The sequence below is a fragment of the Aquarana catesbeiana genome, linkage group LG01 (assembly GCF_042186555.1).
Source record: "Aquarana catesbeiana isolate 2022-GZ linkage group LG01, ASM4218655v1, whole genome shotgun sequence".
Classification (NCBI taxonomy): Eukaryota; Metazoa; Chordata; class Amphibia; order Anura; family Ranidae; genus Aquarana; species Aquarana catesbeiana.
Genome location: NC_133324.1, coordinates 493,359,037 through 493,431,125, shown reverse-complemented (window position 1 = coordinate 493,431,125; position 72,089 = coordinate 493,359,037). Strand labels below are relative to the sequence as shown.

General features: G+C 44.4%; 1 protein-coding gene across 1 annotated transcript; it reads left to right on the top strand.

Annotated features, from left to right (window-relative positions):
* The first annotated feature begins 18,723 nt into the window (after window positions 1-18,723).
* LOC141102983 (E3 ubiquitin-protein ligase RNF170-like) lies at window positions 18,724-68,122 on the top strand. Its single transcript, XM_073592066.1, has 7 exons — window positions 18,724-18,997; window positions 29,938-30,096; window positions 36,880-36,955; window positions 40,252-40,360; window positions 41,135-41,208; window positions 47,148-47,255; window positions 56,599-68,122. The coding sequence occupies exons 2-7, from the start codon at window positions 29,960-29,962 to the stop codon at window positions 56,866-56,868; spliced, it is 774 nt and encodes a 257-aa protein (XP_073448167.1). The 5' UTR covers window positions 18,724-18,997; window positions 29,938-29,959; the 3' UTR covers window positions 56,869-68,122.
* The last annotated feature ends 3,967 nt before the right edge of the window (window positions 68,123-72,089 follow it).

Below are 72,089 nucleotides of genomic sequence, written 5' to 3'. Positions count from 1 at the left end.
GACCTAGCTAGCAGCTTACTTGGTTTGTTTCCCCATTCATAAAATTTCTGTGATAAATGTTGGAATTTTCTTTTAGTATCTAAATTGAGAAGGGATTTTAGTTCCTCACGTTTGAGTGTGGGGGATTGGAGGTGCTCAATATGCATGGAGAGTTTGTGTTGTTTATCAAGAGCCGCTATCTGCTGTAGTACCTGATCAATCTGTTGACCATGCTCCCTTTTTTTCCTAGCACCGAGCTCAATAAGACGACCCCTAATAGTAGCCTTATGGGCTTCCCATACAACAGAGGGAGAGGTGTCAGAGGGTTTGTTTTCCTTAAAATATTGTGAGAGATGAGAGGCTAACATGGAAACTTCGGCTTCATTAGAGAGAAGGGAATCATTGAGTTTCCAATTGTTAATGCTTCGTGGTAAGGAAGGCACGGTCAACGTCATTGATACAGGTGCGTGGTCTGATATAGATGCGGTGCCAATGTGAGCAGATTGCAGGAGGGGGAGATGAAAATGATCTAGGAATATATTATCTATTCTGGAATAGGATTGGTGTGTTGTGGAAAAGTGTGAATAATCCTTCTCCTTGGGGTGGAGAAGGCGCCAGACATCCATCAATTGAAGATCCAGAAGCTTTTTTTTAACAAATTTCAGTTGTTTGAAGAAAATATTAGAGCAGCCCTGGGATGTATCAATTGTTGGATCTAGTGGCATGTTAATGTCGCCCGCTAGGATAGTAAGGCCTTTGGCGAAGTTTGAAAGTTTAGTCAGTGTTTGTGAGAGGAAAGTTGACTGATTTTGGTTAGGACAGTACACGTTTGCAAGAGTACATTGAGTGTTACCTATGAAGCCCTTTAAGAAAAGGAAGCGACCATAGTCATCTGCCAACATGTCAGATAACCTAAAGGATACATTACTGCAGAATCCAATGGCCACTCCTTTAGCTTTATTAGTGTCTGATAAACTATAGTACCACTGTGGAAAGTGGGATGAGGTTAGCTTAACAGGTGTTGTGTGAGTTAAATGCGTTTCTTGAAGAAAAGCAATAGAACATGTGGCTCTTTTAAGTTCACGGACTAATTGGTGTCTTTTAGCAGCAACATTAAGACCCCTAACATTATACGATATAACCTTTAATGTAGCCATTGTTAAAGCATAGTACGTACCTTCAGCCTATATTTCCATGCATACCAGCCAGAGGGGGGGAGTAGAAAGGAGAAAAGGAGAGAGTTTTTTTGGAGAGAAAGAGAGAGAAAAGAAAAACAAAAAAAACACATGTGAAAATCACATATGTAAGTTAACCAACTTGTGGGAAACACATAGTTATCACGCAGAAATCTGCAGTGTTCCCATTGGGGAGAGAGAGAACTAGAGGCCAACCCAATCCCTAGATGGGGACTGAATAGGGCAACTATAAGGCCAATCGTTCTCGCCAACCCCAGAAGGAAAGGGGGTGACAGGATTGCGCTGTAGTGAAGGGGGGTAACCAGAGGAAGTGTATCCCCACAGCGCGCGACCTATGAGAAAACGAATAACTTATAACTATAAGTAAATAATTAGTTCCATTTAGGAATGTAAATATTACCAGTTTGTAACCAGGATCAATTTGAACAGAACATAACCCCTAGGCAATAAAGTGCAAACCAATTCGGTATTTAAACTACATACCCAAGGATAAAAGGTAACAAAGAACATTGGTCAGTACCACAGTATGACAGTTTCGGCCAAATTTAGGCAGGCACACGTAAAAAAAAAAAAAAGAGAAAAACTGCGGCCAAAACCTGACTTAATATAGACAACCTGTAGGAAAAAGATTATCCATAATAAGAAAATTAGTACGTGTAAAAAGGTACATATTTCAACCATGCTTTTGTGCAGAGCCTGGAAGAGAGGTACGCCTTTTCTTTGAGGGGGTCTTTCTCCAAGGTGGGCTCAGGAATTTAGGGATTGGGTCTTGCCAACCTGGGAGTTCCATGGATGGAAGATTAAGATCTTGCAAGAAGGTTGGAAGTTCCTCCGGAAATCTCAGCGTGTGTGACCGACCATTTTTTGTGGCAATTAGGCAGGCTGGGAATCCCCATCTGTATGTGATCCCATCTGAACGCAGGTGGTCAAGGAGCGATTTCAGAGCTCTGCGACGGTCCAAGGTTTCCTTAGAAAGGTCTGGAAATATGGTGATGACTGCTCCGTCAAAGTCTACGTTAGGCAAGCCCCGCATCTTCATCATGATAGCATTTTTGTCTTCAAAATAATGCAAGCGACAAATAACGTCTCTGGGCTGATCTGACTTAGCATTACGGGGTCTTAGGGCACAATGTACACGATCAAAACGTAGCGGTTCAGTGGCTGAATTGCCCAAGATGGTATTAAAGATGCCTCTTATAGATGGTTCTAGGTCATTATCACCCGTTGCTTCTGGCAGACCTCTAACACGAATGTTATTTCTACGGTTACGGTTCTCGAGGTCTTCGAGTTTATACAGGGAGGCTCGATGAGCAAAGGCCAGCTGGGTGACATTGTCCTGTAGTTCTTTAATAGCTAAAGCATGTGTGTCTTGTCGCTTTTCCGTTTCCTCAACTCTGACCAGAATATGTGTCATGTCAGATCTGACAGCAGATATTTCCTTTTTTATGGATTTCTCCAAACTGTGAAACATTCCTGCAAGTTCTTTTTTGAGACCGCTCATTAGCGTGTTCATTTCGGAACCCGCAGGGGATCCTGGATCATCCATGAGGTCCGAACAGTATGAGGAGGCCGGGGAGCTGTCTCGCACAGATGCAGCGTGAGATGATGGAGATACGTTGGTCTGTGAGGTTCGGACCTGCTCGTCTCTTGCGTTAGCTAAGTACTGTTGGATAGAGCCAGTGGAGACTGGAACGGGCAGTGATCTCTTGCCTGAACGTTTACCTTTGGCAGACCGGAGTTTAGGTGTTTTGGCGGGCATTGCTGGAACTATACGGTCGATCGCCGTGGGGGTCACCCCCTACTCACATCTGTTCAGAGACATGCTTCCATCATAGTATGAAGGAAGTATGCAAGCAGTGTTAGAAGCGCTTCAACAATCACAGGGAAAAGCGATGATAGTTGTATTGATGGAAGTTTATGGAAGCAGAAGCTATGTATAAGATATAGTAGTAAGGAATTGTCTTAGGAGTACTTGGAGCACCAAGATGGCCGCCAGCTTCCAGAGGTAGGCCGGAAGGTAGACTTTCCTTGCGGTAATAGAGTATGTGGTCTGTCACTATATGAAGGGGCCAGTTGATGGGTGGTATGTTTGAGAATACAGTAGTTATAGTGGTAGCTGGGCAGGTTAGCAGGGGAAGTGGCTTGGAGTACCAAGATGGCCGCCGTCCTCCATAGGTAGGCCGAAGCCGCGGTCTTACCTGAGAGTCGCGGCCGGCCGAGTGAGCACCGTTCGCTGTGGGCCCAAGTCAACGCCGCGGGGCACCAAAACAGAGGTCCTGGCGGAGTGGAAACGTGCCGATTCGGACAAGGGGGACTCTGCAGAGGGGTGGGTAGGCGGATGTCTCTGTACTCACTGTGCCTGTATGTTGAGGAGGCCGATCCAGTAGGCCGCAAGATGGCGCCTGGCGGGGAACAGTCCGAGGCAGAGGAGGAGACCACCAGGCAGCACCCCTCAGTCGCCCAAGGCCCCCCTGACTGCCGACGGCGACACGATCGGGCAGCCAGGTAAAGGCTCTTCTTGTCTGCTTGGCTGTGGGGGTGATGGGCGGCGTGTACGGGGCCCTCAGCAGGCCTCAAGATGGCGGCGGGCACACAGGGCTCAAGTCCAGCTGGAGGCCCGGGGCCAGATAGAATGCAGCACTGGTAGCCAATTCCCCTTGTTAGCCGCAGCGGAGGTAGGCTAACCACTTCTGAAGGTGGAGAGGTGCTCCACAGATTGAAGATGGGCTAGGATGGCGTTGGATGGGTATATGTAGAGCGGAGCTCAGATTCCACACGTTTTTCTCCTAGCTCGTCCAGACACGCCCCCCCTCTAGCACCTACCTAACTAGAGGGTTCTACAGAAAGTTTATTGGATTTTACTTATATGCTTTTAACCCCAATAAAGGGCCACAACCTAATATTTTCCAAACTTCCGTAGAGGGTGCTATAGAAAGTTTATTGGATTCTACTTATATGCTTTTAACCCCAATAAAGGGCCACAACCTAATATTTTGCAAAAACGATTTGTCTTTTGTTGTCTCATTTAATTAACAATTTTCCTATTTCAGAAGGTTTTGTTAGGTTTTGTTGCTATTTGATTAAAAGGGTGCATATGGGGTGTGCTACAATCTCATGGATGACCACATTACACAGAACTGACTGTACCTGAAACAGAATGACTGCCATCTTCACCCTTGAGGATTAACAACCACATTACAAAGAACTAACAGTATGCAAAACAGAATGACTGTCACCTTCAACCCTGAGGATTGACAGTCACATTACACAGGTCTTACTGTATCTGAAACAGAATGGCTGCCACCTTCACCCCTGAAGATTAATGCCGCGTACACAAGATCGGACATTCCGACAACAAAATCCTGGATTTATTTCTGATGGATGTTGGCTCAAACTTTTCTGGCATACACACGGTCGCACAAATGTTGTCGGAAATTCCGAACGTCAAGAACGCGGTGACATACAACACATACGACGAGCCGAGAAAAGTGAAGTTCAATAGCCACTGCAGCTCTTCTGCTTGATTCCGAGCATGTGTGGAATTTTGTGCGTTGGAATTGTGTACATATGATCTCCGACTACGGATTTTGTTGTCGGAAAATTTGAGAACCAGCTCTCAAATTTTTGTTGTCAGAAATTCCAACAACAAATGTCTGATGGAGTCTACCCACGGTCGGAATTTCCGACAACAAGCTCACATCAAACATTTGTTGTCAGAAATTCCGACCGCGTGTACGCTAGGGGTGCGCATCTTCACTGGCCTCACGATTCGATTCGATTACGATTATCAAGTCAACGATTCGATTCGATTCGATTCCGCGATGCATCACGATTACAGCGCAAGTCCGCAGGTGCTCATGGTTTTCATCAAAAAAAATTAAAGTAGTCAGGAGAACTCCATTTTTTTATTCTATCTGTTCTTAAGAAAAAAAGAGACAGCAGAGGAGCTCCAGGCTCTCTTCCTAAATACTAAAGGAGATGATCAGAGACTGCGGACATGCTACAGGAGATGATCAGAGACTGCGGACATGCTACAGGAGATGATCAGAGACTGCGGACATGCTACAGGAGATGGTCACAGACTGCGGACATGCTACAGGAGATGGTCACAGACTGCGGACATGGCACAGGAGATGGTCAGACACTGGGGACATGGCACAGGAGATGGTCAGACACTGGGGACATGGCACAGGAGATGGTCAGACACTGGGGACATGGCACAGGAGATGGTCAGACACTGGGGACATGGCACAGGAGATGGTCAGACACTGGGGACATGGCACAGGAGATGGTCAGACACTGGGGACATGGCACAGGAGATGGTCAGACACTGCGGACATGGCACAGGAGATGGTCAGACACTGGGGACATGGCACAGGAGATGGTCAGACACTGCGGACATGGCACAGGAGATGGTCAGACACTGGGGACATGGCACAGGAGATGGTCAGACACTGGGGACATGGCACAGGAGATGGTCAGACACTGCGGACATGGCACAGGAGATGGTCAGACACTGCGGACATGGCACAGGAGATGGTCAGACACTGAGGACATGGCACAGGAGATGGTCAGACACTGAGGACATGGCACAGGAGATGGTCAGACACTGAGGACATGGCACAGGAGATGGTCAGACACTGAGGACATGGCACAGGAAATGGTCAGACACTGGGGACATGGCACAGGAGATGGTCAGACACTGGGGACATGGCACAGGAGATGGTCAGTCACAGCGCCCTCCCCCCCCCCCCCCCCTCCCTACTTACATGCTGCTCTGGCAGCCTGTAATGAGCAGTGGGGCCGGTGTTCTGCCGGTTGTCACATCTCAGGATCTGCAGTGAATTCTCCCGGGAGAGCACTCCGTGCATAAAGCTGTTTTTAGTGTGTGTATATTCCGGTCATGTGACTCTCGGCCGCGCCTCCCTCCTCTCACGTCTCTCCTGATGTCAGCCCCGCCCGCCTCTCTTCCGACCTGATAGCTCCAGTCAGTGGGCGGAGCTGACACCAGGAGAGACTGAGAGGAGGGAGGCGCGGCTGAGAATCACATGACCGGATTATACACACACTAAAAACAGCTTTATGCACGGAGCGCTCTCCCGGGAGGGGGCGGGGCCAGACATCGATTTTTCGGGTCGCATGCATCGATGCCGCATCGGGGACACCCGAATCGCGATGCATCGATGCTGCGATTAATTTCAGCAGCCCTAGTGTACGCGGCATTACTGTACAGAATGACTATAATAAAATGTAAAGGTTGGTGTTGCTCAGACTCTTGAAGTGTATCACAAACTATATTCTGTTACATACCAATAAAATTATATAAATATGTGTACAAATTCATAAACATAAACAGTGCTTCACATAATGCAGTCTATTGCAGAAAAATAATAAAGTAAAATAAAAAATAGTTTGTTCTCCAACGGTGATGTGCCAAATATACAATCAGGTCCATAAATATTGGGACATTGACACAATTCTAATCTTTTTGACTCTATACACCACCACAATGGATTTGAAATGAAACGAAGATGTGCTTTAACTGCAGACTTTCAGCTTTAATTTGAGGGTATTTACATCCAAATCAGGTGAACGGTGTAGGAATTACAACAGTTTGTATATGTGCCTCCCACTTTTTAAGGGACCAAAAGTAATGGGACAATTGGCTGCTCAGCTGTTCCATGGCCAGGTGTGTGTTATTCCCTCATTATCCCATTTACAAGGAGCAGATAAAAGGTCCAGAGTTCATTTCAAGTGTGCTATTTGCATTTGGAATTTGTTGCTGTCAGCTCTCAATATGAGATAAAAAGAGCTGTCACTATCATTGAAGCAAGCCATCATTAGGCTGAAAAAACAAAACAAACCCATCAGAGAGATGGCAAAAACATTAGGTGTGGCCAAATCAACTGTTTGGAACATCCTTAAAAAGAAAGAACGCACCGGTGAGCTCAGCAACACCAAAAGACCCAGAAGACCACGGAAAACTGTCTTCCCTAAAAGAAGAAGATGTGACATACTTTGATTCAGTAACTACAAGCTTTGTGCAGGAGGAAACCAGTGGGTGTAAGAGGAAACAAGCTTTGTGCAGGAGGAAAGAAGTTTCTGAGAACATCATTTCTATACGGTCAGAAGTGGTGTCCTTATTCTGTACACGGTATTGAATGAGGAATCCTTGGAAGCAAATAGTCTACGGGAGTAGAGCAGAGGAGGAGCAACAGTCTGCATGGAGATGCAGGAGGAGAAACATAACTTTTTACAGATGCACATCCAATCTTCTGGCTCTAACTTTGTGCTTAAATCCTAAATATGATGGCGATGATAAATCCTATAGGCATCCCATATTTCAAATCCCTATCCAAGTTGTACCCCCCCCAATAAAACAACAAAAACAAAACCAGCAAGACTGTTCATTGTCTCTGTAAGGGATGTATGAAGTCTGGCAGCGGGGTGAATTGGTGGATTGTTTGTTACTAGAGGCAACTACATCACTACATATGTATGAATGTGTGTTAGGGACCTTAGTTTGTAAGCTCCTTGAGGGTAGGGACTGATGTGAATGTACAATGTATATGTAAATCACTGTGTAATCGTACTATATAAGTACTTGAAATAAATAAATAAATCTTGGCTTTGTTCTAGATGTTCCAATAATGTCAAGGTAATCCTTTAGTGATGGTCCCTTTAAGACTCCATCTCCCAAACTCACTCCTTCCAAACAGTTTACACAGAGATGAACACATATCTGTGATATCATTTTTGTCTGTACACCTGACTTCTGCCAGTTTGCTGACTTTCAGTAAGACACCAATAGAGAGAGGGAGGAGACCGGGATGTGTACAGGGAATAGGAATGATTGCCACCCTCACCCCTGAGGACCAACTGTACTTAGACCCCTTTCACACTGGGGCGCTTTACATGCGCTATAGTGCTAAAAATAGCGCCTGCAAAGCGCCTCTCCTTTAACTCCAATGTGAAAGCCCGAGGGCTTTCACACTGGAGCGGTGCGCTGGCAGGACACTCAAAAAGTCCTGCAAGCAGCATCTTTGAGGCTCTGAAGAAGCGGTGTGTACACCGCTTCTGCAGCGCCCCTGCCCATTGAAATCAATTGGCAGCACCAGCAAAGCACGCTTTTAACCCTTTTCTGTCCGTTAGCGGGAGTTAAAAGCGCCCTGCTAGCGGCCGAAAAGCGCTGCAAAAACTACGCCGATGCCCGGCGCTGCTTAGTGTGAAAGTGCCCTTAGAACAAAATTCCTGCCACCATCACCTCTGATGGCCAACTGCACTGAGAACAAAATGACTGAAACCTTCAAACCTTCAAAAGGACCAACTGTACTCAGGACAAAATGACTGCCTCCTTCACCCCTTAGGACCAACTATACTCAAAACAGAATGCTACCTTCACCCCTGAGGACCAACTGTACTTAGAACAGAATGGCTGCCACCCTCACCCCTGAGGACCAACTGTATTCAGAACAGAATGACTGCCACCTTCACCTCTGAGGACCAACTATACTCTGAACAGAATGACTGCCACCTTCACCCCTGAGGACCAACTGTACTCAGAACAGAATGACTGCCACCCTCACCCCCGGGGAACAACTGTACTTGGAAAAAGAATGACTGCCACCCTCACCCCTGAGGATTTACATCTGTTTTACAATGGACTGACTGTACCTGAAACAGAAATACTGCCACCTTCCCCCCTGAGAATTTACTGCCATTGACAATGGACATACAATATCTGAAATCGAATTACTGTCACCTTCACCCTCAAGGGCTAACTGTACTCAGAACAGAATGTAAGGGCCACGAAAGAATAAAATAGAGAAGTGGCCCCATGGGATTGTCACCCCTAACACCCATTTGTTTTATAAATAATTTTTACTCTTAATAGAAGGCTATGGTGATTGTTAAGTACATGACTCTCCTTGGCTGCTTTGCTGGTTCTTTCTGTTTTGTGTTTCAGGTGACAAGCTGCCTGCTGTTGCTAGGAAGATTTACCTCAGCTGCTGAGCACTGGATTGGTGACAAATCCTTTGGCGGGAAACACCTAGCCAATGAGTGTAACCTTTTACTTATATCCTCTCCTGTCACTGGGCGGAGCCAGCATTTACCTCAGGTCTGTCAGCTGGACTCACCTCTGGATTCTCCTCAGCCTTCTTTCTGGATCTTTTGACCTGCTCTCCCACCCTCACTCCCCTTTGTTATTTCTCCTTGTCACAGTCCACCTTTATGTGGGGTGATGTCGCCCACTTTGTGGGTGGACAGTGGTTGGTACGCTCGCTGTTACTTGATTTGTATGAGATATTGCTGCTTGAGTCTTAGTGACTAAGCATGTTGGTCTGTTATTGGTTAACAGTTCTGATTGATATTGAAGGTCTATCTTTTGGTAATGTCGCCTACTTTTTGGGTGGACAGTGGTTGGTAAACTGTTATTTGGTTGGTATAAGATATGCTGCTTGAGTCTTAGTGACTAAGCATGCTGGTCTGTTAATCATTAACAGTGGTTCTGTTTGGTATTAAAGGATAAAGTGCATTTCATTATTAAAATTGTTTTAAACCCAATAAAGGGACCGCGGCCTAAATTTTTCCACAATCCTTGTTGTGTGTTTACTTAATATTTTAGGTATGTTCTTATGGTATGATGGGTGTTGATGGGGTGTGCAATCCCATGACTGTCACCGTCACACTTAAGGATTGACAGCCACGTTACAAAGGACTGACTGAACCTGAAACACAATGAGTGTCACCTTTACATCTGAGTAACGACAACCACATTACACAAAACTGATTTTACCTGAAAGTGACTAATTATCAGCATCACCCCTGAGGATTGACAGGCACATTGCAATGGGCTAGGTGTAAAAAGTATTACTGTGCAGGTGATAATAACCTAAGTGCAGTGGCGGTGGGTCCATAAGGGCGCACAGGCGCCGCCCCCTCTCTCCTGCCACCCCCTCTAGCACCAATAGATAGATTCCTGCATTGCATGAATCAATCTATGGCCGCCGCAGCCACCCCCTATTCAGGCGCCCCTTTTCGGGCACCGGCCACCTGAATTACAGCTGCGGGGGGGGGGGGGGGGGGTGTTTTTGAAGCACCTGATTAGAGCAATAGGCTCTAATCGGCGTCAAAAAAGGTGACCTGTGAGTGACATGATGGGCGCTCGCAGGTCACTCAGCTGTGTTAGAAAAGCGAATGAATATTCGCTTTCCTAACTCTAAACCGCCTCGGATCTGTTACCCGTCACCTGATTGGCTGAAATGACAGCCGCTGTGATATCAGGCATCCAATCATAGCAGAGGATGGGAAGAGATCACGGGAGAAGACATCGAGGAGCATCGAGGTTCTGTACCACCGAGACAGGGTAATTGCAGATGACGGGCGGGGGCACACTGGCAGCATTTGATATGGTACAGTGGGAGCATTTGATATGGCACAGTGGCAGTATTTGATGGAACAGTGGGAGCATTTGATATGGCACAGTGGCAGCGTTTGATGGGCACAGTGGCTGCGTTTGATGGCACAGTGGCTGCGTTTGATGGCACAGTGGCGGCAATTGATGGGCACAGTGGCTGTGTTTGATGGCACAGTGGCTGTGTTTGATGGTACAGTGGCGGCAATTGATGGGCACAGTGGCGGCAATTGATGGGCACAGTGGCTGCGTTTTGGGCACAGTGGCTGCGTTTGATGGGCACAGTGGCGGCAATTGATGGGCACAGGGGCTGCGTTTGATGGCACAGTGGCTTTGTTTGATGGTACAGTGGTGGCAATTGATGGGCACAGTGGCTGCGTTTGATGGCACAGTGGCTGCGTTTGATGGTACAGTGGCTGTGTTTGATGGCACAGTGGCGGCAATTGATGGGCACAGTGGCTGCGTTTTATGGTACGGTGGCGGCAATTGATGGGCACAGTGGCTGTGTTTGATGGCACAGTGGCTGTGTTTGATGGTACAGTGGCTGTGTTTGATGGTACAGTAGCGGCAATTGATGGGCACAGTGACTGCGTTTGATGGGCACAGTGGCTGCGTTTGATGGGCACAGTAGCGGCAATTGATGGGCACAGTGGCTGCGTTTGATGGCACAGTGGCTTTGTTTGATGGTACAGTGGTAGCAATTGATGGGCACAGTGGCTGTGTTTGATGGCACAGTGGCTGCGTTTGATGGTACAGTGGCTGTGTTTGATGGCACAGTGGCGGCAATTGATGGGCACAGTGGCTGCGTTTTATGGTACGGTGGCGGCACCTGATGGGCACAGTGGCTGTGTTTGATGGCACAGTGGCTGCGTTTGATGGTACAGTGGCTGTGTTTGATGGCACAGTAGCGGCAATTGATGGGCACAGTGGCTGCGTTTTATGGTACGGTGACGGCAGTTGATGGGCACAGTGGCTGGGATCGATGGTACAGTGAGACTGCAATTGATGTTTTTTTTTTAGAATTTTTCAGTTTGTTTGTGCCCCCATAAAATTTTGAGCACCAGCCGCCGCTGGCAAGTGAAATAAAGCTGCTTGCAATATCTCCACAGAACCAATTGTGCAAAAGCATACAATTGATGGGCACAGTGGCTGCGTTTGATGGGCACAGTGGCTGTGTTTGATGGCACAGTGGCTGTGTTTGATGGTACAGTGGCGGCAATTGATGGGCACAGTGGCGGCAATTGATGGGCACAGTGACTGCGTTTGATGGGCACAGTGGCTGCGTTTGATGGGCACAGTGGCGGCAATTGATGGGCACAGTGGCTGCGTTTGATGGCACAGTGGCTTTGTTTGATGGTACAGTGGTGGCAATTGATGGGCACAGTGGCTGCGTTTGATGGCACAGTGGCTGTGTTTGATGGTACAGTGGCTGTGTTTGATAGCAAAGTGGCGGCAATTGATGGGCACAGTGGCTGCGTTTTATGGTACGGTGGCGGCACCTGATGGGCACAGTGGCTGTGTTTGATGGCACAGTGGCTGCGTTTGATGGTACAGTGGCTGTGTTTGATGGCACAGTGGCGGCAATTGATGGGCACAGTGGCTGCGTTTTATGGTACGGTGGCGGCAATTGATGAGCACAGTGGCTGCGATTGATGGTACAGTGAGGCTGCAATTGATGGGTTTTTTTTCAGAATTTTTCAGTTTGTTTGTGCCCCCCATAAAATTTTGAGCACCAGCCGCCACTGCCTAAGTGAAATAAAGCTGCTTGCAATATCACAACAGAACCAATTCGATCACCGACGGCTGTGAGAGGGACATTAGTCCTGATAAAAACCCCAGTGGTGATTAAATACCACCAAAAGAAAGCTCTATTTGTGTGAAAAAAATGATAAAAATTTCATTTGAGTACAGTGTTGTATGACTGCGCAATTGTCATTCAAAGTGTGACAGCGCTGAAAGCTAAAAATTGGTCTGAGCAGGAGGGGGGTTTAAGTGCCCAGTAAGCAAGTGGTTAAATAATGATCCAGCACTCAAAGCGAATCCCTCAGTGGTTAGACCGGAAAGGAAGGTAACATGGCTGGCCAAACAAACCCCTGGTGCAGGGCCGGACTGGGAGTAAAAACCAGCTCTGGAAAAAATATCGTAACAGCCCCATAGCATTAACATACCAGCCCAACATCATAACATCATTATTCCCTTCCTTGCCCATCAAATGCAGCTTCACCATCAATACAGCCTCGCCGTGCCCATCAATGCAGCTTCGCCGTGACCATCAATGCAGTCTTGCCGTGCCCATTAATGCAGCCTCGCTGTGCCCATTAATGCTGCCTCGCTGTGCCCATCAGTGCAGACTCGCCGTGCCCACCAATGCAGCCTCACTGTGCCCATCGTTGCAGCCTCACTGTGCCCACCATTGCAGCCTCACTGTGCCCGTCAAATGCAGCTTTACTGTGCCCATGAATGCAGTCTCACTGTGCCCACCATTGCTGCCTCCCTGTGCCCACCAATGCAGCCCCATGTACCCACGAATGCAGCCTCTCTGTGCCAACCAATTGCAGCCTCTCTGTGCCCACCAATTTCAGCCTTTGTGCCCACCAATTGCAGCCTCTGTGCCCACTAATTGCAGCCTCTGTGCCCACTAATTGCAGCCTCTGTGTCCACCAATTGCAGCCTCTCTGCCCACCAACTGCAGCCTCTGTGCCCACCAATTGCAGCCCCTCTGCCCACCAATTGCAGCCTCTCTGCCCACTAATTGCAGCCTCTCTGCCCACCAATTGCAGCCTCTGTGCCCACTAATTGCAGCCTCTGTGCCCACTAATTGCAGCATCTGTGTCCACCAATTACAGCCTCTGTGCCCACCAACTGCAGCCTCTGTGCCCATCAATGGCAGTGCCTCTGCCCACCAATTGCAGCCTCTCTGCCCACTAATTGCAGCCTCTGTGTCCACCAATTGCAGACTCTGTGTCCACCAACTGCAGCCTCTCTGCCCACCAATTGCAGCGCCTCTGCCCACCAATTGCAGCCTCTCTGCCCACTAATTGCAGCCTCTCTGCCCACCAATTGCAGCCTCTGTGCCCACTAATTGCAGCCTCTGTGCCCACTAATTGCAGCATCTGTGTCCACCAATTACAGCCTCTGTGCCCACCAACTGCAGCCTCTGTGCCCATCAATTGCAGTGCCTCTGCCCACCAATTGCAGCCTCTCTGCCCACTAATTGCAGCCTCTGTGTCCACCAATTGCAGCCTCTCTGCCCACCAACTGCAGCCTCTGTGCCCACCAATTGCAGCCCCTCTGCCCACCAATTGCAGCCTCTGTGCCCACCAATTGCAGCCTATCTGCCCACCAATTGCAGCCTCTGTATCCACCAATTGTAGCCTCTCTGTCCACCAATTGCAGCCTCTCTGCCCACCAATTGCAGCCTCTGTGTCCACCAATTGCAGCCTCTCTGCCCACCAACTGCAGCCTCTGTGCCCACCAATTGCAGCCCCTCTGCCCACCAATTGCAGCCTCTGTGCCCACCAATTGCAGCCTCTCTGCCCACCAACTGCAGCCTCTGTGCCCACCAATTGCAGCCCCTCTGCCCACCAATTGCAGCCTCTGTGCCCACCAATTGCAGCCTATCTGCCCCCCAATTGCAGCCTCTGTATCCACCAATTGTAGCCTCTGTGTCCACCAATTGCAGCCTCTCTGCCCACCAATTGCAGCCTCTGTGTCCACCAATTGCAGCCTCTCTGCCCACCAACTGCAGCCTCTGTGCCCACCAATTGCAGCCCCTCTGCCCACCAATTGCAGCCTCTGTGTCCACCAATTGCAGCCTCTCTGCCCACCAACTGCAGCCTCTGTGCCCACCAATTGCAGCCCCTCTGCCCACCAATTGCAGCCTCTGTGCCCACCAATTGCAGCCTATCTGCCCACCAATTGCAGCCTCTGTATCCACCAATTGTAGCCTCTGTGTCCACCAATTGCAGCCTCTCTGCCCACCAATTGCAGCCTCTGTGTCCACCAATTGCAGCCTCTCTGCCCACCAACTGCAGCCTCTGTGCCCACCAATTGCAGCCCCTCTGCCCACCAATTGCAGCCTCTGTGTCCACCAATTGCAGCCTCTCTGCCCACCAACTGCAGCCTCTGTGCCCACCAATTGCAGCCCCTCTGCCCACCAATTGCAGCCTCTGTGCCCACCAATTGCAGCCTATCTGCCCACCAATTGCAGCCTCTGTATCCACCAATTGTAGCCTCTGTGTCCACCAATTGCAGCCTCTCTGCCCACCAATTGCAGCCTCTGTGCCCACCAATTGCAGCCCCTCTGCCCACTAATTGCAGCCTCTGTGCCCACTAATTGCAGCCTCTCTGCCCACCAATTGCAGCCTTTCTGCCCACCAACTGCAGCCTCTCTGCCCACCAATTGTAGCCCCTCTGCCCACCAATTGCAGCCTCTGTGCCCACTAATGTCAGCCTCACCTTTTTCTGGATAACACAGCTCTCTCCTCCCTCTGTCCTTCGGCGCTCGTATATCACGGAGCTGGGTCTGTGTGCAAGGTCCCGCCCCCCTAGACCGGCTCGTGTGATAGGCGGAACACTGCTTCAATCTACTATCACACGGCTGGTCTAGGGGGGCGGGACCTTGCACACAGACCCAGCTCCGTGATATACGAGCGCCGGAGGACAGAGGGAGGAGAGCGCTGCAGTCGCCGCTCAAAGCTGCCCCAGGGCAGGCAGCCTACCGGGAAATTTCCTGGTATCCCGGTAGGCCAGTCCGGCCCTGCCCTGGTGTTCCTCAGATGTGATTAATAAGGAAGAAAAAAGGGGTCCACATAGTGTAAAACCGTAAAACACTTTTATTTTTAGAAAAGGTTACTAAACACTTAGGCTACTTTCACACTGGGGCGTAAAGTGCCGCTATTTTTAGCGGTGCTTTACTGTAGTTTTTGTGGAGGTTTTCGGCCACTAGCGGGGCACTTTTAACCCCTGCTAGTGGCCAAGAAAGGGTTAAAACCGCCCACAAAGCGGTGCTGCAGCGGCACTATGCCAGTGGTTCGGCGGCGCTGCCCATTGATTTCACTGAGCAGGGGCGCTTTAGGAGCGGTGTATACACCACTCCTACTAGAGTTTCCACCTCATCCCTTTAAACCTGAACACATATGAATTACACAGGTTCTGAGGCTAATTTAAAACAGAAAAGGCACCAAGTGAGTTCAATTACCACCTTAATCAACCTCAGAACCTGTGTAATTTATATGTGTTCGGGTTTAAAGGGATGGGGTGGCAACCTTAGCTCCTACAGCCTGCAAAAATGCTGCTTGCTGCAGTGCACCGCTCCAGTGTGAAAGCACTTGAGCTTTCACACTGGAGTGAGAGGAGAGGCTCTTTACAGGTGCTATGCAGGCGCTATTTTTAGAGCTATAGAGCCTGTAATGCACCTCAGTGTGAAAGCAGCCTTACAGCAATCCAGTGAATAGTCAGAACAAAAACAGCTTGTATTGAAGCTCAATTGGTGTGGTTAGTTCAGACATAGTCTACGTCCAGGGGTTTGTTTGGCCAGCCATGTTACCTTTCTTTCCGGTCTAACCACTAAGGGATTCGCTTTGAGTGCTGGATCAATATTTAAACGCCTGTGTAGACTCCTATAACATGGAGTCTAGAGATCTGGTAAGTAAGGATGAGCGCAGGCGTGTTCGCAACCGCACATGCAGAGCCTGCCAGGAAGTCAGCTCTGCACAGTGCTAATCACAGACATTTCCCGATCTCTGCCGCCACGGATCAGGAAAATGTCTCACTGCCTGTGATAAGCGCTCCGCAGTGCCGACTTCCTGGCGGGCTCTGCACGTGCGGTTGCGAACACGCCTGAGCTCATCCTTACTGGTAAGCTCACATTCTGTTTATTATTACGGTGGAGGTTCACCAGGTGGATATTAATATAAACAATCACATTTTTTTGGACATTACTTCAATTAACTTTTTTTTTCATCTGTCACTATGCACTTTAGTGTTCAAGCACTATATGGACTATTTTTTAATGATTTACTTTGAACTTCATTTATTTAGCGCTGCAATTTTTATTATGAGTGGACTAGCTGTACCCAAAATTAAATCACCCCCTACCGTCACATCCGAGGAATGACTGCCCCATTGCACAGACCTGCCTATACTCAGAACAGGACAGCCTCCATCCTGAACATGACAAACTTTACCCCTGAGAGTAACATACACATTACACATAACTATGCATAGCCAGAATAGAATTATTTATTTTAGTTATTTCAGGTACTTATATAGCGCCATCAATTTACGCAGCACTTTATTATTATTTTATTATTATTATTATACAGGATTTATATAGCGTCAACAGTATACAATATAAAAGGAGACAATACAGTTACAATACAATAAAATACAAAAGGATTAAGAGGGTCCTACTCAGAAGAGCTTACAATCTAATAGGGTGGATCAGCCTATATATTGTACATTCACATCAGTCCCTACCCTCAAGGAGCTTACAATCAAAGGTCCCTAACTCAAATTCATACATACATATATTAGGGACAATTTAGTCAGGAGCCAATTAACCTACCAGTATGTCTTTGGAGTGTGGGAGGAAACCGGAGTACCCTGAGGAAACCCATGCAGGCACAGGGAGAACATGCAAACTCCAGGCAGGTAGTCTCATGATTGGGATTCGAATGAACAGCGGCAGCCTGTCCATTAAGGGCGCACGGGCGCCGCTCCCTCATCCATGCATCCGGCCCCCTGATCTACAGGCAGGGCGCCGGATGCATGGATTCCAATGGCGGGGGTGTGTTTTTTTGAAGCACGTGATTAGAGACAAAGGCCCTAATGGGCTTTAAAAAAGGGTGGGCTTGGGGAGCAGAGCACTGCGCCCCGATCCCACCCAGTTGTGTGACAATAGTGAATGAATATTCGCTATTGCCACAACGATCCTCCTTCTGGCCAATCAGGAAGCAGCACCCAATTGGCTGAAAGGACAGGCGATCCTATTGGACGCCTAGGAGGAGGAGGAGGAGGGAGGAGTAGGGTTGCCACCTCTTCCTTTTAAACCCGAACACATATGAATTACACAGGTTCTGAGGCTAATTTAATTCAGATAAGACACCAAGTGAGTTGAATCACCACCTTAATCAGCCACACAACCTGTGTAATTAATATGTGTTCAGGTTTTAAAGGGATGAGGTGGCAACCCTAGGGAGGAGCCCGCAACCCGCCTGCTGCCCGCCACCCGTAGGAGCCCACAACCCGGCTGCTGACCGCCACCCGTAGGAGCCCCCAACCCGGCTGCTGCCCGCCACCCGTAGGAGCCCGCAACCCGGCTGCTGCCCGCCACCCGTAGGAGCCCGCAACCCGGCTGCTGCCCGCCACCCGTAGGAGCCCCCAACCCGGCTGCTGCCCGCCACCCGTAGGAGCCCGCAACCCGGCTGCTGCCCGCCACCCGTATGAGCCCGCAACCCGGCTGCTGCCCGCCACCCGTAGGAGCCCGCAACCCGGCTGCTGCCCGCCACCCGTAGGAGCCTGCAACCCGGCTGCTGCCCGCCACCCATAGGAGCCTGCAACCCGCCTGCTGCCCGCCCGTAACGGATGGGGAAAGTGCCTTGGGGGGGGTGGGGGGGCGGTGTGCCGCCGACCAAGCGGGGGGTGGTTGTTTGCCGCCCCCCCCCCCCAAAAAAAAAACGCCAGCCGCAGCTGCGACCCTTTTGCTGCTAGACGAAAGTGCTAACCACTACACCACCATGGAATAACCACCATCTTCACCCCTGAGGACTGACACATTACACATTGCCACATTGCACGTCGCTGCTCAACAGTATTCATTACCAAATACATTTTTTTTTTCTAACGCCAATACACCATTTCTTTTAGTTCTTATCCAAATGTGACTTTGATAACAATATTATTATGTATAAAGAAGAAAAAAGTGTTTTATTTTTTTCAAAGTGATGGCAGTGAAAGCCCTTTGTATATGTGAAGAAGGTGTGTGATGTGGAAGTTAGTGTGTGAAGAGCTGTATGAAGGAAGGAGTAGTGGGATCACATAAGCCCTCAGCAAGCCTCTGCACACTATATAGACAGCAGCAGCTGGCTGTGCTGCAGGAAGTGATATGCATTGGTCTTCCTGCACAGGTCCCTCCTCCAGGAAGAGATGAGATTGTGCCACTGTCAGCCTGGGAGAATGGATTAGACTGTGCTTCTAACGTCTTATCTGCTGCATACAAACCTAGAGGTGACAGGCTGCTGCTATTCCTCCCCTCCCTCCCTCCATAGTCACACTATGCAATAGTCTGTGCATTCTCCTCTGCCTGAGGCTGCCTTATACTTTGTCTGAGAAAACTTCTCCCAAAGTGTGCAGTGTAGTGTGCTGGGACTGCCATACTTCTGGAGTGTCTATGAACCATGACAAGGTAATTACTTTATATGTACAAACATCATTGTAGATTGTTATTAGATTGTGGTGTGCTCGTATTATCTCTACACAAGTCTATCAGATGCATGTGCTTTGTAGTTGTATTTATTATTATAATACAGGATTTATATAGCGCCAACAGTTTACGCAGCGCTTTACAACTTGAGTCATATTCCTTTACACTAATTGCTCTGATAGCGACCATACACGTAACAATGTATTGGAATGCGCTCGGACCTAGAGTTGTCGTTAGGACAAACACGATCGGTTTAATAGAAATTTTTCTGATCGGTCTGAATGGAAAATCTGTTCGTGAGGAACTAGATAATTTTATTATGATTGATATGCTGCAATTGAATGATCTTTTTGGTCGTCTAATAGTATTTGATTAGACAGTGTATTTTTAGACAATACGATTGTATATAAAAATTGTTACCAACAATAAGTGAGAATACACTTTTATGAAATTTTTGAACAATCAACTTTACATTTACCAACACTTTGTAATATGAGCAGCTACCTAATCAATTTGTATCCAGTCAAGCAGGTACTACTAGATACACTACATAGTTGGTAGATACAAAGGAAATTTTGTGCAATCAGATTGTTGTGTGTGTGGTGTTTAAGGATAAGTTCCGGCGTGTTCTCAAACAGCACATGCAGAGCCCGCCAAGAAGTCGGCACTGCAGAGCACTAATCACAGACAGTGAGACATTGTCCCAATGCGCGGCTGCAGAGATCGGGAAATGTCTCACTGTCTGTGATTAGCGCTGTGTAGTGCCGACTTCCTGGCGAGCTCTGCACGTGCTGTTTGCGAACACGCCTGAGCTCATCCTTAGTGGTGAGCTTAATGATAGTAATACACACCAGCACGCTCTACGAGATCGCATGTGCAAATCTCATGCGATGTTTGTGAGATGTGATTTCAGCCATACAGATTGTAAATTCACACAGGACCCTTTTTTGGTCCACACAAAAATCATTTCCCACGCGATCCGATTCATGTCCGAACTGTCAGTTTGCAGTACGATATGCGAGCTGAAATGGGGATGTCATTAACAATGTATTGACACTCCCGGCAGTTCGCATAAGGCAGTGTGAACGGCTGTGTGAGTCGGGTGCGTTGCGGGGATTTGCAGGATTAGCGCATTGCACAAGTGTGAACTGCCTAAAAGCCCGTATGCACAATCAGAATATTGTACAAAAAATACAACTTTTGAAGCAATCGTACAATAATCTGATCGTTAGTACACTTTAGTTAGTACAGCTTTCATCCACAATTATCTGAAGGGACAAACGTGAAACTTTTTCTTGTACGATACCAGATCATGCGCTTTTCATTTAAAGAGCAGGTAAAACTTCCTATACTGACTTTTACCTATAGGTAAGCCTTACAGGCTTACCTGTAGGTACTGTAAATATCTCCTACACATGTACAGTTTAGGAGATATCAGGAGATGCCATCTCTATAACATGCACAGTTTAGGAGATATTTACATTACACGCAGCCAGTTACATCACTGGCACATGCGTTCTGAAGGAACGGCCACCTGCATCGTGAACAACGGCTCCCGGATATGCGCAGGAGTGACATCATCGCTGCTCCGGACAGTCACAGATTCGGAGCACGTGAACCCAGGAGCAAGACGTGTGAAGATGGAAGCGGCTGTAGCGCTGATACCATGGCGCTAGAACAGCTTCGTTTTAAGGTAAGTTTCACATAATTTGCTAGTATGACGATCATTCCTCCAATAATCTCATCATATGTACTAGGCTCTAGTTTTTTTTTTTTTTTTTTTCCAGTGGATGCACGATTCAATCACATCTGCAAACAATCACATAGCCGTAACTTTCCTTTCAATTGATTTATATTCAATTTTGAGTCGATCGGCCAGGGCTTAATATTATTGATTTGTTTTGCATTAATCAGCAGCACTGAGATACTTTGTTCATGAAGACCATCTTCTTTTGATCAATCAGCTAATGAGATTACATGGTAAAAACAGAGAATCAATCAATAACGTATGATGATATCTTAAAGTGATATTAAATGGTCTTTTTTTTTTTTTTTTTTATAAAAAAATTAGACAACAGTAAAGTTTATTTTTTATATATATATTGTGAAAGATAATGTTACGCCGAGTAAATTGATACCCAACATGTCACGCTTCAAAACTGCGCCCGCTCATGGAATGGCGACAAATTTTACCCTTAAAAATCTCCATAGGCGACATTTAAAAACTTCTACACGTTACCAGTTTTGAGTTTCAGAGGAGGTCTGGGGCTAGAATTGTTGATCTTACTCTAACGATCACGGCGATACCTCACATGTGTGGTTTGAACACAGTTTTCATATGCGGGCGCGACTTGCGTATGCATTCGCTTCTGCGTGTGAGCTTGGCAGACGGGGCGATTTTAAATTTTTTTTTTTTTTTTCTTATTTTACTTTTTATTTTGACACTGTCCTATTTTAAAAAAAAATAAAAAAAATTGGGTCACTTTTATTCCTATTACAAGGAATGTAAACATCCCTTGTAATAGAAAAAAGCATGACACAACCTCTTAAATATGAGATCTGGGGTCAAAAAGACCTCAGATCTCATATTTACACTAAAATGCAATTAAAAAAAACCCTTTTAAGAGCATTGGGCAGAAGTGACGTTTGACGTCACTTCCACCCTCCAATGCTATGGAGCTGAGTGGGGGGCTATCTTCCCCTCACTCTGCATCCAGGCTCAGAGGAGAGCGGACGCAATCATCTCCGCCGCTACCAGCGGAAACGACCGGAGCGCGGGGGGGCGAATACGCCGCAGAGATGACTTTTATCTGAAAGTGGACCGTCCGCTGAAGAAGAGGATACCGGGTTATGGCAGCTAGCTGCTGCCATAACAACAATATTCCTCTTCAAACTGCCGACGTTATAACAAACATGTTATACTTACCTGCTCTGCGTAATGGTTTTGCACAGAGCAGCCCTGATACTCTTCTTCTAGGGTCCTCCGGGCATTCCTGGCTTCTCTCCCTTGACCAGTGCCTCCAATAGCAAGCCGCTTGCTATGGGGGCACTGGTCCATGTTCATAAGGCATATAGGCCCCTCTCTCTCTCCTCATTGGCTCACTGGCTATGATTGATAACAGTGGGAGCCAATGGCTTCCGCAGCTGTCTCAACCAATGAGGTGAGAGGGACCCGGGACAGCCGAGGCTCTCGTGCACATTGCTGGATGGAGAGGGCACTTAGGTTAGTATTACAGGGAGCTGTGGGGGGAGCAGCATACGGAAGATTTTTTACCTTCATGCATAAAAAAACCTTCAGCGTTTAAAACCACTTTAAATGTTGATCGAAATCGATTTCCCCTTGTGTGGTACATCGATCATATGGGGTGTCAACTATAGATTATATCCTTCAGAAGAGATGGATTTATTTTTGAATCCATAGTTTAGTGAAGCATGTATAGCTATTATTAGAATGATCTCTTACATATTCCTGATATGGCACCTGAGGTTCTGAGCATCCTGTTAACGTAGATCACTTTTCAGAGCGATAGCAAGGGCTGCCACCAGTGTAAGACCCCTTTCACACTGAAGCATTTTTCAGGCGCTACAGCGCTAAAAATAGTGCCTGAAAAAAGCCTCAGCTGCAAACCCAGTGTCAGCCTGAGTGCTTTCACACTGGGGCGCTGCGCTGGCAGGGCGTCACAAAAAGTCCTGGCAGCAGCTTCTTTGCAGTGGTGTAGGAGCAGTGAATACACCGCTCCTCCCCCGCTCCTGCCCATTGAAAACAATGGGGCAGCGCCATGATACTGCCGGCAAAGTGTCGCTGCAGTGCCGTTTTGCCAGTGGATTTAACCCCTTTTCGGTCAATAGCGGGGGGGGGTTAAAACTGCCCCGCTAGTGGCCAAATAGCGTTGCTAAAATGCCGGTAAAGGGGCGCTAAAAATAGCGCCGCTTTACTGCTGATGCCCGGGGCAACTCAGTGTGAAAGGGGTCTAAATGGCCCATAAACTTTAGCCCTGGCTGGTTCGCAGCTGAGAAATGTGAAGTGCTTTTCTAGAAGTGCTTCAACAATAGAAATCAGGAATGCCATTGTATCTTATGGTGCCTTATTCCATTAGCAGCCCAGGAGAGGAGTTTCTGTAACCCAGATTGCCCTGCTGATTATTGAGGCCCATGGGAGATTCACAGCATCAAGGGTTTGGATCATACAGCTATTCCATTTGACTACACCTGTCTGGATGTTCCTTTCGTTCAAAGCAAAGGCCTGGCTGGGCTATAGCCATCCGCTTGCTTCCGCTTGCCATCTGGTAAGCAAGTTTTTCATTAGGTGGTGGCACTGAATAAGGATTTAGCTCACCTGGGTGTTTAGTGCAGATTTGTTTGAACTGCATTTCACTATTCTGGAATATACAAGCCATTGTTGTTCTGCATCTTTATATAGCGCAGCTTCTCTCTTTTTTTTTCCATCTAATTTGTGCAATTTTTGCTATATTGCTGCTGCTTTTTGGACTTTGATATTTTCAATATATAACTTTGAATGTTAAATCATTATTGTTCTACAGATCTAGCGCGTTTTTTTTCCTCTTTATCTTATGGTGCCTGTTCACACCTGATCAGGGTGGATAAAAATCAATGATTTCTTTGATTTAAATCTGATTTTTTTTTTTTTTTTTTATTTAAATCAAATTTATTTAAATAAAATGCTTTTTTTCTATTTAGGATACATTAATAATTTAGTTTATTCAGCATGAAATGGAGCTTAGTTATGTAGCATGAGGCTGTATATTCTGCAATACTTACATTTTTGGTAAACTCATTCAATGAATCCAAGCTCTGCAAGCTGAGCTAACATGCACTGCATTGATGCATTCACACAATTTCACAGTAACCATGAGATAAAACAAGGTTTAAAAAAAAAAAAAAAAAAAAAAAAAAAAAACTTCAGGAATATTCCTTTATCCCATTGTTTTGCAAATCTGTACACTACAAACTGTATGATTGAATTGGTTCTGATATCGTTGTTTTACTAACCTGACAGCTTATTATTCTAAATAGGAAACCTTTGTTTTGTTTGCATATATTAAAGATTCTAACTACCAGCAAGAATAAGTCCAGTAAGAATATGTAAAGATCACCTGTCATTTCAGATCCATCATGGCAGCCCCTGTTAGTGGGCATCCACTCACCTGCTCCGGCCACGTCCCTCACCTTGTTGTGTCACTGCCACATCACCAGCCGTCCTATTAAAGTGAATGGGACTGTCGGTGAGTCAACAGCAGGTCAGAGGAGGAGCCGCTGGGGGACAGAGATGACAGTTTCTCTTTAAAAATTATGATTTAAATTGAGTTGATTTAAATCAAACACACCCTGCACTGGATCGTCGTGTCGCTTCAAAAATACATAGACTATTTTGGGCCACGTCACACATTTTTTGGTCTCTATAGACTTTAATTCCTCATTGATGAGGGAATCCTCCCTGCTGAGGTATTGTATTCTGAAAGCAGGAAGCTTTCCCTGCTGTCAGAGTACACTGATCAGCTTTGCAGGCTGTAGCTTTGCGCTCTGACCCTATATCTTTCACCTGGAGGGGTCAGGAAGGGACTGGACACATTTTCATTTGTGTGTGACCCTCCCTGTTCAACAGAAGCCAACCATTAGATTGACTTCTGACGAATAGACACACTGGAAAACAAGAAATTACAGCCACTGATCAGTGTGTTCTGAAAGCAGCAGAAGCCACTGTCAAAATACAATGTCTGGGCAAGGGGATTCTTCCATCCACCTCGCTTGTGTGGATGGAGGAATCTGTCAATTTGGGTATACATTTAAAGGTTTTAAAGGATAAGTTCACCTTTCTACAAAAAATAATAAATGTACATCTTTTTGCAGATAAAAAAAATTGCATTTGTTGTAGTAGGAGACTGTAAAGCGTTGCAACAGTGATCAGCAGATCCCTGGTACAGTGCAGGTCTCCTGCAGACTGTCAGTGTTATCTACCTGCTTGCCTGTACATCCCCTATGGGCAAGCCAATACTCGCTGACAGGAAGAATCGATGAACTACCACGGTGATCCACAGCGCCGTGATAGTTCATTGAGAACCACAAGCTCACAGGCGCTAAGGATGTGTCAGGGCTTGTAGTTTGTTCGGACATACAGAGCTCTGTGTATGAATGACGCGGCCGTGTGGGCGGAGCCCTGCACGGCCTCGCTGTTTTCAAACAGTGACAGCTAGTACGGGGAACCACAGGGAGGGGGACTGCAGCATTGGGAACATGTTATATGTTCCACCCTAAAATCGGGTGGAATATATAACATTTTCCCAAAGGTGAACTTACCTTTTAACCCACTGGTTGAATGAGAAAAAGACAGATCTCCGCATCAATACAAGCAAGGTTGATGCAGGGAATTCTCCTGCTGTTCACCAAACCCCCCTTTAGAATACACAGATCATCACTGCAGCCATTGGCTCGTTAGACCAGATAACCAGATTCTGTCAAATTTTAATACCAGTGTACTGGACTTAAGTTTTTTTTCTTTGTTCTGCCAGCAGGCTGACGAATATAAACTGACTGTCTATGCCCAGATAAGTCAAGAATGGAGAGAAGAGATTTCAGAAATAGGCAGTAGTATGTTTCACTAACCATAATTAGAATACCAAGGAGATCTATTTGACCCTATTTACAAATAGGACTTTATAGTTCCATACTTGAGCCTAGGTTCACATTGGAGCTGGACGGAAATTGTGCGAGTTCAGCTGAACTTGCACAATTTCATACCTGCATGTCAGTTCAACTTCGGGGGCAATTTCAGAGACATCTGTGCGGGTTCCTGCGCAGATGTCTATGGAAATCGGACCCTGAAGTCACCAAAAGTAGTACAGAAATTACTTTTGGGAACCAAGTCTTGTTGCACCAATTTGGACGGTGCCATTGCCGTCAATAGCCGCCAATTTGACATGTCAAGTCACATCAGTGTGAACCTAGGCTGAAGAAAACAAACCTGTTTTGCAAGCCAACTGTCAGGTTCCATGTTGTCAAGACAATGAAGAAACTATCGCTGAAATTTGACACATTTAGAACCCCTGGTGCTTTCCACTGGGCTGCTATAGTGTGGATGGCTGTCATCAAAATACAATTGAACATCCATGGAACTGGAAAATAAAATGACAACGTATAAGATAATTGGATAGTTATTATAGCATACCTCCCAACTTTGAGATGGGAACGAGGGACACCTATTAGCAAAAGTATGTAGGCATGGGACACACACCCTGCCACGCCCTCTTTAAAAGAGAATTATACAAAAAAAAAAATTAGTTAAACCCAAAAGTGCTTTTTTTTTTTTTACCACTACTATTCTTTTATATTGGCTTTTAAAATGTACAAATGCAGCAATTTAGAAATTGGATGAAAGGTTTAGAACTGGGAAAGTGCATTTTGTATACAACTATATAGATTAGACCAAAATGAGGGACAAATGAGGAGGAATGAGGGACAGAGGGACATTGTTCAAAATCAGGGACAGTTGGGAGCTATGTTATAGAGCTGTGTTAATTAAAGCTGTAGTTTATCAGCACCATATAGCCAAACCGTTTTCAGCTCTAAGGACACCGATTGATCTGAGGAGGGCAGCAAGACCTTTGACTTTCCATATTTTATCCAAAGGGTTGGCTACACCACTTACACATGGACTAAGCTCCTGAGCGCAAGAGATTATTTTGTGTTGTTTATCAGCACCAAACGCATTAGTTATGTCTACTAGTATGTATCTCATTACATTACTCATTACAATACTACAGATGGCTGCTTCTGATAAAATTCTTCCTGCTGTGTCTCCTTCACAGCCATAGGATGCTGTCTGCTGGCGCTGTGAGGGCTAACGGTGGCCTCAGCTACAGAGAAAAGTTTCTCCGCTAGTGTCAGAGAAGTACTTACCGAGGCCGAGATGCCGAGAGCGGTTCACCCTTGCGACTAAGTGCAGTCCACCCCCTGGAGGTGGTACAGGGAATGGATGGCACAAAGAGGCACAGGCTACCCAGTAGGCAAGCGTATACTTGCTTGGTAGTTCTTACAGGGATGAGCAGCTGCACAGAGACTGGCAGACGGGATGACTTGCTGCAGAAGAGTAACAGAATGTCCAGAACCAGGCTGAGGGTCAAACACAGAAGATCTGTAAATTCAATCACAGGCTGAGGTATGGTGTCTGGGAGACACAAGGCAAGTCCAGGTCACAAGCAGAGGGTCAAGGCAAGGAGACAGGAGGCAGATCCGGGTCACAGGCAGAGGGTCAAACACAGGAGACAGGCAGAATCCGTTAAACAGGCCGAAGGTCACGTCCAGGAGAAAAGCAAAAGAGTCCAGATCAATCCGGGTCACAGCAGGCAATAAGGTACAGGTAACAGGATCAAAGTATAACAGAAAGCTGAAGCCAAACCAGCAATTTGTCTGAGCACAAGAGCAACTTTTATAGGCCAGCCCAAGGGTCATGTTGGGCGTGCGCCAGTGCGCCTCGCACATGCGCGCAGGAATGCAGCCGAAGTGACTGGAAGGATTATTCTCCTGACAGCTAGCCTGTCCCCTTTTGCCCTCTCCACTATTCACATAACCTATATTTCTATTCTTCCACAATGCACCGCATTCTGTAAATGGTCATAACTGCTCCTCCTCCAGTCACAGAACATGTTGCATTGTGGGACAATAATATTAGGAGTTCTGTGAATGGTGGAGAGGAGAGAAGGGGGCGGGCAAGGGGCACAATTTTTATCATTAGCAGCAGCTGCTGTTAACCTTCATAGCACCTGAAGAAAGTTGCTCAGGGCAGTATTCTGTGGCTGAGTGGGCACAGCAGGGTAGACTTGGGCCCGGTTCACACTGGTGCGACATGTGCTTTGACTTTGACAGCACATGTTGCATCACAACTCGCGCCCCCATTAAATGCAACGGAACCATTCTAATAGAAGCGACTTGAGTCGTTCCAACTTAGAAAAAGGTTCCTGCACTACTTTTGGTACAACTTTGCCACGACTTGCAGTGACTTCTGTTTAAAGAAGTCCTATGCAGGTCGTGCTGAAGTTGCGCTGGGATGTCTGCTTTAAGGTCTCAAGGAAGTCGCAGCAGTGTGAACCGGACCTACATACTATGACACAAAACTAATGTGTTGGTGCTATAGCCCCCCAAAAATTGATTAAATCAATGTTTAACCACTTGCCAACCAGTCAACAGTATTTTTACTACTGGTCGGTGGCTTGAGCGGGCGCCATGACCTGGATCTCGCCCTGCTCATGCGCACTCCACGCACCCCTGGGGATCTGCAACCACTGGGGTTGATTTACTAAAGGCAAATCCACTTTGCACTGCAAGTGCACTTGGAAGTGCAGTCGCTGTAGAGGTGCACTTGGAAGTGCAGTCGCTGTAGATCTGAGGGGAAGATCTGAAATGAGTGGAAGCTCTGCTGATTTTATCATCCAATCATATGCAAGCTAAAATGCTGTTTTTTTTATTTTCCAATCCTTCCACAGAGGATTGCAGTGCTGGGCATCGCTGTAAGCCTGTCCTGTTGATGGGTTAAGCACAATCCTGAATTATCTGTGCTGGGACCTGTGTGCTAGTGCAGATGGTTTGCATCTCCAGGATCTTCGCTGCAGACGAAACACTTCTACACCTGAGGGTGAGCTGGCAACGTAGGTTGTTGATGTTGGTCCAGAAAAGTAAAATCTGGGGCTGCACACTCCTCTTGCTGTCTAAAGCTTACAAGATATTTTAGTTTCAGGGTATATGTGTCTTATTGCCCATTTCTTCCACACACCCTGGTAAAGTGCCCCCGTTTTGTATCCCTGGCTCCACTCACTCATCTGCGGGCCAGGGACCAGCATAGCGGGTCCTGTCGGGTAGGCGGGAGGAAGAAGAGCTGACGCACTACTCCCCATCTTGTTCCTGACATGGAAGCGACGTTTATAACGTATGTAAACACACAAATCCCTGTTCTGTGAGGAGAGACAGATCGTGTGTTCCTACTAGCTAGGAACCACGATCTCTCATTTCCTCTAGTCAGTCCATCCCCCTACAGTTAGAACACACACTAGGGAACACAGTTAACCCCTTGATCGCTCCCTAGTGTTAACCCCTTCCCTACTAGTGACATTTACACAGTAATCAGTGCATTTATGTAGAAGAATACATATCGGCCTGAGGGGGGAAAAAAAAAAAACTGAGGAAAAAATTTTGCCTTTTTAAAAAAAATTTGGGGATATTTATTAAAGTGCAAAATATTGTGTTATTATTTTTTTTTTTTTTTTGTGGAGGAGTTTTTATGCTCCCCTGACTGTCCTATGAGGCTGGATGACCCCTGTCTTTCTGTCTGTACAGTGCTGATTGACCCTGTGCTGATCACATGCACCCTCCTAAAAATAAAAAATAAAAACTCTCTAGTAATACATACCAAACTGAGCATGTGCAGAGTGCCTCCAAGGCTCTGTACTATCAGTAGATGAGATGGGGATGTAATCAGAGAATAAGAGAAGAACAAGCTCAAACAGCCATTTTACAGAATGCAGAGAATTAACCCCTTAGGTTCCACAGTGAGTATAACAAGCATACTTTACTGCATATACAGACTGATTTTACTGTTGTGGGTTCAGTACCATTTTAAGACACTGCTCCTACTATAGCATGGAAAAATCGCATTTGCCAGCCACTCTATATAAAACTTGTTTATGCATAGCATATGTAGTCTAGTGGTGATGTGATATCAGTATCTCATGGGCCTTCATGTATGCGATTTAAATTTTTTGTTATGTGCTAGACAGTAAAATGGGTTTTATTAAAAGCTGGTGGAATTCTCCTAAACGGTGTTGCCTAATTTAACATCATGTCTTGTATATAGTTATATACAGACTGAAAATAAACTACATATGTTAATGACTTGACATGTTTTTGCCCTTTAGGTATTAACACCTATATTCTGGAATGGCTGAAAACCCACACAATATTCTGCACTTACAGTTGGACGATGGGTCATTTATTGAAGGAGTAAGCAATCAAGTGATTGCTGCAGTTGTACTCAGTCTGAGCTTTGTAGCTTCGCTCATCTATTTTCTCTTAAGGTATGTGCACAAAGCTTGATTTGTACTTGTCTGGAATAATGTATATAGTATGTTATGATGTCATGCTGCTGAGTGACTTGTTTAAGGCTGGGTTCACACCTATGTGAATTGGATGTGGGTTTCCTTGCATTCAATTTGCATGACAGGAGAATGTGACCGGCTCTCTATGGAACCAGTTCACATATCTCCGGGGCGGCTGCAGAGTGCACTGCACAGAAACGCTGTGTGTCTTTGGCTCCGTTTCAGGGCTGAATTCAGGCAAAGATTCATCCCTGAAATGGAGAACAGGGACGCACAGCATTCCTGTGTGATCCGCGGCCGTCTTAGGTGTGAACCCAGCCTCAATCCAAATGTTATTAAGTCAGTGCAGATATTTGCATAACCTTCAATGCTATGTGCACTAACACAATGTGCAGGTATTTTTGGAGAAAATTACCTGGCAGGAATTAAATTTGTCTTTACCAGGGTTATGCATTTATATCAGTAATGTGTGTCTTTCTGTGATGTGTAATTACATTTATTTTAGACTATTTTATTGCATTGACATCCACAGCATCCCTACAAGCTGGAAAATCAGTTTAGGAAGGTCATGCTACCCACAAAGAGTATGCAGTGCAGCAGGCCCTATTGTAAATTTATATATTGATAGAAAGCTCTTTTATTAGGCTGCAGACACCAAAAAAAAGCTCTAACAGTCAGAAGTGGTTCTCTCCTTACATTGCATATCTGATGCAGGACGTGCTTCTATTGCCCGGTTTGAGATAGCCCAGCGATGACTACAGCAGAACAGGGTCAGCAAATGTGGAGGTTGATATACTGTGTGATCATTATCTCTACATTAGCTACCTGGCATTACAAATCTATTCCTGGTATACTGGAAAAGGGAGTCTGGGAATTCGATCACATGTCAAGACTTTCCGGTTCTTGGTTTTAGGCTACTCCAATGTAGCTTTAGCAGTGTGTTTAGATTCATTGTCCTGCTGCAAGGTGAACCCATCTCTAGTCGTGGGAATTTTTCGGAGTGTCCAGGTTCTAATATTCCCATGGAGAATTTCTCCCATCTTAGCTGTGGATCGTTCAAAGCTATTTGTCTCTTTGTTCCCTGTCTGAACAAGACCGTACTTATTTACCACTGAACATTGGTGGCTGTAGGTAGAGTTTCAATTGTGTCATTATTTCAATTTTTTAATAATGACTGTACATAACACTGTGCTACAGGGGATGTTCAGATTTTGGGATATTCTTTGTAACCACACCTGATTCACGTTTCTCTAGAACTTTAATGACATCTTGGTCTTCGTGATCCTGTATTATTTAGATCTGTTGTTCTAGAAACCTCTGAGATCCCCCAGAAACAGGTGCTCATTTTGAGATTATATGACATTTTAATTGCACAAAGGTGGACTTTGAAGGGGATTTTTTCATACCACACTGTGCCGCAGTGCACGTGCCTTTTTGCAATGAGATGCAAAGAATGGCTTTAACTCTTCTCTATGCATGAAAATAGGTCTTGCTGCATGTTCTTGCAGTGCAGCTGTTAAAATACCATTTTCTTTATTGTACATCACAGGACAAAGGGCCATAGTATTAACTATATGGGTATATAGGCACCTTCAGGTGATGGACACTTGCATACCTAATACAGACAGTTCACTCCCTATATAACCCCTCCTCCTACCAGGAGTACCTCAGTTTTTTTTTCGCCAGTGTCTAAGGTGTTGGTCACGAGTGAAGATGTGCTCTGAAGAGCTCCGCTGGAGGGTTCCTGATTGTATTTAAATAGCCTCCACAGACCGGATCCATCCAAAGTGCCACTGAGGCCAAGGTGGATGATACCCGGGCCTCATATAGGAAGAACAAAGTTTTGCCTGTAATGCCTCTCCTTGCAGGGCTGAACCCCGGAACCCAGGGCTTTGGTCATGCTTGCATTACCTAAATTTTTTCCTGGCGGGGTGCTAATAAGGGAGTGGAACCCCGATAAAAAGGGACCCGGTCCTTGAAGGTTTGCTAAACGCCGCCCGCCATGATGGGTGAAGGTTGGATCTGTCTGTTATCAGCTGAATCCTGCGGCGAGGATAAGGTAAGGGAAGGACCCTAGGAACTGTAAAAGTCCACCTATGTTTTTTTTTCTTCCTTGAGGCATGTTGTTATGCCTTAAGTTCTCCACTAGAGGAAGTAAATGCACATATCTTTTAACGTTGCCTCTCAGTCAGCTCTGTGTCAGATGAATGAAAAATGTAGAAACCCCACTGAATCCACTGCACTAATAATTAAATTAATGAACCATGGTTGATGCGTCTAGTAGACGGATACCTCCTGTAATACCAATAGTTATGTGGAACTACAAAATATTAAGACAAAGAGATGTCTCAAGAATGGTAAATAATCGGAGGGTCAGCTACAGTCTATGGTACAAATATATAAGACTTTATTGATGAAAAAAGGAAGATTAAAGCGTGAGGTTTATCAGAGGTGACACAGCTTATAACCACTGTGCTCGAATCACCTCCCCACACACTCCACAGACCAAATTCCCCCCCTCACAGATGTAGGATACTCAATAGATGTTAAGTGTTTGAAAAATATTCATTCAGGATAACTCATTGCTGTCCAGTAATGTGGTTTCAAAATAAATACTTGATGGACATATCATACATAGCTAGTATTCCCATATAGCCATGAGTTGGCCACTAATATCTTGTGCACGGATCCTGATAGAATTATTCCCTGCATTGATCAATACAGATCATATATTTGAATGGAATGACAGCCCCACAGTCAGTCCCAGTATTTCTGGGTGTGCTCCAACTTGCAGCTGAAAAGGAATTTAACCCTGTATCTTGTTATGTAGCTACATGATATCATGAAAGACAAGTCTTATACGGATATAAGTTTCCAGTTGTTTCCTTTTATCCTGGCACAAAGAGGCTGATCGTCTGCTCAAAGTGTAGGCAATGATGAATCTATATATATTCATATATATATGTATAGCAGAGCTGTATATGGACAATGTCTCTCAATAAGCAAATATCCTTCCTCCGCTCCAACAATTTTTTGATATAGCAGCTGGGGTGTAGCAGTAGAGATTAATTGAATTAGTATGGAAGTATGAAAAGTTCACCTTGCAAAGGTGCTTACCCCTCCTTGGGTCATGCAGTTTGTTGCAGCGATTTCACAGGAAAAAGGCTCTGTATGGTCCCTCTGTGCGATTTCCCTTTCACAGCTGTTGTTAGAACGTTGGTGTGTAGATAGGATATCTATTTTCCTCATGTCCGCAAGATAAATGGAGCATTCACTATTCAGTTGTAGGGAGATTGGCTGTATAGCTGACAAGAGCCATTCCTTATAGTAATCAGTCTCTATAAGTCTAGGTGCAGGGGCAAAGTGTCACCATATCCCACGATGAAAAACACCAGGAGTCACCTCATGGGTCAGTGAGGGGGACTGGAAGAGAGAGCAGGGGTGAGCTGGCGTCAGCCGCGTCGACGCTTGCATTTCGTGCAGTTCACCTGCACTTCATCTGTGTCACATGCCTAAGTCAGCAGGTGTGTGGTCTCATTCATGCAGCTTGTCAGGGGATTACTATCCAGGAAATAAGTTTGCCTTTTTTCTGCATTCTTCCCCCTGAGGGAAAGGGGCTGGCAGGTACATCAGCAGTTGTAACCAGCCCCCTAATTCCCCCCCTCGGGGAATGCGGTGGCTGCCCATATATGTTGTGTGGCAAGCCAGGGTGAGTCATTGGAACAAATTGGTGGTGCAGCTGCTTCTCAAATCTTGACCCCCTGTATACGTGACTGATGATGCCTTTTCCTCTGCCCTGTTGGGCCTAGAGGGAAGATTAGCTGCTTTAATCACATCCTCCATCCAAAAGGATAGGAAGCGTGTTAGATACCCTCCCCCACCTTAGATCCTTTACCAAGGGAACAGTGGGTAGAGGATGAGGTGTTACTCTCTGGCGATCAGGAAGAAAGACATACCGATTACTCCTCTGCAGAGGAAACAACGGTGGATGAACCTTTTTCAGCCTCACAATCTGAAAAATTGCTGATGCAATCTCTTACGGAGATGGTTTGTTCCATTTTCAAGCTACCCCTAACGGAGTCAGCTGGAAGTTCCATTTCTTCTTTGGGTTTCTTAAATCCTTCACAGCCTTTACATGCGTTTCCTGTCCATGCATTATTAGAACAGCTTATTTATGATGAATGGGATCACCCGGATAAGCATTTTCTCCCTCCAAAGAGAGTCTCAGTTCTCTATCCCATGGAGGAGAAATTCAGCAAAAGATGGAATTATACCAGCAGTTGACGCTGCGATTTCCAGAGTGAATAAAAGTCTAACTTAGACAATGCACAAATGCTTAAAGATCCAACAGATAAAAGGTTGGAATTCTTGTTAAAATCCTCTTTTTCTTTAGCAGGTGCGGTTGCTCAGCCTGCAGTTGCTGCAATAGGTATCTGTCAATCCCTAAAGGACCAGTTTAGACAGGCCCTTAAAGAGGTTCCTGTACAGCAAGCCCGGGGTTTGGCCGAACTACCAAGAGCATTATGTTTTGCCATAGATGCCATTAAAGATTCTATTCACCAGGTCTCCCGGCTTGCGCTTGTACTAGTACACATGCGTAGGATCCTGTGGTTAAAAAATTGGTCAGCCGAAGCATAATCCAAAAAGCTTCTGACTGGTTTTCCTTTTCATGGGGATCGGCTATTTGGGAATGATTTGGACAGATACATCCAAAAGATTTCATGTGGGAAAAGTACTCTCTTGCCAGTTAAGAGAAGGAGTAAACGCCCTTCATTTAAGCGGACTCTTTCTCCTGCGCCAGGGGCATCCGCCTCTAGGCAGTGGCGATGGCGTCCGCCGTCAAAGTCTAGAAGAAAGCCTCAGGGTCAGGCCCAGGCACAAAAGAAGTCCTGGGGCTGGAAACCTGCAAAACAGGATTCTAAAGCCTCATTATGAAGGGGCGTCCCTGCTCTACAGTTCTCAGAAGTCTGGCAAGAGGAAATTCAGGACAGATGGGTCATCTCCACGGTGTCTCTAGGGTACAAACCAGAATTTCGGGAGTTTCCACCGTCTCATTTTAAGGTCAAACATTCCCAAAGATCCAGGGAAAAGGCCATCTCTGTTTTGGGCACTAGACCGATTACTGGCTCGGGGGGTGATCATACAAATCCCCACAGAAGAGCAGGGTTTGGGGTTTTATTCAAACCTCTTTACGGTACCAAAACCAAATGGAGATGTCAGACCCATTCTAGATCTAAAAGAATCTAAATCGGTTTCTGAAGATCCGCTCCTTTCGCATAAAGTTGATCAGGTCGGTAGTTTCTTTCCTACAAGGAGGAGAACTTCTGGCGTCTATCGACATCAGGGATACATATCTGCATGTCTCTATATTTCCCGCTCACCAAAGGTTTCTGCGGTTCGAGGTAGAACACCATAATTCTCAGTTTGTAGCCTTGCCCTTCGGGCTAGCTACAGCACCCCGGGTGTTTACAAAAGTTCTGGCTCCACCTCTAGCCAGGTTAAGGGCATAGGGCATAACAGTCTTGCCGTACCTAGACGATCTATTGCCAATAGACCAGTCGGTGGCTTGTTTGGAGCAAAGCGTGCGCATTACAACCAGATACCTGGAAAATCTGGGATGGATTCTCAACCTAGAGAAGTCTTCCTTTAAAACCGCTAAAAAGGCTGGAGTATTTGGGTCTGATCATAGACACAGCCCAGAAAAAAAGTGTTCTTGCCTCAGGCAAAGATCAGCTCCATAAGAGAGTTGGTGCAGATGGTCAGGTCGAAAGGAGATCCCTCCCAAACCGTATCCTGTCTGCTTGGAACAAAACGTTTCAAGCTTTAGACTTGCCAATGCGGCTGTCCCCAAGGGTGTCCCAAAGCCTCAGTTGGTGGTTGGTAACCCAGAATTTGCTGAAAGGAAAATCCTTCAGACCAGTTATCTGGAAGGTGGTAATGACAAATGCCAGTCTTTCGGGTTGGGGAGCAGTGCTAGAAAAGACAACCATCCAAGGACAGTGGTCACGAACCAAAAAAGTCCTTGCCCATCAACATCCTAGAGATTCAGGCAGCAGGTCTGGCTCTAAAGGCCTGGACATTCAGGTTACATCCTGTCAGGATCCAATCCGACAATGCCACAGCTGTGGCTTACATCAATCACAAAGGGAGGTGAACCATATCCTAACTTGGGCACGGAACATTCCTTTCTGCCCATCAGCAGTTTTCATTTCGGGAGTAGAAAATTGGCAGGCGGACTTCTTGAGCCGCCAGCAGTTGCTCCCGGGGGAATGGTCTCTTCACCCCGACATTTTTTGGGCTGTTTGCCAGAGATAGGGGACTCCAGACGTAGATCTTCTGGCGTCCAGATTCAACATTAAGTTGGTCAACTTTGTGTCCAAGACAAGGGATCCACTCCCATGCAGGACAAATGTGTTGGTGACCTCGTGGGATCAGTTCTCACTGATTTATGCATTCCCCCCCCCCCCCCCCCCATTCAGTTGCTGCCACAACTTCTTTGCAGGATCAAGCTGGAAAGAAAACCGGTAATTCTGGTAGCCTCAGGATGATGGCCCCGGCTCAAAAACGTCCCAACGATTATCGATTTTGTGCCCATTAACTGGACAAAAAATGAACGAACTGTCTAAATTACCGAATTTCGGCTGATTTTTCGTATAGTGTATGGCCAGCATTAGACATAAATATCTATTGTTACTAAGATTTGGGGTAACATTTTTCATTTGATGACATACAATTATGTTTTTTTTCTCATGTTTTAAACAGAAATGAGCAGCAAAATATTCACCCTGAAAACCAAGAAAGGGTGAGAGCCATAAGAGAGCAACTACAAAATGAACAAGTGAGTTACTTTTCTTTTCCTTTTGAAGGGCACTAGGGATCCTAACCATTTTGAGTTTTTTTTTTTTGCCAACATAAATCCATGTAGATAATAAGGTGTTAGATCCTGCAACTGAAATACTATAACTGGTCTAAATAGGTATGCATGGATATTAAAAATTAAAGAAATATTTCAGTTTTTGGTGAACTCTGGGGTGTTAAAATGTTTAATGGTTCTTATAGAACTCGGTAGTGGTAATTTCTACTTTTTTTTTTTTTTTTTTTTATTGGAAGGGTCTGCACACCTGCATTGGCTGTTACAATCTATATATATTTAAATATAAATATATACAACAGGAGAGCACACTAAATATCAAAGTGGCAGGAACAGAGACAAGGATTATAAAAGAAACAATAGAAATCAGAAAGTTGTACAAGAGGCTAGTGGGTGACTAAAATGTATCAGGTTTTACCTATGAATATTTTTGGGTGGGCCAACCTTTTAATTGAGTTTCTTTTTCCTCTATTCTGGGCTAGAATGTAACTAAATGGGGTGTAGAGATTGTAACCGTGGTGAAGTTATGTTCTCCAGTACAGCTGCTAAATAACTTCTTAAAGGTGTTTGTAAAGGCAGAAGGTTTTTCATCTTAATGCATTAAGATAAAAAGCCCTCTCTGTCCAGCGATGTCCACGAGTGTCTCGGCCTCCGAGATAATCCTTCCTGATTGGCTGAGGCACAGCAGCGTCGCCATTGGCTCCAGTTGCTGTCAGTCAATGTCAGCTAGCCAATCAGGGGAGAGAGGGGGCAGGGCTTGGTGTCTGAATGGACACAGGCTGCTGTGACTCAGCTCAGGTGCCCCCATAGCAAGCTGCTTGTTGTGGGGGCACTGAGCAGGAGGAAGGGGCCTGGGGTCAGAGTGACCCGAGAAGATGAGGATCCAGGCTGCTTTGTACAAACCCACTGCAACAGAGCAGGTAAGTATAACATGTTTGTTGTTTTTATAGAGAAAAAAAAGGGAAAACTTTACAATCACTTTAAGGCAGTGGTGTCCAAACTATGGCCCTCCAGTTGTTAAGGAACTACAACTCCCATCATGCCTAGTCATGTCTGTGAATGTCAGAGTTTTACAATGCCTCATGGGAAGTGTAGTTCCGCAACAGCTGGAGGGCCGTAGTTTGGACACCCCTGCTTTAAGGGCTCATTCAGATGGGCGTATTTATGCAAAATCTTGCTGGCAGCAAGATCCTGTGTAATATCTTGTCTGTACATACAGTACTGTGCAAAATTGTAGGCAGGCGTGAAGAAATGCTGTAAAGTAAGAATGCTTTTCAAAAACATATATTTTGTTTGTTTATTTTTATCAATTTACAAAATGCAAAGTGAGCGAACAGAAGAAAAATCTAAATCAAATCAATATTTGGGGTGAGTACCTTTTTGGCTTCAAACCAGCATTATTCCTTACACTTGAACAAAGTCAAGTATTTTGTAGGATTAGAGTCAGGTGTCAATTATATGAAGCAAGTGCTAATGATCTACAATTTCATATGTAGGTTGTAACACAGTCATTAACTGAAACAGAAACAGCTGTGTAGGAAGCTTAAAACTGGGTGAGGAACAGCCAAACTCTGCTACTAAGGTGAGGTTGTGGAAGGCCGTTTCATGTCAGAGGACATACACCATGGCAAGACTGAGAACAGCAACAAATTACAAGGTAGTTATACTGCATCAGCAAGGTCTCTTCCAGGCAAAGATTTTAAAGCAGATTGGGGTTTGAAGATGTGCTGTTCAAGCTTTTTGGAAGAACAACAAAAAGGGGACATCAATCAGGACCGTAGACGCAGTGGTTGGCCAAAGAAACTTAGGGCTCCTTCACACGGACGTGTCCATGTACGGAGCCCGCTCTGCTCAGTGGGGGATCGCTCCGTTGATCCCCGCTGAGCAGGCAGATGACAGGTCCGTCGCTGCACACTGTGCAGCGACAGACCTGTCAGAGCGCCGCTCTCCCCTATGGGGGATCGAATGACGATGGACCGCAGAGTCCGTCGGCACCCGAACTGATCCGCAGACGGATGGAAAAGAAGGTTTTTCCTCCGTCACACTTTTTCGGAGCGGGTCGGATGTCAGCGGACATGTCACCGATGCTCCATAGACCTCCATGGAGTATCCGTTCAGGTCCCCCTAAAAAACGGACAGGCGGACCTGAACGGATCGGCCGTGTGAAAGAGGCCTTAATGCAGCAGAAGAAAGGCACAACGTACCTGCCAAGTTCCTTCAAACTTTATTTAGAAAAATTGATGCTGTTTTGAAGGCAAAGGGTGGTCACACCAAATATTTATTTGATTTATTGAAAGGGTGCCAGCTTTAACAACACATGCAAATGGTACCTACGTCCTATCAAATGGAAGGGAGCATGAGTTGAGGCTATTATGGACTTTCACGGTCTCGTACAAAGGCACAAAATATACACAATAAATATACACAAAATAAGTATAAAAATGTATTTTATTCCAAGAATATATTAAAACATACAAACCTCTAAAATAAAGACGTTTCTTATGTTCATTTACTTTCCATTTCGTTACTTGATAAAATTAAACTATTAACACTTGTATTTCTGAATGCATTCTTGATTTACAGCATTTTACACACCTGCCTAAAACCTTTGCACAGTAGTGTATATGCAGCTCAGGGCCAGTCATGTAAAAAATGTGTAATTGCACGTTGTTAACTCTGAATGAGCAGCATTCAGTAGGAATTCATAAATGACTGCTGAGGTCATACTGCACATGTATCGCTGACGACGGCCATCTGCGTTCTAACAACCAAGTAGGACACAGATGTGCGGGAAACTGCCGTCCTCTTTACACTCTTCAGGCCAACATCATTAGCCCCTCTTTTTAACTTGGAAGAACCCCTCCACTGGACATCCAAAGTTAACTGTCCATGTCATGCAGGCAATGACATGGACGCCTGAAAGAAAGACCCAAGCAGGAAGTAAACTCTGGGCACTGGAGGGTCTGCTTTTGGTAAGTGAAAAGGACCTTTTAAATCTCTTTTGTCAGTGATAGGTTGTGTTTTTTGTTAACTGTTTTGCAGTACCCACTGTAATTGTAACCAAATTATGCTTTAATAAATGTGTATGGCACCTTTCATATTAAGAAAGAGAGAACAATTACATGCCGATCACCACACCCCACATCTGTGGCTACTCTCGTTGCGTGAAATAGGACATGAGTAAAAATTGAATAAAACAATGACCTCCTGTTTTTTCTGCATGGTAAAATATGCATTTTATATGTGTATTTTGTGTTTTTCAGGAAACGGCAATCCCTGAACGGCATCAGTTTTACTCTGACATGTCTTGTCCAGTCTGTTTACAACAAGCCACGTTTCCAGTGGAAACAAACTGTGGACATCTTTTCTGTGGTAATTACAAATCTAAACTGAGCAGGGCTAGGACTGTGACTGTCTTCACAGGGAATGTGTAGGGTTTTTATTTACTGTACTCTGGCCTGCAAAAGTGAGGTGAACAAATTTCCAAAATGAAATCCGGGGACACCCAACTGACCATGGCCAAAGCACTACTGGCACCCACTTTTTTTGGCCCTGTACTCTGTACTAGTGTAGTGTTGACCTGCTGGCTTCAGGCCCAGAAGTGCACTGCAGATCATCATCGCAAAGAAGAACAAGGTGAAAAATAATCCATACCCTTGCCTCCTGCAAAAATGTCTATGCATGCCAAGAGGGGAGGGACCAGGAAGACCACGTGATTAGCATCTGACATAATCAGTAACCCCAGACACGGCCGGGAGCAGACACATTCCTCCCATCCTTCCTCCAGCTCCAGGCCAATCAAAGAAAGGGACAAATTTGGGGACACTTTTCCAGGATAGCCCTTAAAAATCAGGGACTGTCCCCTGAAACTAGGGGCATCAGGCCACCCTACTGAAAATGATCCCCCTCCCCACTCCTGCTCATACAATTCCATATAAAGTTTCAGGTAGACTTACAGTTGGAAAGTTATGATATTTCCTGTTAAACATATATTAGAGCTAATACCTGATTGCTATAAAAACATGCCCACCTGCTCCTTTGTTTTTTTTTTTTTTTTGCTTTTTTTTTATTTAGAAATTGGGTGTGTAATGAGGTAATGTTTAGGTTGCGTATACATTTAAATAAATATTGAACATCTCTTAACAGGTCCATGCATCATTGCATATTGGAGGTATGGATCATGGCTTGGTGCTATTAGCTGTCCCATTTGCCGTCAAACGGTAAGCAGAATTTTATGGTTCAAGTTAGGGACAGCATCTTATTGAGAAGTTGACAGTTGTCACAGGAATAAATGTGCTGATTGGAAGGATTTCCCTATATTCCTGTTCTGGTGGCATCTAAAACATTAGGATTTACCCTCATTTAAAATGATACTAAAGTTTCTTTTTTTTTGCTTAACCCCTCCACGCTGGCGTAACGCAAATATGCGGCCTTCGGCTTGAAACGGTTGTACCGTTTTTTTTTTTTGTCTCTTGTTTTTTTTTTTTTTTTGACCGACGGTTGACTTTGTTATGACAACAATCTATGCGGCTATGCAGCCACTTGACCGTTATCACAAACAGAGGAGCCCAGATCCTTCTCTTCTCGGGTCCCTCTTCGGCGCTCTTAGCCCCTCCCTCCTGACAAGTGCCCCCAGAGCAAGCAGCTTGCTATGGGGCACCCGAGACGCAGCTCCGTGTGTCCATTCAGACACGGAGCTGTGGCTAGGCCCTGCCCCCTCTCTTCATTGGCTCAATGACTTTGACAGCAGTGAGAGCCAATGGATCTCCACTGCTGTCTCAGCCAATGAGGGAGAGTCCCAGGAAGCTGAGTCTCTTCTACAACATAACTGGACAGAGATGGGTCTCAGGTAAGTATTGGGGGGGGCTGCTGCGCACCAAAGGTTTTTTATCTTAATGCATAGAATGCATTAAGATTAAAATAAAACCTTTCTGCCGTTACAATGACTTTAATTCCCGGTGACACTGATGGAGAGGAGTTCCGCCCCCCCCAAAAATAAATTTGAATGTCAGCAGCTGCAAACACTGTAGCTGCTGACACAGGACCCACAAAAAGTGGAGGAAGGCAAGAATTTGGGATTTTCAGATACCAAAGAAAATATAGATATAGAAAAGCAAAACAGTAAAACTGGATATAGCAGGATATCTAAAAATACATAATTTTATTAGACAACATTAAAATGAACTCTGAGACAGCAGGGACTATATAATGCAATAGTACAATACTGAAAGACATAGAAAATGAAAAAAATTGGAAAAAGGTCCACACAGATGGGTAGTAAACTAGTGCACCAACAGCAAAAAAAACCCCAATGCGTTTCAACTGTTTGTAGTCTTCCTCAGGGAGTCGACATTGGTTGATGGCTCAATAGAATCTCTGTAACAAATATGAGTCAATGATATAACAGATAAATATTCAGTTATAGGGATACAGTTCAGAAACATGGTTTTATGTATATGCCCTTACAATTCAAGAATAGTCCATACAGAGAGAGCAAGTAAGTATCACAAATTGGATATGTATGTAGGATTTTTCTGAAACAGACAGAACAAAACCCCCCCTCCACTGGTCAATAAAGGAGCACAAGGGATAGCATAAAGTCCCCAAAACACAGTGAGATCCTGTAATATATAAATAAAATGTCAAAAGAGTAAAGAAACATGATTGTAATGCACTGGCAAGGAGCAGACCAGTGTCAGAAATCATTAAATACATTAAAATATTGACAGTTTTACCAAAAATATGTGTATGAGACACACATTGAGGTATAAAAAATGGCAAGAAGGAATTTCCATGCGAATCATATAGATTAGCTAGAAAATAATGAACACGGGGATCATTTAAACAAATTTCTTTACCGCAAACCTTCCACAGGAAACACCATATTGGGGCCAAAAGCTTTCATCCTAATGCCCAGTACACACGGTCGGACTTTGTTCGGACATTCCGACAACAAAATCCTAGGATTTTTTCCGACGGATGTTGGCTCAAACTTGTCTTGCATACACACAGTCACACAAAGTTGTCGGAAAATCCCATCGTTCTAAACGCGGTGACGTAAAACACGTACGTCGGGACTATAAACGGGGCAGTGGCCAATAGCTTTCATCTCTTTATTTATTCTGAGCATGCGTGGCACTTTGTCCGTCGGATTTGTGTACACACGATCGGAATTTCCGACAACGGATTTTGTTGTCGGAAAATTTTATAGCCTGCTCTCAAACTTTGTGTGTCGGAAAATCCGATGGAAAACGTCCGATGGAGCCCACACACGGTCGGAATTTCCGACAACACGCTCCGATCGGATATTTTCCATCGGAAAATCCGACCGTGTGTACGGGCATAAACCATTATTACAATCCATTACCTATTCACAATATCTGCGGCTTCGTCACAATTGTGGTGATGACTTACTACAGGTTGAAGGAAAGAAAATTGCTGGTTTTCCCCATCAGCACAGTCAGAGTTGATGGGAGGAATCCCTCCTGCTGCACTATTGTGTTCTGACAGTAGGAAGTTTTCCAGCCGTCAGAATACAATGAACACTGCTGACAGCTATAGCTGCCGGCAGGGCTGGACTGGGACAAAAATGTGGCCCTGGACTTCATCCAGACCGGCCCAGGGCACAACACATCAGGGCACGGTACATCAGGCCACATCAGGGTACAGAGCCCAGCACATCAGGGCACAAGGCACATCAGGGCACAAGGCACATCAGGGCACAAGGCACATCAGGGCACAAGGCACATCAGGGCACAGCACATCAGGGCACAGCACATCAGGGCACAGCACATCAGGGTACAGGGCACAGCACATCAGGGTACAGAGCCCAGTACATCAGCGTACAGGGCACAGTACATCAGCGTACAGGGCACAGTACATCAGCGTACAGGGCACAACATATCAGGGTACAGTGCCCAGTACATCAGCGTACAGGGCACAACATATCAGGGTACAGTGCCCAGCACATCAGCGTACAGGGCACAACATATCAGGGTACAGTGCCCAGCACATCAGCGTACAGGGCACAACATATCAGGGTACAGTGCCCAGTACATCAGCGTACAGGGCACAACATATCAGGGTACAGTGCACAGCACATCAGCTAATAGGGCACAACACATCAGGGCACAGTACATCAGGGTATAGCACATCAGGACACAGCACATCAGGGCACAGAACATCAGAGCACATGACATTGAGGCACAGGGCACAGGACATCAGGGCAAAGCACATCGGGGCACAAGGCACATCAGGGCATAGGACATCGGGACACAGCACATCAGGGCACATAGCACATCAGGGCACGTGGCACATAGCACATCAGGGCACGGGGCACATCAGGGCACATGGCACATCAGGGCACGGGGCACATCAGGGCACATTATGGCACATCAGGGCACGGGGCACATCAGGGCACATTATGGCACATCAGGGCACATGATGGGGCACATGGCACATTATGGTGCACATCAGGGCATGGGGTACATCAGGGCACATAGCACATCAGGGCACGGGGCACATGGCACATCAGGGCACATTATGGGGCACATGGCACATCAGGCCACATGGCACATTAGGGCACGGGGCACATGGCACATCAGGGCACATTATGGCACATCAGGGCACATTATGGCACATCAGGGCACATTATGGCACATCAGGGCACATTATGGCACATCAGGGCACATTATGGCACATCAGGGCACATGATGGGGCACATCAGGGCACATGATGGGGCACATCAGGGCACATGATGGGGCACATCAGGGCACATGATGGGGCACATCAGGGCACATGATGGGGCACATCAGGGCACATGATGGGGCACATCAGGGCACATGATGGGGCACATCAGGGCACATGATGGGGCACATCAGGGCACATGATGGGGCACATCAGGGCACATGATGGGGCACATCAGGGCACATGATGGGGCACATCAGGCTACATGGCACATTAGGGCACGTGGCACATCGGGGCACATCAGGGCATGGGGCACATCAGGGCATGGGGCACATCAGGGCTCGGGGCACATGATGGGTCACATAGCACATCAGGGCACATGATGGGGCACATAGCACATCGGGGCACATAGCACATCGGGGCACATGATGGGGCACATAGCACATCGGGGCACATGATGGGGCACATAGCACATCGGGGCACATGATGGGGCACATAGCACATCGGGGCACATGATGGGGCACATAGCACATCGGGGCACATGATGGGGAACATAGCACATCGGGGCACATGATGGGGAACATAGCACATCGGGGCACATGATGGGGAACATAGCACATCGGGGCACATGATGGGGAACATAGCACATCAGGGCACATGATGGGGCACATGATGGGGCACATAGCACATCGGGGCACATGATGGGGCACATAGCGGGGCACATAGCACATCATCAGGGCACATTGTGGGGTCTTACTAGCCAGCATGCAGAGTAGTGCAGGGAGCTTCTGTAGTAATAAGTTCTCTCTCGTGTCATCACGCTGTTCTCCGGCGGCCCTGCCCCCTCCTCTCTTCTTGTCTATACCAGATGATCCTACAAGCCAATTGGTATAGACGAGAAGAGAGGAGGGGGCGGGGCCGCCGGAGAACAGCGTGATGACACGAGAGAGAACTTATTACTACAGAAGCTCCCTGCGCTACTCTGCATGCTGGCTAATCTCGATCTACCCGTCAGGCGCCAGCTGTTGGCGGTTGACGGGTAGATCGCCGCGCACCGCAGATGCGCCTGAAAGTGAAAGTGGCCCAGACTGAGCCATCGGCCCACCGGGAATCTCCCGGTAGTCCCGATGGCCAGTCCATCCCTGGCTGCCGGCAGTGATCACGCAATAAAAAAACCCCAGCAAGCTATTTGTACGATGGATAGACTTCAGTACAACCAGCCTGCCCATAGACAAATCATATTTCAGCTGGTTCATACTGAACTAGCCGAAATCCAGTCCATCTATGGCTGGCCTTAATTTAAAATCTAAAACCAATAACAAAGATATAATATTTTTCCTTTTTTACCTATTTAACCAACCAGTAACACATCTCCTGTCTTAGCCTAGGTTCATACTGATGTTGCTGCATGATCATGCATTTTTTACGTGTGTTTTGGATGTGTTCGTGCATTTTTAATTTTTTTTTGGTAGGGGGAGACAGGTTGTTAAACACAAAACCCTACCAAAAATGCATGTACATGTTTTTCATGATCTTTTCATGTGCTTCCATTGAAGTCTGTGGAGCCACATACACAAAACGCACAATGCTGCATCTTTTGAAAAAGGAAATAATGCGATTTCCATTGTCGTGCATTGCAGTGCAGCAGCAGACACAGGAGAAATCTCACTAGTGTGAACGGAGCCTTAGGGTGAATGCACTCACTCCTCCACTGTATCTATGGAAGAGCAATTTCCAGGGCATTGTATTTTGATAATGGCACCTACAACATTTGGGTTACAGTGATCAGTGACTGCTGCTGATTGATAAGTTTGCAAGCATGACCCTTCGAAAGAAGTCAACAAATCAAGAAGTAAGAAGTCAGCAAATCAAACAGTCGACTTCTATTGAGCAGAGACAGCAACACTCTTAAATTGTTCGGTTTAGCAGGAAGCAGACACATTTTTATCCGTGTGTGTCCAGCTACAGAAGTATTGAAGCTAGGCACAGCGAAGTGCATGGACAAGTATACTTTTATGCAAACAGTCTTATCAATGTGTGTGTTAACATATTAACTCGTGTTTCTATTTATCATTTGTAATTATTATATTTGTACATGGGACAGCAATGTTGCATATATTTCAGTGAAGATAAAAGACTAATAATTTGTGATATGCCCCGGCTAGCCAGAGATAATGTATTTGCCCAGACTAAGATCACCCGAGGGAGCTAACATCTCCTCTTTCCTACTCAAGGGAAGACCAAGGTTCTCATTTACTTAGTGAAGTACAATTTGATAATGTTAACGTGTGCTTTGTTTATACGTGAAGTGTGTTTTTTTTTTTTTTTTTTTTTGATAGGCCCACTCTAATCCAGTACAGTCACTGAATAATAGATTAGGAGTATGAATACTTCATCGCTGTTTGTGTGAGTGCATTTTCCTACTTTTGTTGAGTGGATTTGGTATTTTAATTGAAATACCTGTTAATTCTAGGTTACTTTACTGTTTCCAATGTTTCAAGTCACTGAGCAACAAGATGTGCAAGAGATGTTTCAGGAAGTCAACAGTTATAATAGAAGATTTTCGGGACAGCCTCGTTCTGTAAGTGCACATTACATAATTTGCTTAATCACATTCAAATAGTCAAATTTGGATCCCAGTTCCTCAGTGTAGCAAAAGAGATTCATTTCTTTTTTCGCTTGCTACTCAGTCTCTCTTCAGCCACCATTATGTCAATGTGAACGTGGTAGATTTATCGCTGAAGTTTAGTTACATTAATTTTTTTTTTTCGCTTCAGCTGAAGTTGACTAACGCTCTGCAAGCTGATGGTTCCTGTAGAAATCTTCTCTCCACTGATGCCTGGTCCGCTTCACAGTGCTGAACTTCTGATGCTGCAGGGTTCTTCAGCTCTAACATTGAAAGGTATTGAAGTCCTTTCCTCCATTAACAAAAGTCCTTGCATTGTTTTCACAGAATGTAACACTGTAAAACAATGCAAGGACTTTTTTTTTCGAATGAGGTAAGGGGAGGAAAGTGCAGGCACCAATCAGGACCTTCTCCAGTGTTGGACCCAAAGTTATTAACCCCTGCAGCACTGAAAGTTCAGCACTGTGAAGAAGACCAGGCATCACTGGCAAGTAGATTTCTATAGGAACCATCATCCTGCAGGACATGGGACATACTTCATTACAAGTAAATTATGTGACAGCAGCTGCAGCAAAAAAACACTTTTTTTTTTTTTTTTTTTTTATAACTTAAAGTGATATTAACCACTTCAGCCCCGGACCATTTGGCTGGCCAAAGACCAGAAGACTTTTTACAATTTGGCACTGCTCTGCTTTAATTGGTAATTGCATTGGTCATGCAATGTTGTACCCAAACAAAATTTGCGTCCTTTTTTTCCCACAAATAGAGCTTTCTTTTGATGGTATTTGATTTGCCTCTGCGATTTTTATTTTTTGCAATATAAACGGAAAAAGACCAAAACTTTTGGAAAAAAATGATATTTTCTACTTTTTGTTATAAGAAAAATCCAATAAACTCAATTTTAGTCGTACATTTAGGCCCAAATGTATTCAGCCACATGTCTTTGGTAAAAAAAAATGTCAATAAGCGTATATTTATTGGTTTGCGCAAAAGTTATGGCGTCTACAAACTAGGGTACATTTTTTGGAATTTACGCAACTTTTAGTTTATGACTGCCTATCTCATTTCTTGAGCTGCTAAAATGGCAGGGCAGTACAACCCCCCCCCCCCCCCCAAATTACCCCATTTTGGAAAGTAGACACCCTAAGAAAATTGCTCGGAGGCATGTTGAGCCCATTGAATATTTTATTTTTTTGTCCCAAGTGATTGAATAAAGACAAAAAAAAAAAAAAATTTACAAAAAGTTGTTACTAAATGATATATTGCTCACATGCCATGGACATATGTGGAATTACACCCCAAAATAAATTATGCTGCTTTTCCTGAGTACGAGGATACCACATGTGTGGGACTTTTTGGGAGCCTAGCCGCGTACAGGGGCCCGAAAACCAACCTCCGCCTTCAGGAATTCTAAGGGCGTAAATTTTTGATTTCACTCCTCACTACCTATAACAGTTTCGAAGGCCATAAAATGCCAAGATAGCACAAAACCCCCCAAATGACCCCATTTTGGAAAGTAGACACCCCAAGCTATTTGCTGAGAGGCATGGTGAGTATTTTGCAGCTCTCATTTGTTTTTGAAAATGAAGAAAGAAAAGAAAAATGTATTGATTTTTTTCTTTTTTCAATTTTCAAAACCTTGTGACAAAAAGTGAGATCTGCAAAATATTCACCATACCTCTCAGCAAATAGCTTGGGGTGTCTACTTTCCAAAATGGGGTCATTTGGGGGGGGGGGGGCTTTGTGCCATCTGGGCACTCCATGGCCTCCGAAACTGTGATAGGTAGTGAGGAGTGAAATCAAAAATTTACACCCTTAGAAACCCTGAAGGTGGTGCTCGGTTTTCAGGGCCCCTTCGCGGTGATACCTCACATGCATGGTGCAATTGCTCTTTACATATGACGCCAGACCGATGCTTGCGTTCGTCTTTGCACGAGAGCAAAGACGATATATATTATAATAATTTATTATTATTATTATTTTTACACTTTTATTTGCAACTGTAACGGTTTGGTTCCAGGTTCGGGTCTCTCAAAATGCGATGGCATCTTGGGAGACCCTGTGAAAGCGTTAAAGCGCTAAAACTTAACTAGTGTATGGTAGCGCTCAAAACATTCACCGATGCAAAGACCAGGATTGTCAGGACAGGAGGGACAATAATAGCGGGTGTCACGCCTATATCCGCGCTTTCTACAGACACAACATTTTCTTTGGGGGGCTCGTTGGGTAGGGGTACTCGGGAAGACATAAGGAAAATGCCTCTCATGCAGCTGGCTTACTGCATTTGGATTGGGAAGGTGAGGTGGAGCACCATCTGGAAACAGAAGGGCTCTGACGATCTCCTCCTGGAATTTAAGGAAGGATCCAGTCCGTCCTGAAGCTCTGTATAGCACATGAGCGTTCAGCAAAGCCAATTGAAATAAATATACAGACACTTTTTTATACCAGCGCCTTGCCTTACGGGCAACTAGGTATGGCACCAACAACTGGTCATTGAGGTCCACCCCTCCCATATTTTGGTTATATTTGTGGACACAGAGGGGTTTCTCCACAACACCAGTCGCCGTAGTAATTTGGACCATCGTGTCTGCATGAAGGGAGGTAAGAACAAAAACATTCTTATTATCCCTCCACTTCATAGCGAGCAAATGATTACACTGCAAAAAGGCTCTCTCCCCCAGCCTAAGACGGAAATCTACAAGCCGCTGGGGAAAGCCCCGGCAGTTAGATCGCACGGTGCCACATGCTCCAATCTGATGATCAAACAAGTGACTAAAAAGTGGCACGCTCGTGTAATAATTGTCCACGTGCAAGTGGTACCCCTTTCCGAATAAGGGTGACACCAAGTACCACACAATCCTGCCAGCGCTTCCTATGTAGTCAGGGCAGTTTGTCGGCTCTACGTGACTATCTCTTCCCTCGTAAACCATAAAACTACATGTATAGCCTGTGGCCCTGTCACAGAGCTGGTACATCTTGACCCCGCATCTGGCACGCTTGCTGGGAAGATACTGTTTGAATGACAAGCAGCCAGAAAACTTAATCAGGGACTCGTCAACGCAGACAACTTGATGGGGAGAAAACAAGTCTGCAAAACGTTGGTTGAAGTGGTTTACGAGGTGCCGAATTTTGTAGAGCCGATCGTATCCAGGGTCTCCACGAGGACGACAGAGTTCATTGTTGTTAAAGTGCATGAACCGCAAAATCTGCTCGTATCGTGCCCTGGCCATGGAAGCAGGGAACACAGGCATATGATGAATTGGGTCAGTGGACCAATATGACCGCAACTCACTCTTTTTGATTATGCCCATGAGGAGGGAAAGGCCCAGAAAGATCTTAAATTCGGAAACCGTAATTGGTTTCCAATCTTTGGCAAGGGAGGACTGGGGATTAGTGGCGAAGTATTGACCAGCATACAAATTGCTTTGGTCCACAATAGATCTATAGAGATCTTCGGTGAAAAACAGCGAAAAAAAATCAAGTAACGTAAAATCAACTGTTTCCACCTGAATGCCGGGTTGGCCAGTGAATGGGGGAAAATACGGGTGCTGCAGAAGTGGTGGGTTCCCAATTAGGATTGGCGAATGCAGCAGGAAGGGCACTATGGGCTCTATGGGCCTGTCTTTGTCTTTTTGGTGGCAGTGGGACACTACTTGTGCTTGCCACCTCGCCAGCTTGAACTGCACTTATGGGACTCGCCACGTCACCAAGTGTTACTGCAGTGCTGGATGTACGACCAGGGTGTACTAGGTCGCTGGTGCTTGCCAGTTCACCAGAAGGAATAGCGGCGCTAGTACTTCTCTGCTCCATATGAGAGCCCTGCAGTTCTTGCACCTCAACAGCAGAAGAAGATTGGGGTCTGGTACGCCTGACCTTGGCAGGGACCACAACTCCATCGTCAGAGCTGTCAATGAGCCACTGCTGTCTACAGGTTTGTATTCTGAGCCTGAATCTGACAGATGAGTGACTTACTCTTCACTTCATCTGTCATGCTCAAAAGCGTGTAGGCCTCTTCACTACTGTACCTTCGATTTTGGGCTCTAAATTTAGTGGTACAGTAGTGAGACTCACAGGTAAAAAAGCTCCTGACTGTCAGTGACTGTATCAAAACACTACCAAAAAACCTGTTAGCGATCGCAGGGATCAGGGCTGACTCTGCGAACGCTGCAGTTATGTGTTTAGTGTTTTGTAAGTGACAGTGATCGATCAATACTGCACTTGGGTGGGCTGGGCAGAGGGGCAAAACACAGGTGCTAGCGGGTATCTGGGCTGATCCCGCTAACACTGCGTTTTTGGGAACCCTAAACTGCTGGGGACGCTAGTATAGATCTGATCAGATTAGATATTGATCCGCTCAGATACTATACCACTAAGGGAGGTGTATGCTGCGTGCGTAGGTGTTAGCATTACCTGACGCTGCCTGGGGCGACGCAGACCCTATCTGACCCTAAAACCTAACTTATATCACCCACCGGGTGATCAGGGGATTAAACCTTTATTAGGTAATAAACGGCGGGTGCCCTGACACTATAAAAAACTAACTAACCAGCGTCACCCGTAACAGTTATACGGTGATCACTGGTGAAAGTGTTAACTAGGGGGCAATCAGGGGGTTAAAACCTTTACTAGGTAGTATATGGGGGTACCTAACGCTATAAAAACTTGACGCTGAACCTAAATACTTACCTGGCTAACTAGCGTCACCTGTGACACTAATACAGCGAATACGGCATTTAGAAAACAGATTGCTTAGTGACACTAGTGACAGGGGTTAACTGGGAGGTGATCAAGGGGTTAAACCTTTTATTGGGGGGGGTTAGGGGGGGGGACCCTAGACCTAAAGGGGCCTACCACTAACTGCCCTACCACTTATAACAGTCACAAATGACACCAATGCAGTAATCCGTTAAAAAAAAAAAAAAAAAAAAAAAACTGCTATTGGTGTCACTGTGACAGGGAGTGCAGGGGGGTGATTGGGGAGTGAATAGTGTGCCTGCGTGTTCTACTGTAATGTGTAGTGTTGGTGCAAACTTACTTGATGTCTTCTCTCCTAGGAAGCCAGAATGAAAAGGCTTCACGAGGAGCGATGACATCACTTCCTCCGCTTCTGTTTACAGTTCAGAAGCAGAGGAAACTCCTCATTTGCCAGGAGCAAACGTGAGGGGGTGTCCATGAATAAGTGGCCTCCCCCACAGCATGGATAGCTCCTGGAGCTAATCCGACCCCCGCAGGCATCGGGCCCCCCCCCCCCCCGCGGGGAGGCAGGGAATACAGGTAAGTCCTTATGCCTGCCCGTGCCATTGTGCCGACGTACATCGGCGTGCGGTGATCGGCAACTGGTTAAAGGCAAGGTTTTTTTATTTATTTTTTATTTTGTAAAATAACAAATAAATGTTCTATTTACCTGCTCTGTGTAATGGTTTTGCACAGAGCAGCCCCGATCTCCTCTTCTTGGGTCCCCCACTGGTGCTCCTGGCCCCTCCCTCCTGCCAAGTGCCCCAGAGCAAACGGCTTGCTGTGAGGTACCCAAGCAGGCTTGCTCCCAAGCCACTGCACTGCGTGTCCATTCAGACACAGAGCTGCGGCTTGGCCCTGCCCCATCTCTCTTCTTATTGGCTGTGATTGACAGCCACAGGAGCCAATGGCTCCAATTGCTGTCTCAGCCAATGAGGAGGGAGAGGTTCTCGTGCACATTGCTCAATCCTGATGAGGCTCAGGTAAGTATGGGGGGGTTTTCGGGGGGCTGCTGCACACAAGGTTTTTTAACATTCATGCATAGAATGCATGAAGGTAAAAAACCTTGAGCCTTTAGAACTACTTAAACTTCAGCCAAAAAGCCTAGGCTTATGACCTCATGCACAGCTCTCTCTCCTACTCTGGTGAGAGTTTGCCAGGAAGGGAGGGGGGGATGAGTTTTAAGAGGGCCAGTGAGAGCTGCAGGGCTGGAGGTTTGTGTCTGTGTAAATCCAGAAAGTGAACAGGCAGCAGCTTCAGCTGCCCACAGTTAAAATGGTTGCAGCCAGACTCAGTGGAGGGAGATTTCTGCAGCATATTTGGCAAGTACAGAATCGCAGTATATGTAAAATATAATGCAAAGTGGTTGGAGGGAAGCTTCAGAATGGAAAAGATGTTTTTATTACAAATTATGTGAGCAGACTGCAGTTCCTCTTTAAGTATTTGTTTGCGGTATAATTGTTGTCTGTTGGATGTGTTGAGTATTTCTTTTGCTGTGCTGACTTAAAGGACAGATAACTTATTGGCTTATATGTTAACTAAGGCTCAAATGTCAAGCGCACCCAAAATAGATATTTTAATTTTGAAAAATCTTGAATTGAACAATGAAGGGGCCGAGGGGCAACGATTATTGGGGTATGCTTAGGGCATCAGTTGCACTTAATCCAGTCCTGCTTGTAGGCCTTTATCCCCTTCCCGCCGACCGTAAGCACATCTGCGTACTCGGCTTTCGGGGGTTATACCGGGATGATGCCCGCTGCTGCAGGTATCATCCCGGTACCGTTGTTTCGAGCGGGCGATCGGCTATCCGTATATAACAACCGATGCGGCTTTTATACCGGAGGAGCGACACCCCCCCCCCCCCGGCGCTTTTACCGGGCCTCCCGTGCGATTGGGAGGCCCGGTGTCCAATCGGCTGCCTCCGGCGGCTGTGGGCGGGCTGGAACGAAGCTGTGGGCGGCTTCGTTCCAGCCTTCTCAATGTAAACGCGGAAGCAAAGTCATGACGTCACTTCCCGTTTACTCGGCTGCCAATGGCGCCGAATTTAAAAAAATACACAGTATTCAGAATCGCCGTTTTCAGCGATCTGAATACTTTGAAGTGCAGAGGAGGGATCGGGGGTCTTTTAGACCCCCGATCCCTCCTTAAAGAGTACCTGTCACCACCTATTACTGTCACAAGGGATGTTTACATTCCTTGTGACAGCAATAAAAGTAAAAAAAAAAAACATTTTTTTTTTAAACACAATTTATAAGTAAAAAAATAAATAAAATAAATAAATAAAAAATTTTTTAAAGCACCCGCATCCCCGCGAGCTCGTGCAGCGAAGAAAACGCATACGGAAGTCACGCCCGCATATGTAAACAGTGTTCAAATCACACACGTGAAGTATCGCCGCGATTGTCAGAGCGAGAGCAATAATTCTAGCCCTAGACCTCCTCTGTAACTCTAACCTGGTAACCGTAAAAAAAATTTAAAGCGTCGCCTATGGAAATTCATAGCTACCATAGTTTGTCGCCATTCCACGAGTGCGTGCAATTATAAAGCATGACATGTTTGGTATCTATTTACTCGGCATAACATCATCTTTCACATTATACAAAAAAATTGGGGTAACTTTACTGTTTGGATTTTTTAAAATTCGTGGAAGTGTCCCTTTTCCAAAAATTTGTGTTTAAAACACCGCTGCACAAATACCGTGTGATATAAAATATTGCAACAATCTCCATTTTATTCTCTAGATTCTCTTCTAAAAAATATATATAATGTTTGGGGGTTCTAAGTAATTTTCTAGCAAAAAATATGGATTTTAACTTGTAAACACCAAATTTCAAAAATAGGCTTAGTCATGAAAGGGTTATAGTGCCATTCGTGGACCAGTCTTTGAAAATGTTAACATATATTATAATCATAACATGTATGGAAAATGAACTGTTGGAAGCAACCCAACTTAAGTGAATATTTCACTTTGCATTCTGACTTCAGTACTCTGCTATTGCATATTTAGTAGAAGGGGATTGTGAGGGGGGAATCAGAAAAGGCATGAGCCTCAAGAATAAAAAGAATATATTTTTTTTATAGAAACTGGGAGAAATCCCTAGGCACTGCTAACTCCTTCTGGAAATGTTAGTAGCTCAGCCTTCTCTGGTGTCCTACTTCCCAAATGTCTCACCAGTGACACCCATTCAGTAAAGGAGGTTGAAATGAAACTGTACCCAAAACCTTTTATGTATGTTCTCCCTGTGCTTGTGTAGGTTTCCTCCGGGTACTCCAGTTTCCAATTACACTCCAAAGACATGCTGGTAGATTAATAGGCTCCTCTCTAAATTGGCCCTAGTATGTGTGTATATATGAATGTAAGTTAGAAACCTTGGCTTGTAAGCTCCTTGAGGATAGCGACTGATGTGAATGTACAATATATATATGTAAAGCTCTGCATAAATTGATAGCGCTATATACGTTCCTGTAATAAATAAAATAAGTTATGTTTTAAACAAAGGGGTAAGGGGGTTAGTACATTCAGGTTTTTCTTGCATTCTTTGTCCCTGTTGGGAAGGTTTGATCTGACCTCCTGGGGAGACAAACAAACACAAAGGATTAGAAATGTTGGCAATGTTTTTTTAGTGCTGTCTATGCTTACCTGTCTGGGTGACAACTGCACCCCCTTCTGGTATGGGTGTCATAGGGATAGCAATTGAGAGCCCTAGTAGGGTCACAAGACAGAAATAACAGCCTAAAGGACATTTTAACTCTTCTCCACTCTATCCAAAACTTAAAGTGGATGTAAACCTGATTTCATTCAATTTGAGCTGGGCATATCTATCTGTAGTGTTTTCTTATCTCTCTCCAAATCACTGAGTCCCGTGGCTTTTTCCTGTTATCAGCCTGAAAATAAAAAAAGCAGCCTGAAATTTGTGTCCTGGGAGGTTGCTATAAATAGATTAGCAGAAAGCTCGCCTTCTCACAGCAGAGCTCTGCACATTAATTCCTTTCTTTGCCAATGTGGAGTGGGGGTGTGTGCTTTTCCACCAATCAGCTGTATGCCAATAATCCACTCCCAGTGCTGAACGGGAAGAGAACCTGTAATACGATGAACACTTTTCTAAAGGATATATAAAGATGAAGACAGCAGATATACATGTAAAACGTATGTAGGGAGATTTGTTTGATCTCTGTGTGTTATCTGAGGCTGTTCACTTCACTGGATATATGTGAGGGTTTACATCCACTTTAAACTTGAAGACACTGTGAGATTGGTTTACTTAAACTGGAGAGTGCAGCTCTGCATAGAAACCCAATCCAGCTTTCTGTTTATTTATTTGTCAAAGCTTAACTGAACAAGCTGAAATAAGGAGCTGATTGGCTACCGCGCACAGCTGCACCAGATTTTGCACACGCCAGTTTTAGTAAATCAACTCCCCCATATCAACAATAGTGTTGTAACTAGCATTTTCGAAAACGGAGTTCAGCTATGGCAGCCTTTGATATTTATCTCCATTCAGGTATATTTAGAGATATATTTTTAAATGGTAAGTAATTCTGTTTTTGTATTTTAATATTCTAGCTTATGGAAAGGATTATGGATCTGCCTACCTTGTTACGCCATGCATTTCGAGAGATGTTTTCAGTGGGGGGGCTCTTCTGGATGTTCCGAATCAGAATTGTTGTCTGTCTGCTGGGAGCCTTTTTCTATCTTGTGTCTCCACTGGACATTATTCCCGAAGCTGTCTTTGGTATTTTAGGTTTCATGGATGATTTCTTTGTCCTCTTTTTATTGCTTATTTACATTTCTATCATGTATCGGGAAGTTGTGACCCAAAGACTGCACAGGTGAAAAGAGGTATGTTTAACGCAGGAGCCTTTAAATAATTCTCTATGCAGTTTTGAATACGTGATATTTTTTTGCCTAACTGGAATTTGTAAATATGTTTTTCATGATATAATAAGACATCGTTGAAGGTTTTTTTGCTTCCCTGAATGCTTGTTTTGTAATTACCGTATTTATCAGCGTATAACACGCACTTTTTCACCTGAAAATAGGGGGAAAATCGTGGGTGTTATACGCCGACAGCGTACCTTGGAGGGGAAGGAGGGGGACGAGTCCCGCTGGAATTCACCGAGCCATCATCTCCTCTCCATTAGGCTTGCATGACACACACAGTCCCGCCACCGGCATTGGACCAGTGTTCTGTCTATCACAGAATCTGGTCCAATGCCGATGGCAGAGGCGGGACTGTGTGTGTGACTGCCAACTGAAAGCCGAGGAAACATGACGGCTCGGTGATTTCATATGAGAGATGGTGAGCTGCATTGATGGGGGAGATGGACACAGAACAGGCTGCAGATGGGCACAGATTAGGCTGTACTGAAGCTGCATATAGGAACTAATCAGGTTGCATTGATTCTCACTGACCATTATTTTGCTTCAAAGTGGTTTATTTAAAAAAAAAAAAAAGTTTTTCCTGAAACTTCCCTCTTAAATTGGGGTGCGTGTTATACGCCGATAAATACGGTATATCTGAATCTCCCAGCAACATATACTTTGTCTTGCATGTATCTCATCATGTAGCTCTTTGATGGCCTCTTGATGGGTTTATAGCAAGCCAGATGCTGTAACTCAGTCTAATGCCCTACAGTTGGTAACTGTTCTGAATTAGATTCCCTTTTAAGATGGAATGGGTTGAACTTTCACTATCTGAAACCAGCACTTGTTCAACACTGCATTGTTAAGTGTTTTTTTTGATTTTAGTAACACATTCGTGGGTTACAGACTGGCAATAAAATGTAAAGAAACATTTGTAAAGTAGACCCCCACCCCCAATTGATTATTCAGTTTAGGATGAAATGGGGCCATGTTTAATTCTCAACAGTGACTTTAAAGGGAATGCATTGTCTTTTTCAATTTTTTTTTTTTTTTTTTGATAAACCTGAAAAAAGAGATTAGCTTTATGTAAATAGTGTTAAAGTTTTCAACATCTGAATTGTATGTATAGTTTTTAGATATATGTACATAAGGGCAGTCATATTTGCTTGTTAAATATACAGCCTCTGCTTCCTGCTTTGTCATACTATATAATAGTTGTGCTTTAGGCTTTCTGCACACTGTATGCCAAAGGACTCCTAGGAGGAAAGCAGCTGATAAAATGTGTTTAAAAGCTGTGTTTTTGTGCGTTCACACGTTTAGCATTAATACATTCTATTGGTCAGAATATTAATTTATTCTGGTCAATAGAATGTATGAACGTGTCTATCGGCATTTGCAATTTTTCAGCCCAAATTCTTCTCTTTAGAATGCGCAAGTGATGCCTTTTTTTTTTTCTGCCGCTAAATGCTCCTAGTGTGAACGCCTATGTTTTCAGCGCCAGATCGGCAAACGTGGAGGGATGTTTAGAGGCAGAGGAAAAAAAAAAAAACATCAAAAACCTGTAAAATAGGCATTTTTGAGCTGCAGTGTGCATGAGGCCTTACTGTTCTTCCACAAATGCACATTTACGAGTTGTCCGAATCTTTGAAAAAAATACACTCCCTAACTGAATGACATCTTATCTCAACAGTTGTTAAGCGAAAGACAGTTGCACTGCACTTAGTCATTTAGAATTCCCTCCATTGGCTAATCTAAAAATCTCAGTATTTTAATATTTAAAAGTATGAAATAGCAAGCATTTAAAAATAACATAAATGACAGTACTACTTTAAAGTGTATGTAACCCTAACCATTAATTTATCTTAGTTGCCCCCATTTGGTTTGTTCAATATACTATTGAAAGTGTTTTGTTATATCTGTTCAAAAAGAGCAAAAATAACTGTTGAACCTGCCAGAAATCCAGTGCACTCTATGCATTCTGTAGTGTTATCTCAATCATTATTATTAGCCCAGTTCCTCTGTTAACTAAAAACCACCCAGTAATTTATGTAGAGGAGTGGGTTCTTTAAACATAACTAATTTCTTATTCTAAGGTGACAACTCTACCCCTTCTTAGACACACTATGGTGAGTGAGTGTTGTCACCCTAGGACAGGAAGTGTGGTACTGACACAATCTCCAAGTAAACATAAAAAGCCTGAAAAAGAACACAAATGCAGCCACCACACCGAAGGACTGAAGCTGCACTATATTACATTTTAGTTTTTTGAGTTTAGATTTTAGATACACTTTAAAGTCAATACTACAATAATAATTTTAAAATATATATGTTTACAGAAAATACACCTATATTTATAACTGTATAAACTCCTCTATGGCTTTGAAGTCCGTCTTTTCCATATATTTCTGTGGAAAAACTAGTATAAAGTAGATAAATATCAGTGTTCGCAAACACACATTCAAGTTTTAAGTTCACCTTTACAGAAGAAATGTAAAGGTGAACTAACACCAGACACCCTCTCCCCCCTATGCCCCAGCCCCCCAGTACTTGCCTCTGGGGTTGCTGAGCTGTCAGCACACCGGCAGCTGGTCCAGTGATCTGGGAATTGAAATTCTTGCTTCTCTTCTTCATGCGTTTTTTGGGACAGACCAGATCGATTCACTGTGATGCTGCTGGCCAGTCAGAATGGATCTGATCCATTCTGGAGGCGCTGCACGAAAAAGAGAGAGAAAAGCGGGTATTTCATATTTCCAGACTGCTTGTCCAGCTGACGGGGGTGCTGGTAGCTCAGCAACCCCAGAGGAAAGTACAGTGGGGATGGGGAGGTTCCCTGGTTTTCACCTTTTACATTTTTTTTCTGTAAAGGTAAGCTAACCCTTTTAATAAATTGTCCATGGGAAAACATATATACATTTTAAATATACATTACATATAGAGTGTGACAAAACATTTTTTACATTTGGACAGTGAAAGGTTAAAACCCTGTCAGGTTTTTTTTTTTTGTTGTCGCTGTCCACGTTAGGGAGATTAAATCTCTCTGTCCTTATCACCAATATCACCGGAAATGAAGGTGATGGGAAGTCCAAAATTTTGAGTTTCCACCAAAAAGGAATAGAAGGGAAATACTCCAGTGGAAACTTTTGATCTCATTCCATTGAGTCTACAGGACGGAAAGTGAGGGGAAGTTTTGTTCATGAAATGCAGATGGTGTGAAGAAAAAATTAGCAATTTTAACCCTTTAACGCTACCCCAATTAAAAAAAAAAAAGTTTTGACTTTAGATATACTTTAATGGCATTAAACTAACTTGGAGGGAGGACATGCTCATTGGTGAACAAATATATCTTTACAGATGCAGCTTCATGCCTGGGGTTCAAACGTGCAGTGGTAAGAGCTTCATGGCATCAACCAAAAAATGAAAAACCTATATGGTATTTATGGACAGCAAAGTAAAGGCGATATTGAATAACCTAAATTTCCTACCATGCAATTCTGTGTGTGGCATATAACAATGCCTGAACACTGCCATATGAAGGACAGTGGGCATGCCTAGTCCTATACAAATGCTGGCTTTCAGAAAGTCCGTATTTGCATAGAGTTTTTAGTGAGCTTCTTGCATTGGTGAGGAGAGCTGCACAGTTAAAGTAATTGCAACGCCTTATGGTGCCAGTTATACAGCATCAGTGTCACTTTTGAGGTCTGTATATTTTGTACTCTCCATAGAGGAACAGCACAGCTCAGTACAGCAGCACATTCCAGTGGAGGGACCTATGCACTGTTTGTATTCTCAGTCACGAGCTGCGGCACATGCTTTGGGCAGATGGCATCGAGCGGTTTCTGTGAGCTATTCTCCCTTAGCTGGCAGGCAAGACTATTAACATACACAAATCATTTAGTGCAATAACACACAGGAGAAGAGTGGAACTTCATCATTTAGCTTTAAAACACAGTTAGTGGACATTGTTCTACATTTATTGTATACATTTCTATGGTTTTATATTACACCAGTGGCATTTTCAATTACAAAAGCTCCCTCTCTGTCTGGATAATATTACAACATGGAAAAAAACAGAAACCTTGAAAGGCTGCCAGCTGAGCATCCCGTTGTATGCTTTCTTAGTCCATGTAAATCAATGTAAAATGTAACTCCACTTTCAGCAGAGTTACACTTTAAGTGCTCCCTTATCCACCCATGACAAATCTCATATTTTATATGTCTGTGCTGCACTGTATTTTTGCTGTGTGGACTACTCTACGCCACACAGTCTCTTCTTTACAATCCTCATTGGTTTTTTTTTCCATGCATGTGTGCCTGGAGAATTCCAAAGAAGAGGGTTGTGCAGCTCCAAGACACCACAGAGTGGATATTGATAAGTATGAGAGTTGTGCATGGTAGGGGTGGGGACAAGGGAGCACAGTAAATGAAACTCCACTAAAAGGACTTAGGTGAGGACTAAGTATTTAGTGTGCGTTTTTTTTTTTTTAGATTCCAGAGTAAAAGGTTTTCCATACCTCACAATATATGCACAAAATGTCAGTGCTTTACCACAAATAATATTTATAAGTATTCCAGTATTTTGACGTACTGCTCCGCTGTACTTTAAATTTGCTTTAAAATAATGTTTTCCAACTTCTTGCAAGTATGCAACCCATTATAAAGGCTAGTTTTTAGCAGAATACCCCAAAATGGCATCTGCACTATTCCCCCACACCCTCAATTTTGCATACTGTAAATGTCTTCCAGGCAATTTCTATTTTTAATAGCAAGAAAATACATGGATTTGTTTCAAAAGTAATATGATTTGCTGAAATTTTAAACATGTCATTAAAGTTTAAGTAATACCTCACTATCGTTTTCAGCCAAGGAAGCTGCCATCTTTGCCTCTGTTTAATCTACAACTGCCATGATGCTGCACATGAGATCAGTTATGACACCAGCCATTGGATGGTTTGACAGTTTGGTTGAGAATGCAACCAATAGTAGTGTTACATTTCTGGCACGTGCTGGAAATGAAACTGTTTTATGGATAGGTTTACTTACGCTTTAAGAATTTACTTTACGCTTACAATTTACATTGTATGGTGCACAAGGGAACAGTTGTCAGCCTATATTTTTGAAGACTATTTAGAGAAAGCTATCTCTTATCTCCTCATAATGGTCTAGTGATGTCACATTTATAGTGGATCTATTAACCACTTCCTTACCAGGCCAATTCTGACATTTCTCTTACATGTAAAAATCATAATTTTTTTGCTAGAAAATTACATAGAACCCCCAAACATTATATATGTTTTTTTTAGCAAAGACCCTAGAGAATACAATGGCGGTTGTTGCAACTTTTTATCTCACACGGTATTTGCGCAGGAATTTTTCAAACGCGTTTTTTTTGGGGAAAAAAACTGATTTTTGTGTTTTAAAAAAAAAAAACAAAACAGTAAAGTTAGCCCAATGTTTTTGCATATTGTGAAAGATGAAGTTACGCCGAGTAAATAGATACCTAACATGTCACGCTTCAAAATTGCACACGCTCGTAGAATGGCGCCAATGTTCGGTACTTAAAAATCCCCATAGGCGACGCTTGAAATTTTTTTACTGGTTACATGTTTTGAGTTACAGAGGAGGTCTAGTGACAAAATGATTGCTCTCGCTCCAACGTTCGCGGCGATACCTCACATGTATGGTTTGAACACCGTTTTCATATGTGGGCGGGACTTAGGTATGCATATACTTCTGCGTGCGAGCACACGGGGACAGCGGCGCTTTAAAATTTTTTATTTTTTTTTATTGATAATTATATTTTGTTTTTTTTATTTTGACACTTTTTTTTGAAAAAAAAAACATTTTTAATCACTTTTATTCCTATTACAAGGAATGTAATAGGAATATAACATGACACGTCCTCTTAATAGTGAGATATGGGGTCAATAAGACCCCATATCTCACCACTAGGCTGGGAAGCCTGCAATAAAAACTAAAAATAAAACAATCACCGCTTCCCAGCCAAAGTGCCGCCGTTTTTTTGAATGGAGAGGCCGGGTGTGACGTCATAACATCGCGCCCGGCCTCCGATGATCATAGAGACTCCGGCGACCATCTGGTCCGCCGGAAATCTCTATTATCTACATCCGGCGCCGGCGGATACGCTCTCCGCCTCACCGATCGTAACGGTGAGTCGGAGCAAGCACCGGAGGGTGGCGGGAGGGGGGGGGGCGTCCCCATAGAAACGATCAAACGTCGGAACGGCCGATATGATTGTTCCTATGGTGTAGAGATTCGCCGGCTGAAACCGGCAATATCTGAATGATGTCTGTAACTACAGGCATCATTCAGATATACCCGTCCAAAGCCCAGGATGTCATATGACGCGGGCGGGAAGTGGTTAAAGGGAATCTATTTTTTAAACTTTTTTTTTTTTTTTCCCTCAAAATAATATTCTGATAGAGCTGAATAGTCAAGTCAAAAAGAGGTTTGGGAGCTCATGGAGGCTGTTATAAGGAGGCAGAAAAGCACAGTAAGGGTCCAACCATGTGTTTCTAGAACCCCGTAAGCTGTAAAGACAACAGAAAGGAATAGAGGGGGAAACGCCATTCCAGGTTGGTCCACCTGATTCTGCCACAATTGCACAATGCAGGTGCCAGCCCAGCTCATAACTGGAGATATCAGAAGGAGAAAAGCCAGTGGCTGCACACTGAAATCCGCTTTATTGAAAGATATTCATAGAATGTCCATAAAGACCAGTGAATACATAACGGAGGGGTGAGAGACTAGCTAGTCTTTTCATGCTTAGTAGCGCTTGTTCATAGTATAAGTTTTTATAGTTTGCTATGAATACGCGCTAGTAAGCGTGAGACATGTTAGCTGGTCTATTCTGATAGTTTTAGAACTATGACAGATGTTACAGTTAAAGTGGTAGTAAACCGCCACTAAAAATAAAGTAGGCCCCCCAGCAGGGTTAAGTCGTCATGTACTAACATGCACTGCTTATTAGCACATTATGACAGACTTACCTGTAAAGCGGATCCCTCCCACGCAGAGCTGTCATGGATCCTCTGAGCTGCCATCTTCACCGGGTCTTCCTTCCAGGTTTGTGGGCTCTGGCTGTATGAATGGCCGGGAGTGCTGTAATGCCACTGCCACGCATGCGTGCAGGAGCCCTTGGCTCCAGCACGGAGCTCTGAAAGTACAGCAGGGGATGCCATCCCTTCAGAACGCATGTGCCGGTAAGGTCATTGGCAGTATCCCTTGTGAATATCTCCTATACAGTGCAAGTTTAGGAGATATTCACAAGGGATGCTGCCGGTGACCTTATAGGCTTACCTGTAGGTACAAGTTTAAAAGTGAAGTTTACCTCCACTTTAAATGGCCGAACTTCTTTACCAAAAAAAAACCAATCTTGTCCCCTACTCTTTATGATAGAGTTGTGTGGAAGTGCAAGCTAGCTGTGCACTTCTTATGCATAAGGTACTCCTGTGCTTTGAACCTCTTGTATATCGGCAATTGGAGATCACCTAAGGCACTGTGCCTCTGACTGCTAGTCTCGGGCGACTATGCTGTGCTTATCACTGTTTGCATTTCTGGGGAGAAAACTCTACCTTGGGACATGCAGTGCAAGGATCCATTCTGTGGGTCTGTGCTTTCTCCACCTCTTCTGCTGTTTGCTGAATATTCTCCCCCCACCAATAATTAGTTCATCAGTCTTATGGGGAGCAAATCGAAGAAGAGCACAAAGAAGAAAAGCCCTTATCTTGTACCAAGATGGCCATCTCCACGGAGTGTTGCGATGTGGAACAGGGCATGGTAAGATCATCTGCACAAAGCCTACAGTCAATTCTGGTGAATGTTCGTTTGCCCTTTGAGCACAACTTCCACCGTTCAGGTCCTTTCTAAGGCTTTCAAAAATTGTAGAAAATAAACTGCAGAATAAGTGGGAGACACTTTTTTATTTCTACCTATTCACTTTTTAGTTCCTTTTTTTTTAAATTTTTTTTACAAAAAAGACCAGGAGCCTTTTGTAGGAAAAGTCTTGCAGAATGTATGAGCATCAAAACAGACCCATAGGCATTAAGACTAATATAAATTTTGTCTTTAGTTGCTTCCATAAGTTTTACTTCTCAAGTGCAACAGTGCAGGTCAAGTTAAGGTGAGACATGATCAGTGAGAGACACTTAAGCATCATGCGGCTGTTATTGCGCTCAATTGTAACTGCCAAAATTTTGAGTATCTTAGGACAGGTCCAAAATTGTGGAACAGTGGGGTTGATTTACCAAAGGCAAATAGACTGTGCACTTTACAGGATAGGATTGATGAGTATACAACCAGCACCACATTGTTAATAACACGTATAGATAACTGAGCAAGCAAACCTAGGACTTTTAAGGTGCTAACAACACATAGACTCACATAGACTAAGAAATGACAAAAAAAATATATTTTTATTTTAGAAAGATTAAAACTGAAAGATTAAAAAGTAGCCCTCAATACATATGCAGATCGGTACAGTTTAAAGACAAACTTGTCTATACAGACAGTATATTCCCAGATTGGACAACGCCCAAAAACCACCCCTATAAAGAGCAGCCATACTTAATAATCAGGGTATTTCAAGCGTCAAAAAGGAGTTAATATATAAGGGGCACTGGAGGTGCTCTGTTCTTAAACATTGAATATGTTTTCATATCCACTTAATACATATACTGTATATGTATAGTACCTGTTAAACACTTGCTAGGCTGCATCCATCAAACCTGACCAACAGGAGCAAATGCTGAGGAGTCACACAAGGCACACGGGGGGGATGGTAGGACAATACTGTTCCCTTTATAGATCAGCGGACATTGATTGCAATTTTCACAAGGAAAGGTCCCCTTCCATGTGCATATGACACCCATAGATTGACCTGAATAGTGGCTACAGATGAGGCTTGCTACCTACATATTTGCTAACAGCATCACCTGAGGCAAGAAAAAAACAGTATTTGGAAATGATGTTGTGTACCTGTTGATGTTGCTCAGTATTACACAATTTTTTGGTTGTGTGCTTTTGCTCACTTAACTTCTTATTATAAATAAGAGATTCCCTCTTGTGTGATTTAGCTTGTCAAACCTGTTTTAAAACCTTTTTGCTGTTTGCTTCTTTCCATCAATCTCATTTGTAAGGCTGCTACCATCACATATTCAGTGTTCATCCTAGTGCAGCATCATGTATATAGAACACTGCTGGCAGTGATCAAATGGAAAAAAAAACAGGCTGGTTGTACTGAAGTTGACCAATAGATCGATCTCAGTACAACCAGCCTGTCCATACATGGATCAAAATTTTGATCTATGACCAGCTTTCCTGTAAACCATGCCTGCACAATGTGTGTTGGCACAGCTGCTTGTAGTTTCCACTGGGAGCATAACTAGTTGTCTCCTCATAACAGGAAATTTCTAAATAAAGACCTTTATGGAAGTGTCGCCAGGTATTATTTTATTGCAAATTTTAAAAAGATTTAAAACTTTTGAAATTGCTTCAACATGCTAAAGTTTATATGGGATTTTAGTGATTGGATTAAGAGCTACTTTAATGACCTCCCTGTGATGGATTCATACTGCAGCATGCGTGGCAGTGCACAGTCCTAGGTGTGATTGGCCCCACATATCTTTCCTTTCAAAATGGCCTAAACTACAGGTCATAGATGCACCTTTTGTAGTCATGGATTTTAAAATTTAGGTGTGGGCTGTTCTTATCCAGGGATGCAACAATGTGTCCTGTTTTTCATGTGCTAGTGTCTAACCCCTTCTTAGCTTTTTAGGTACCTGGCCTCATAATGTATACATTTTATTACACATTTCAATGTTGTTGCTATATTGTCTCTGCTTTGTGAACATTTTAGTTTCTTTGTCCATTTCATTCATGTAAATTCTTTTTCACCAGTTTTATGCATTCTGAAAATATTGAATAAATACTTATTTAGTTGTTCAGAAGGAAATAAGGAAGCTGCCATTGTTGACTTGTTTTTGGGGGTGCAAACTCTGACATTGTGTGTCACTGACCTGTAACAAGCATGGAACCAATAAAAATCTCAAACTTCCATCCTGCATACTTCCATGTCAGTGACTCATTAGGTATCTAGAATTCAGATGACTGTTCTGGAGCCTCTAACTTTAAAGACATGTAGGCAATAGCCGCTTCCATATTTTTACCTAAAGTCATCACTGCTTCTTAGCCTATACCTTTAACCAGCAAACCCCAGCATTAGGCTTTATGAACAGAATCTACTGTTTTTATTGAGTGAAGATTCTTAACTCTTTTGGGGCCCTTTCACGTGGGTGGCCGTGCTTACCACCATGGATTTATTTTCAAGGGCAGTATAGCAGCGGCTGCTGGGTTTTCAGGTGATCCTGCCACCTCCTAAATGTCTGCTATTTTTTTCTTTATCCCAGGAGGGGGTTTTGTGTTAAAATACTATACCACAACCACTAGTAAAGCAATATGGCTCACTGTTGCAGAGTGCTCCTGTTGACCTCAATGGGTGAGTTTGACAGGCAGAGAGTTAAGATCGTAAGATGGAGCATCATGGCATGTGTGCAGCCCCATTCAGCTGTAAAGTTAGATTTTAGGTGTGCATCTGGGGGGAGGTGGTAAAACGCCTGCTCAGTTGCCTGTTTTTACCTCTTCCCCCTGGTTGTTTAAGTAAAAGAGCCCTTCATAAATCGGCCTCACTGACTTCAGTTTTCAAAAAATGAAAGAATAGTCAAAAGTCTTTGTAGGCTAGTTTCGGTTGGTAATCCAAGCCAAGGGTCAAAATGACAGCCAGCCAGGAAGAAACTTTTTTGAATTGTTTTTTCCAACTGAGCGCAAGAGGAGTCTATAGACGTGTGGTCATTCCCCAAACCAATATTACCAATCAGATTCACCTACAATCCTCATGTGTTTGGACAAGATCGGACACTATACTGGCATATTTACTGTATCTGTATGCACTCTGACGTGTATTAACTTTGTATTTTAAAATTGTTGGTAAATAACATAATCCTAAATGACAGATTTATATGTAATATTTTTTGGAGGAAGCATAATAGTATGACTTGTATAACATGAAAGGGCTAATATTAAAATATCTTGCAATATTAATGCAGACTTTAGCTCTATAGTGTTTGCTTGTCTGGAGTTAAAGTATTTGGACTAAGTTTGTATTATGAAATCTGTGCTGCATTAAGTATTAAAACTGGACACTTAAGCATTTGTGTGTATAATTTATTTGTGTCTAAAATATTAGCTCTCTTAAAAAATATCAAAGAAAGAAAAAACAATATAGTGTATACAAGTGCGACACAAGTCATTGTAATTGAATGTTATTACAAAATACCTTTCCTTTTCGGTCTGCAGCCGCTGTAATTTTCTGAAAATGCAATGCAAAATGGCTACCTGGAGGTGTTCTGGTAAGATACAAGTCTTATTTCAGGCATCCCCTGCAACAAAAATGTAATTTTTAGTGAGATACTCCCAATAGGTACACGTCTAAAGGGATGCAGGCCCAGCAGCTTTCCCTATTATTGCCCTGCAGCTGATTGATAATTATGAAACCACTCTTATTAGACTCTCTTATCATATGGGCACAGAGGAACAAACAGTGATTTCTTCAGAATAAGAAAAGGTAGGAATCTGCAACAAAGTTTGTTAAAATCCTTGCAATGTATATGGATCACCCAGAGTGGAATGTTTTTTTCTCAACAAAAGTGGAGTTATGCTTTAACTATTGTCCTTTTAGGTCTTTCCTACTGGATTTGTACTGGACCCCTTACTCTTCAAACATAGCCCACATATCATATAGATATTAGTGTTTAACCACTTTTACTAGTAATGGCTGCGATCTGCAATTTTTAGCGGGATTGTGACAGACAAATCGGAAACTTTTGACACATTTTTGGGACCATTGACATTTATACAGCGATCAGTGCTATAAAAATGCACTGATTACTGTGTAAATGTCACTGTCAGGGAAGGGGTTAATAGGGGCGATCAAGGGATTAAATGTGTTCCCTGGGAAGTGTTTCTAACTGTGGTGGGATGGGACTGACAGGAGGAGGAGAGAATCGCTGTTCCTAATCACTAGGAACAGCAGATCTGTCTCTCCTCCCCTGTCAGAACGGGGATCTGTCTATTTACATTGACAGATCCCCGTTCTGGCTCGCTAAAGAGTGATCGCGGGTGGACGTGTGCATCGGCTTTGGCAGCGTGCGTCTCCTATCGCTCTTAAAGCGGCCGACGTATACCTATGGCGATTCGCCCAGGAGAGCCAACCTGCCGCAGTATAACGTAGACAGCTGGTCCTTAACCACTTCCCGCTCGGCCTATAGCAGAATGACGGCCGGGAAGTAGTTCGGTTATCCTGACTGGGCGTCATATGACGTCCAGCAGGATAACATGCCAATCACCAGTGCAATGTCAGTCTGACACACCGCATCTCCGATCATGTTAAGAAGCCATCAGATGTGCTACCACAGCTGCCAGTCAGTGCCCCATAGAAAAACATGACAGTGCCCATCACAGTGCCCAGCAGTAAAACCTGTCAGTACCTCATCATCAGTACCAGCAGCCAGTACCCATCACAGCCGCCTGTCAGTGCCCATCAATTCTACATATCAGTGCCGCCTCATCAGTGAAGGAGAAAACAACATTTTATAACCGAAACGCAGAAAAACCTTATTTTTGAAAAAAAAAAAAAAAAAAGTCAGTCTTTTTTAGTTTAATTGCCATTCAAAGTGCGACAGCGTTGAAAGCTGAAAATTGTCCTGGGCGGGAAAGGGTGAAAGTGTCTGGTATTGAATTGGTTAAGCGGTTAATATTAATATTTACATAGAAAGTAAGATTTGTTCTAGATAGGGAGAAAGAACAGTTTAGGAGATGCAAGCTGCAAGGCTATTGCTGCTTGATGTTCTTTCCAGCTGCATAATTAATAAGAAGCACATGTAGCTGATAGTGGAGCTGTGGTGGCTCAAGATTAGCTGCCAGTTCGGTTAGATGATATGGTTAGATCAGCAAGATTGTCTTTTTCTGATCATATGACCGAGGAAACAATGAAATTAGCTAATGGGATTGCACACTGAATAGAAAACCATAGCCAGAAGAAGAGGGAGATGAGGTGTACTTCTAAGAATTTTTTTTTTTTTTTTTAACAAGAATACATTTAAAAGAAGAATTTTTAGAAAAAAAACACAGTAGCTACCATTACATAGTTGCACACATTGTTCAAGTTGAAAAAGGCACAAGTCCACCCGGTTCAACCAATAAAAATAAATGGAAAACATCCATAGACAGAATTCAATACCCACAATTGATCCAGAAATAGGCAAAAAAAAAAAAAAAAAAAAAAAGAAACCTGTATGAAGGGTCCATTTTGCTTCAGCAGGGGAAAAATAAATTCCTTCTTGATCCTCCAGAGGGCAGTCAGATTTTCCCTGGATCAACAATCTGTGGTGTTGTTACCTATAAATTTCAATAGCTAATTATATTTTGTGCATTTAGGAATGCTTTCGGCATTTTTTTTTTTTATTTATTTTTTTTTTAAATGATCTACCGAGCTGGCCAGATCTATTGCTTGAAGGAGTCTAGTCACAGCTCTTACCGTGAAGAGGTCTTTTCAGATGTAAAGAGTGTCCTCTGTGATGACCTTAACCACTTGCCGCCCGCCCACCGTCAAATGACTGCGGGGTGGTTTGGCTCTCGCTCTGGGGCGCCATCCAGATTGAAGCTGCGTCGCGTTGCTAGGACACAGCGTGACCCCAATCACTGTAAAGAGCCACGGCTCTTTAACCATGTGATTGGCTGTGTCCAATCACAGCTGTTCACATGTAAACACGGAGATGCCGGTAATCGGTGCGCCTCGCCTCACACTGACAGAGTGTGAGGAGAGGAGGGCTGATCAGCGGCATCTCCTCACAGAGGACATCTAGGTATGTAATCGGTGCCCTGATTGCAATGAAGCTCTCACAAGTGCCAGCAATAAGTGCCCATTAGTGATGCCAGTCAGTTCTGGCTATCGCTGCTGCCAATCAGTGCCGCCTATCTGTGCCCATAAGTGCGGCATATTAGTGCCACCTCATCAGCGCAGGAGAAAAATTACTTATTTACAAAATTTACTGACAGCAACTAAAAAAAACGGGGTTTTTCTCATAATTTTCTGTCTCTCTTTTTTTTTAGGCCGGGTTCACACGCGTTTTCCCCGCATCCAATTCGCATAGGAGGAGAATGTGACCGGCTCCCTATGGCTGCAGAGCGCACTGCACAGAAACGCTGTGTGTCTTTGGCTCCGTTTCAGGACCAAATTCAGACATAGATTTGGCTCTGAAATGGGGAACAGGGACGCACAGTGCTCCTGTGCGATCCGCGGCCGGTTCCAGTGTGAACCCGGCCTTAAAAAATGTTTCCGGTCTTTTTTTTTTTTGGGAAAAAATAAAAAACCCGGAAGTGATTAAATACCACCAGCTCTATTTGTGTGAAGAAAATGATAAATATTTCACATAGTTATAGCATAGCATGACCGCGCAATTGTCATTCAAAGTGTGACAGCGCTGAAAAATGGCCTGGGCAGGAAGGGGGTGAAAGTGCCCTGTATTGAGGTGGTTAAAGTGAAGAGAATAAATTCAGTTCCTCTAATCTTTCCTCATAGCTGAGCTCCTCCATGCCTCTTATCAGTTTGGTTGACCTCTACACTCTCTAGTTCCAAGGTATCCTTTTTGTGAGCGGGTTTCCAAAACTGAACTGCATATTTCAGAAAGTATTTTGCTAGCTTTAGAAACTGCAACTTGGTATTGCAGGCTATTAAATCTATGATCTACCAGAACACCCAGATACTTTCTCAAACAATGACTCCCTACTGTTCTCTAAAATGTATGATGCATGCATATTTTTAGCCCCCTAAGTGCATAAATTTACATTTTATCAATAATAAACCTCATTTGCCACATAGTTCCTCAATTACATTGTGCAATGGGATTGACTTGTAAAGCTGGGTACAACTGTATTGAAATTGGACCAGTTCAGCAGGAAACGCACACATTTCACTATGTGTGTAACCCTGTCTGTTCAGCTGAAGCCAATCTTTAGACTGCCTTCTGTTGAACGGTCCTGCTGGAACACCATCATCTGATCTCCTGCTGCAGGTCTGATTTGTGTATTCTGACAAGGGAAGAGCCCATGCTATCAGA

Coding starts and splice junctions, on each gene's coding strand:
- LOC141102983 (XM_073592066.1), top strand. CDS start 29,960: ATGGCTGAAAACCCACACAATATTCTGCACTTACAGTTGGACGATGGG. Junction 30,097..36,879: donor CTCATCTATTTTCTCTTAAG/GTATGTGCACAA, acceptor TGTTTTAAACAG/AAATGAGCAGCAAAATATTC. Junction 40,361..41,134: donor CTGTGGACATCTTTTCTGTG/GTAATTACAAAT, acceptor ATCTCTTAACAG/GTCCATGCATCATTGCATAT.